Source organism: Agelaius tricolor, unplaced genomic scaffold (genome assembly GCF_023055355.1).
Source record: "Agelaius tricolor isolate 1412-34295 unplaced genomic scaffold, bAgeTri1.0.p SCAF_65, whole genome shotgun sequence".
Lineage (NCBI taxonomy): Eukaryota > Metazoa > Chordata > Aves > Passeriformes > Icteridae > Agelaius > Agelaius tricolor.
This window is the reverse complement of record NW_027269325.1, coordinates 151,407-223,495: the sequence shown is the minus strand read 5'-3', so window position 1 is coordinate 223,495 and position 72,089 is coordinate 151,407.

The following is a 72,089-nucleotide window of genomic DNA, read 5'->3' as shown; positions in this document are numbered from 1 at the left end:
TACTGTTTTCTCTTAGTCTGAATGCTGCCCACACTGTTCCTGTGTGGTGCGGCTTGCATAATCGCCTTTGGGAAGCTGCCGCTCTCTTCGACTCCCGGAGGCGAAGAAGCGGCTTCTTTGCGCGCAGAGCATTGTGCTGGCGCGGTGAGCTCTGGAGAGCGGTTCTTGCCGAAAGACGGCCGGGACCGGCACTTAGCTTCGGACACCTGCGTATCTGCGTCTTCTTCGGCTCTTGTCATTCAACACGCTGCAAAAAGCTTTTCCACTGTACCTAGCAAAGACAAACTGTACCAGTAAAGAAAACATCCAAAATCATTTTCTAAACTTGCATGGAGGTCTGCAAATAGTTTTGCAAGACAGAAAAGATAGTTGTCTAAAACTCGTTCTTTTCGAATATATTAACAATGGAAAAGGAAGGAGAGTGGTAAAGTACTGTTTTCTCTTAGTCTGAATGCTGCCCACACTGTTCCTGTCTGGTGCGGCTTGCATAATCGCCTTTGGGAAGCTGCCGCTCTCTTCGACTCCCGGAGGCGAAGAAGCGGCTTCTTTGCGCGCAGAGCATTGTGCTGGCGCGGTGAGCTCTGGAGAGCGGTTCTTGCCGAAAGACGGCCGGGACCGGCACTTAGCTTCGGACACCTGCGTATCTGCGTCTTCTTCGGCTCTTGTCGTTCAACACGCAGCAAAAAGCTTTTCCACTGTACCTAGCAAAGACAAACTGTACCAGTAAAGAAAACATCCAAAATCATTTTCTAAACTGGCGCGGAGGTCTGCAAATAGTTTTGCAAGGCAGAAAAGATAGTTGTCTAAAACTCGTTCTTTTCGAGTATATTAACAATGGAAAAGGCATGAGAGTGGTAAAGTACTGTTTTCTCTTAGTCTGAATGCTGCCCACACTGTTCCTGTCTGGTGCGGCTTGCATAATCGCCTTTGGGAAGCTGCCGCTCTCTTCCACTCCCGGAGGCGAAGAAGCGGCTTCTTTGCGCGCAGAGCATTGTGCTGGCGCGGTGAGCTCTGGAGAGCGGTTCTTGCCGAAAGACGGCCGGGACCGGCACTTAGCTTCGGACACCTGCGTATCTGCGTCTTCTTCGGCTCTTGTCGTTCAACAGGCAGCAAAAAGCTTTTCCACCGTATCTTGCAAGGGGTAACTCTACCAGTAAAGAAAACATCACTGATCATGTTCTTGAAGTTGCGCGGAGGTCTGCAAATAGTTTTGCAAGACAGAAAAGATAGTTGTCTAAAACTCGTTCTTTTCGACAATTATAGGAATGGAAAAGGAAGGAGAGTGGTATAGTACAGTTTTCTCTTAGTCTGAATGCTGCCCACACTGTTCCTGTGTGGTGCGGCTTGCATAATCGCCTTTGGGAAGCTGCCGCTCTCTTCGACTCCCGGAGGCGAAGAAGCGGCTTCTTTGCGCGCAGAGCATTGTGCTGGCGCGGTGAGCTCTGGAGAGCGGTTCTTGCCGAAAGACGGCCGGGACCGGCACTTAGCTTCGGACACCTGCGTATCTGCGTCTTCTTCGGCTCTTGTCGTTCAACACGCAGCAAAAAGCTTTTCCACTGTACCTAGCAAAGACAAACTGTACCAGTAAAGAAAACATCCAAAATCATTTTCTAAACTGGCGCGGAGGTCTGCAAATAGTTTTGCAAGAAGGAAAACAGAGTTGTCTAAAACTCGTTCTTTTCGACAATAATAGGAATGGAAAAGGAAGGAGAGTGGTATAGTACTGTTTTCTCTTAGTCTGAATGCTGCCCACACTGTTCCTGTGTGGTGCGGCTTGCATAATCGCCTTTGGGAAGCTGCCGCTCTCTTCGACTCCCGGAGGCGAAGAAGCGGCTTCTTTGCGCGCAGAGCATTGTGCTGGCGCGGTGAGCTCTGGAGAGCTGTTCTTGCCGAAAGACGGCCGGGACCGGCACTTAGCTTCGGACACCTGCGTATCTGCGTCTTCTTCGGCTCTTGTCGTTCAACACGCAGCAAAAAGCTTTTCCACTGTACCTAGCAAAGACAAACTGTACCAGTAAAGAAAACATCCAAAATCATTTTCTAAACTTGCATGGAGGTCTGCAAATAGTTTTGCAAGACAGAAAAGATAGTTGTCTAAAACTCGTTCTTTTCGAATATATTAACAATGGAAAAGGCATGAGAGTGGTAAAGTACTGTTTTCTCTTAGTCTGAATGCTGCCCACACTGTTCCTGTGTGGTGCGGCTTGCATAATCGCCTTTGGGAAGCTGCCGCTCTCTTCGACTCCCGGAGGCGAAGAAGCGGCTTCTTTGCGCGCAGAGCATTGTGCTGGCGCGGTGAGCTCTGGAGAGCGGTTCTTGCCGAAAGACGGCCGGGACCGGCACTTAGCTTCGGAGAGCTGCGTATCTGCGTCTTCTTCGGCTCTTGTCGTTCAGCACGCAGCAAAAAGCTTTTCCACTGTACCTAGCAAAGACAAACTGTACCAGTAAAGAAAACATCCAAAATCATTTTCTAAACTTGCATGGAGGTCTGCAAATAGTTTTGCAAGACAGAAAAGATAGTTGTCTAAAACTCGTTCTTTTCGAATATATTAACAATGGAAAAGGCATGAGAGTGGTAAAGTACTGTTTTCTCTTAGTCTGAATGCTGCCCACACTGTTCCTGTCTGGTGCGGCTTGCATAATCGCCTTTGGGAAGCTGCCGCTCTCTTCGACTCCCGGAGGCGAAGAAGCGGCTTCTTTGCGCGCAGAGCATTGTGCTGGCGCGGTGAGCTCTGGAGAGCGGTTCTTGCCGAAAGACGGCCGGGACCGGCACTTAGCTTCGGACACCTGCGTATCTGCGTCTTCTTCGGCTCTTGTCGTTCAACACGCAGCAAAAAGCTTTTCCACTGTACCTAGCAAAGACAAACTGTACCAGTAAAGAAAACATCCAAAATCATTTTCTAAACTTGCATGGAGGTCTGCAAATAGTTTTGCAAGACAGAAAAGATAGTTGTCTAAAACTCGTTCTTTTCGAATATATTAACAATGGAAAAGGCATGAGAGTGGTAAAGTACTGTTTTCTCTTAGTCTGAATGCTGCCCACACTGTTCCTGTGTGGTGCGGCTTGCATAATCGCCTTTGGGAAGCTGCCGCTCTCTTCGACTCCCGGAGGCGAAGAAGCGGCTTCTTTGCGCGCAGAGCATTGTGCTGGCGCGGTGAGCTCTGGAGAGCGGTTCTTGCCGAAAGACGGCCGGGACCGGCACTTAGCTTCGGAGAGCTGTGTATCTGCGTCTTCTTCGGCTCTTGTCGTTCAACACGCTGCAAAAAGCTTTTCCACTGTACCTAGCAAAGACAAACTGTACCAGTAAAGAAAACATCCAAAATCATTTTCTAAACTTGCATGGAGGTCTGCAAAGAGTTTTGCAAGACAGAAAAGATAGTTGTCTAAAACTCGTTCTTTTCGAATATATTAACAATGGAAAAGGAAGGAGAGTGGTAAAGTACTGTTTTCTCTTAGTCTGAATGCTGCCCACACTGTTCCTGTCTGGTGCGGCTTGCATAATCGCCTTTGGGAAGCTGCCGCTCTCTTCGACTCCCGGAGGCGAAGAAGCGGCTTCTTTGCGCGCAGAGCATTGTGCTGGCGCGGTGAGCTCTGGAGAGCGGTTCTTGCCGAAAGACGGCCGGGACCGGCACTTAGCTTCGGAGAGCTGCGTATCTGCGTCTTCTTCGGCTCTTGTCGTTCAACACGCAGCAAAAAGCTTTTCCACTGTACCTAGCAAAGACAAACTGTACCAGTAAAGAAAACATCCAAAATCATTTTCTAAACTGGCGCGGAGGTCTGCAAATAGTTTTGCAAGGCAGAAAAGATAGTTGTCTAAAACTCGTTCTTTTCGAGTATATTAACAATGGAAAAGGCATGAGAGTGGTAAAGTACTGTTTTCTCTTAGTCTGAATGCTGCCCACACTGTTCCTGTCTGGTGCGGCTTGCATAATCGCCTTTGGGAAGCTGCCGCTCTCTTCCACTCCCGGAGGCGAAGAAGCGGCTTCTTTGCGTGCAGAGCATTGTGCTGGCGCGGTGAGCTCTGGAGAGCGGTTCTTGCCGAAAGACGGCCGGGACCGGCACTTAGCTTCGGACACCTGCGTATCTGCGTCTTCTTCGGCTCTTGTCGTTCAACAGGCAGCAAAAAGCTTTTCCACCGTATCTTGCAAGGGGTAACTCTACCAGTAAAGAAAACATCACTGATCATGTTCTTGAAGTTGCGCGGAGGTCTGCAAATAGTTTTGCAAGACAGAAAAGATAGTTGTCTAAAACTCGTTCTTTTCGACAATAATAGGAATGGAAAAGGAAGGAGAGTGGTATAGTACAGTTTTCTCTTAGTCTGAATGCTGCCCACACTGTTCCTGTGTGGTGCGGCTTGCATAATCGCCTTTGGGAAGCTGCCGCTCTCTTCGACTCCCGGAGGCGAAGAAGCGGCTTCTTTGCGCGCAGAGCATTGTGCTGGCGCGGTGAGCTCTGGAGAGCGGTTCTTGCCGAAAGACGGCCGGGACCGGCACTTAGCTTCGGACACCTGCGTATCTGCGTCTTCTTCGGCTCTTGTCGTTCAACACGCAGCAAAAAGCTTTTCCACTGTACCTAGCAAAGACAAACTGTACCAGTAAAGAAAACATCCAAAATCATTTTCTAAACTGGCGCGGAGGTCTGCAAATAGTTTTGCAAGAAGGAAAACAGAGTTGTCTAAAACTCGTTCTTTTCGACAATAATAGGAATGGAAAAGGAAGGAGAGTGGTATAGTACTGTTTTCTCTTAGTCTGAATGCTGCCCACACTGTTCCTGTGTGGTGCGGCTTGCATAATCGCCTTTGGGAAGCTGCCGCTCTCTTCGACTCCCGGAGGCGAAGAAGCGGCTTCTTTGCGCGCAGAGCATTGTGCTGGCGCGGTGAGCTCTGGAGAGCTGTTCTTGCCGAAAGACGGCCGGGACCGGCACTTAGCTTCGGACACCTGCGTATCTGCGTCTTCTTCGGCTCTTGTCGTTCAACACGCAGCAAAAAGCTTTTCCACTGTACCTAGCAAAGACAAACTGTACCAGTAAAGAAAACATCCAAAATCATTTTCTAAACTTGCATGGAGGTCTGCAAATAGTTTTGCAAGACAGAAAAGATAGTTGTCTAAAACTCGTTCTTTTCGAATATATTAACAATGGAAAAGGCATGAGAGTGGTAAAGTACTGTTTTCTCTTAGTCTGAATGCTGCCCACACTGTTCCTGTCTGGTGCGGCTTGCATAATCGCCTTTGGGAAGCTGCCGCTCTCTTCGACTCCCGGAGGCGAAGAAGCGGCTTCTTTGCGCGCAGAGCATTGTGCTGGCGCGGTGAGCTCTGGAGAGCGGTTCTTGCCGAAAGACGGCCGGGACCGGCACTTAGCTTCGGAGAGCTGCGTATCTGCGTCTTCTTCGGCTCTTGTCGTTCAGCACGCAGCAAAAAGCTTTTCCACTGTACCTAGCAAAGACAAACTGTACCAGTAAAGAAAACATCCAAAATCATTTTCTAAACTTGCATGGAGGTCTGCAAATAGTTTTGCAAGACAGAAAAGATAGTTGTCTAAAACTCGTTCTTTTCGAATATATTAACAATGGAAAAGGCATGAGAGTGGTAAAGTACTGTTTTCTCTTAGTCTGAATGCTGCCCACACTGTTCCTGTCTGGTGCGGCTTGCATAATCGCCTTTGGGAAGCTGCCGCTCTCTTCGACTCCCGGAGGCGAAGAAGCGGCTTCTTTGCGCGCAGAGCATTGTGCTGGCGCGGTGAGCTCTGGAGAGCGGTTCTTGCCGAAAGACGGCCGGGACCGGCACTTAGCTTCGGACACCTGCGTATCTGCGTCTTCTTCGGCTCTTGTCGTTCAACACGCAGCAAAAAGCTTTTCCACTGTACCTAGCAAAGACAAACTGTACCAGTAAAGAAAACATCCAAAATCATTTTCTAAACTTGCATGGAGGTCTGCAAATAGTTTTGCAAGACAGAAAAATAGTTGTCTAAAACTCGTTCTTTTCGAATATATTAACAATGGAAAAGGCATGAGAGTGGTAAAGTACTGTTTTCTCTTAGTCTGAATGCTGCCCACACTGTGCCTGTGTGGTGCGGCTTGCATAATCGCCTTTCGGAAGGTGCCGCTCTCTCCGTGTCCCGGAGGCGACGAAGCGGCTTCTTTGCGCGCAGAGCATTGTGCTGGCGCGGTGAGCTCTGGAGAGCGGTTCTTGCCGAAAGACGGCCGGGACCGGCACTTAGCTTCGGACACCTGCGTATCTGCGTCTTCTTCGGCTCTTGTCATACAACACGCAGCAAAAAGCTTTTCCACCGTATCTTGCAAGGGGTAACTCTACCAGTAAAGAAAACATCACTGATCATGTTCTTGAAGTTGCGCGGAGGTCTGCAAATAGTTTTGCAAGAAGGAAAACAGAGTTGTCTAAAACTCGTTCTTTTCAACAATAATAGGAATGGAAAAGGAAGGAGAGTGGTATAGTACTGTTTTCTCTTAGTCTGAATGCTGCCCACACTGTTCCTGTGTGGTGCGGCTTGCATAATCGCCTTTGGGAAGCTGCCGCTCTCTTCGACTCCCGGAGGCGAAGAAGCGGCTTCTTTGCGCGCAGAGCATTGTGCTGGCACGGTGAGCTCTGGAGAGCTGTTCTTGCCGAAAGACGGCCGGGACCGGCACTTAGCTTCGGACACCTGCGTATCTGCGTCTTCTTCGGCTCTTGTCGTTCAACAGGCAGCAAAAAGCTTTTCCACCGTATCTTGCAAGGGGTAACTCTACCAGTAAAGAAAACATCACTGATCATGTTCTTGAAGTTGCGCGGAGGTCTGCAAATAGTTTTGCAAGACAGAAAAGATAGTTGTCTAAAACTCGTTCTTTTCGACAATAATAGGAATGGAAAAGGAAGGAGAGTGGTATAGTACAGTTTTCTCTTAGTCTGAATGCTGCCCACACTGTTCCTGTGTGGTGCGGCTTGCATAATCGCCTTTGGGAAGCTGCCGCTCTCTTCGACTCCCGGAGGCGAAGAAGCGGCTTCTTTGCGCGCAGAGCATTGTGCTGGCGCGGTGAGCTCTGGAGAGCGGTTCTTGCCGAAAGACGGCCGGGACCGGCACTTAGCTTCGGAGAGCTGCGTATCTGCGTCTTCTTCGGCTCTTGTCGTTCAACACGCAGCAAAAAGCTTTTCCACTGTATCTAGCAAAGACAAACTGTACCAGTAAAGAAAACATCCAAAATCATTTTCTAAACTTGCATGGAGGTCTGCAAATAGTTTTGCAAGACAGAAAAGATAGTTGTCTAAAACTCGTTCTTTTCGAATATATTAACAATGGAAAAGGCATGAGAGTGGTAAAGTACTGTTTTCTCTTAGTCTGAATGCTGCCCACACTGTTCCTGTCTGGTGCGGCTTGCATAATCGCCTTTGGGAAGCTGCCGCTCTCTTCGACTCCCGGAGGCGAAGAAGCGGCTTCTTTGCGCGCAGAGCATTGTGCTGGCGCGGTGAGCTCTGGAGAGCTGTTCTTGCCGAAAGACGGCCGGGACCGGCACTTAGCTTCGGAGAGCTGCGTATCTGCGTCTTCTTCGGCTCTTGTCGTTCAGCACGCAGCAAAAAGCTTTTCCACCGTATCTTGCAAGGGGTAACTCTACCAGTAAAGAAAACATCACTGATCATGTTCTTGAAGTTGCGCGGAGGTCTGCAAATAGTTTTGCAAGAAGGAAAACAGAGTTGTCTAAAACTCGTTCTTTTCGACAATAATAGGAATGGAAAAGGAAGGAGAGTGGTATAGTACTGTTTTCTCTTAGTCTGAATGCTGCCCACACTGTTCCTGTGTGGTGCGGCTTGCATAATCGCCTTTGGGAAGCTGCCGCTCTCTTCGACTCCCGGAGGCGAAGAAGCGGCTTCTTTGCGCGCAGAGCATTGTGCTGGCGCGGTGAGCTCTGGAGAGCTGTTCTTGCCGAAAGACGGCCGGGACCGGCACTTAGCTTCGGACACCTGCGTATCTGCGTCTTCTTCGGCTCTTGTCGTTCAACACGCAGCAAAAAGCTTTTCCACTGTACCTAGCAAAGACAAACTGTACCAGTAAAGAAAACATCCAAAATCATTTTCTAAACTTGCATGGAGGTCTGCAAATAGTTTTGCAAGACAGAAAAGATAGTTGTCTAAAACTCGTTCTTTTCGAATATATTAACAATGGAAAAGGCATGAGAGTGGTAAAGTACTGTTTTCTCTTAGTCTGAATGCTGCCCACACTGTTCCTGTGTGGTGCGGCTTGCATAATCGCCTTTGGGAAGCTGCCGCTCTCTTCGACTCCCGGAGGCGAAGAAGCGGCTTCTTTGCGCGCAGAGCATTGTGCTGGCGCGGTGAGCTCTGGAGAGCGGTTCTTGCCGAAAGACGGCCGGGACCGGCACTTAGCTTCGGAGAGCTGCGTATCTGCGTCTTCTTCGGCTCTTGTCGTTCAGCACGCAGCAAAAAGCTTTTCCACTGTACCTAGCAAAGACAAACTGTACCAGTAAAGAAAACATCCAAAATCATTTTCTAAACTTGCATGGAGGTCTGCAAATAGTTTTGCAAGACAGAAAAGATAGTTGTCTAAAACTCGTTCTTTTCGAATATATTAACAATGGAAAAGGCATGAGAGTGGTAAAGTACTGTTTTCTCTTAGTCTGAATGCTGCCCACACTGTTCCTGTGTGGTGCGGCTTGCATAATCGCCTTTGGGAAGCTGCCGCTCTCTTCGACTCCCGGAGGCGAAGAAGCGGCTTCTTTGCGCGCAGAGCATTGTGCTGGCGCGGTGAGCTCTGGAGAGCTGTTCTTGCCGAAAGACGGCCGGGACCGGCACTTAGCTTCGGAGAGCTGCGTATCTGCGTCTTCTTCGGCTCTTGTCGTTCAACACGCAGCAAAAAGCTTTTCCACTGTACCTAGCAAAGACAAACTGTACCAGTAAAGAAAACATCCAAAATCATTTTCTAAACTTGCATGGAGGTCTGCAAAGAGTTTTGCAAGACAGAAAAGATAGTTGTCTAAAACTCGCTCTTTTCGAATATATTAACAATGGAAAAGGCATGAGAGTGGTAAAGTACTGTTTTCTCTTAGTCTGAGTGCTGCCCACACTGTTCCTGTGTGGTGCGGCTTGCATAATCGCCTTTGGGAAGCTGCCGCTCTCTTCGACTCCCGGAGGCGAAGAAGCGGCTTCTTTGCGCGCAGAGCATTGTGCTGGCGCGGTGAGCTCTGTAGAGCGGTTCTTGCCGAAAGAGGGCCGGGACCGGCACTTAGCTTCGGAGAGCTGCGTATCTGAGTCTTCTTCGGCTCTTGTCGTTCAACACGCAGCAAAAAGCTTTTCCACCATATCTTGCAAAGAGAAATGTGCTAGTACAGACAAACATCACCGATCTTGTTCTACAGCTTGCAGAGAGGTCTGTAGAAAGTTTAGCAAGAACCAAAAGTAGTTGTTTCATACTCCTTGTATTCGAATTTAATGAGAAAGGAAAAGCTACCAGGTAGTAAAGTATTCTTTTCTATGTGTTTGAAAGCTGCTCAGACTATGCTGGTGTTGGGCGGCTTGGTTCTTCGCCTTTCGGAAGCTGCCGCTCTCTCCACCTCCCGGAGGCGAAGAAGCGGCTTCTTTGCGCACAGAGCATTGTGCCGGTCGCGGTGAGCTCCTGAGAGTGGCTTCTGCCGAAAGAAGCCCGGCACCGGCACTTAGCTTGGGACACCTGCGTATCTGCGTCTTCTGCGTGTCTTGTCGCTCCACAATTAGTAAAAAGCTTTTCTACCATATCTTGCAAGTAGGAACTCTGCCAGTACACAAAACATCCCCGATCTTGTTCTAAAAGTTGCACAGAGGACTGCAGAGTGTTTAACAGGAAGAAAAATATAGTGTCCCAAAAGTCCTTTCATTCGAATATAATGTGAATGAAACGGCAGGAGAGTGGTTAAGTATTGGTTTCTATCAATTTGAAAGCTGCACACAATATATCGGTGTGCTGCGGCTTGTATCTTCGCCTTTGGGAAGCTGCCGTTCTCTCCATCTCCCGGAGGCGAAGAAGCGGCTTCTTCGCGCACAGAGCATTGTGCCGGTGGCGGTGTTCTCCGGAGAGCGGCTTCTGACGAAAGACGCCCTGGCCGGGGGCTTCGTTTGGGAGAGCTCCGTATCTCTGCCTTCTGCCTCTCTCGTCGCATAAAACTGAGCAAAAAGCTTTTTTACTATGTCTTGCCAGGACAAAATGTGCCAGTACGGAAAGCATCTCCGCTCTTGTTCTAGAAGTTGCACGGAGGTCTGCAGAATGTTTAGCAAGAAGCAAAAGAAAGTTGTCCGAAACTCCTTCTTTTTGAATGGTAATGTGAATGGAAAAGGCAGGAGAGTGGTAAGGTACTGTTTTCTTTAGGTTTGAGAGCTGCACACACAATCCCCATGTTGTGACGCTTCGTTCTTCGCTTTTAAAGAAGCTGCTGTGGTCTCAGTCTCCCGGAGGCGAAGAAGCCGCTTCTTTCCACACAGAGCATTATGCCGGTCGCGGTGCACTCCGGAGCACGGCTTCTGCCGAAAGACGCCCGGGAGAGGCCCTTACCTTCGGAGAGCTCCGTATCTCTGAATCTGCGTCTCTTGTGGCCTACATCTTAGCAAAAACCTTTTCTACTATGTCTCGCAAGGAGAAACTGTCCCAATACAAAAAGCATCCCCGATCTTTTTCTAGAAGTTGCCCGGAGTGTCAGCAGAGTGTTTAGCAAGAAGCAAAAGAAAGTTGTCCAAAACCCCTTTTCTTCCAATGTTCATGTGAATTGAAAAGGCAGGAGAATGGGAAAGTGCTGTTTTCTGTCCGTTTGAAAGCTGTCACAAGGAGAAACTCTATCAGCACCTCAAGGTTTTCCGGGTTTTACTCCAGATATTTCTTTTGCTGTGCAGTCAAGAAGCACCCTTCTTTCTTAGTTCTGCTGCAGGTTGTCTTCAAATGGCTTTGCTTTCTGTCCCCTCCTCCCCATTTCTAACAGGCACAAGCGCATTCCCTTCCCGGAACAAAATCCTGGTAATAGAGCCAGGAAGACTACGCTTTGACTTTGAGAACCAAAACCTATCTAAGAGAAAATAGTCCATTCCTTTAGACCCAATATCACACATCTGTGTGCAGGAGGAAGAGGGGTATCTGCGTGCGTGAATGGGAAGTGTACTCGCCAACAAACTAGAGCCAATATTAGTAACCGACATGTAACAAGTGTGGACGTATATAATTCCCTGCTCTTTTTTGGATCTTTTTTCTTCAAGGTGATTTTGCTTTTAAAGATTTTCTAGTCATTTGAAAGATTCTTTGTTTGTGTGAGAATAGAAATCTCCATAAAACTTACTACGTAAAAGCAGGGTAATCTACTGGACTTGATGAGGACTATTTGGAAGATGATATTTTCATCTGCATAAATCAATTTCCTTGTTTTGGAAATATTTTTGTCACGGAAAGTAGTAAGTTTCAAGATGTGTTTTTAGAAGGTGTAAAAACTGAGATCCTCCTTTGTATCAAAGCCATACAAAGAATATCCCTTAAAACCATCCACTCCATCATTTCATTTTTGTATTTTTGACTTTTCAATAGCTAGCTTCTCACTTTCAAATGGCTTTTAAATGCCCCGTTTTGACACAATTTTGTTATTTCTTCATTTCTAAGCTTCAAAATGATATTTAAAGAAGAGTAATTTCCTGTAACTACTTGACAGTTTGCAAATTAACATCAAAGTGGAGGGAGGGAGGGAAGGAAGTGGCAGAAGGACGTGGTGGAAGGAAGGACATAGTGGAAGGAAGGCAGTGAAGGAAGGAAGTGGGGGAAGGAAAGAAAAGAAAGAAGGAAAGAGCGAAAGAGAAAAAGGAAGAAAGAAAGAAAGGAAAAGAAAGAACGAAAAGGAAGGGAAAAAGAGGGAAAGAGGGAAAGAAAGAAAGGAAGAAAGAAAGAAAGAAAGAAAGAAAGAAAGAAAAAAAGAAAGAAAGAAAGGAAGGAAGAGAAGGAAAGAAAATTCCCAAATGTCAGAAACGTTAAAGATGATAAAATACTTGCGTGTATGATAAAGAGCGAGGACTAGATATGAAATATAGTATTGCTAAATGGCCCATAAATGTGAGACCCAAACAGTTCAACTCCTTGGATAGCAGTTTTTCAGCATGAATATGTTATTTCTAGCTTCAACTTCTTACTGCTACTGTACAGAATGATTACCATAAAATAATGGAATGGTTGGCTTTGGAAGGGACCTTAAATTCACCTACGTCCCCCCCACCATGTCATTGTCAGGGACACCTTCCACTAGACGGCCTTAAGCTCAAAGACCCATTCAAGATGGCCTTGATCACTTCCAGGAATTGGTCACCCACAACATGTTCCAGTGTCTCACAACCCTCTTGGCAAGGAATTTCTTCCCAATAGCCAAGGGAAACCTATACTCTTCAGGTTTTAAAGCCATCCACACTTTTCCTATCGCTCCGTGCCCTTGTGTAGCTCACCTGCCTCCTTCTGGTAGGCTTTCTTCAGCTACTGCAGAGCTGCTCTAACAATGTGACCAGACTCTGCTCTTCTCCAGGCTGAGAAAACGCCTGCGGCACTCTGGCTTGATGACAGACTTCTTGTGCTGCACTGGAGGCTCAGACCATTCTTCTTCTTGGAATTGTTGTAGGATGCTCAGCCACTGTTGACTGTGGTACAGGTACACTGGTCATTGTGGTACAGGTAATAAATAGATGATTGTTTTAATAAAGACCCAATTGAAATGATAAGAGCTAAATTTTAACGCAAAATTAATTGGAGAAAGATTCCTAGACCTGTGGCCCTTTACCCCAGCCCATCCATTGATTGTAAATGACATGCCTTGCAGATGTTATGATACATGAACCAAAGCCAAGTGATGGATACTGCTTAAGATAGATGTTCTACCCGCTTACTGCAATATGTTCTTATCAGCCTAAAACAATCCCCCGAACATTAAGAACAAGAGATTACATCATGAAGTAATGAAGTGCTTTGGTTGAAAGTAAAAGACATTTGAAAGAAATGGGTTTGGGGGCTAACACAGCAAGATCTCAGAAATGGAGTGCCAGCTTAGTTCTCTGCTTCAGAGACAAGCGAAGCAATTCAGAAGTGTCCTCCTGGGAAAAAGGTCGACAGATCTTTCTGCACAACAGTTAACAGCCGGCATCAGAAATGTGTGCAAATAACATACTAGCCACTACAAGTTTGTCATTCTGGAGTGGAAGGGCCACTCAGACTCATAGCAGTGGTCTTGCTGCTCTGCCTGTTCGAATAGACAGAAAAGAATGAGGAAAACAAATTTTTCCATCTAGTTTGTTTCAGTATTGGTACAAAGACTATTTTCTCGCCCTCAGGAGACAGCAAAAACAGTCAACAAATGAAATGCTTCAGAAATGGAAATGATCTGAATCACAAATATTTCTTTTCACATCAAATTTAAAGCCTAAGTTATAACTGTAAAACAGATAGAACTATTTAAAGATGAATGTACTATACATACTAAAATATTCCCAGAGATAAGTATTGTGTCCTTAGTCTGTTTAAAAGTCTAGACTTCCTGGTAAAAAAACTTGTACAGAGCTGAGGTAGCTCCACAACATTCTCTTTTCAGATTAATTAAACTCTTCAGTCTCACCACCGTTACCAATGGATTTCCATAAGTCCTTGAAAACCAGTAATTTCCCTTTTTTCGTTCTATGAAAAAAATGACAGTGACAAGAGTTATTTGCACTCCTTATTTTCTGAAAAGCCTGAACATCAAGCCTTAAGAACTTTATCATGAGTTTTACTTCAAACTAAATTTGAAGAGAATGGCAGAAAGAATGGGAGCTTCAAGCAAAAGAATTTAGGCTTCTAATTCTTGGGTTGTCTTCTTACTTACCTAAGACAAGAAGCGGAAAGAGAATAGATTAGAGTTAGCAGCTGTTGAAGATATGCACGTACTCTTTCACTCTTCCAAGAGGTCAAGGATGCTTTTCTGGCCCTCCCTCCCTCCACAAGCTGCAGCTTCCTTCAAGGCACAGTCACCTGCTGTGCAATGGAGCTCCCCACGAGCTGCAGTGTAGGTATGTGTTCCACCACGGTTCTCCAGGGACTGCTGGGAGACAACCTGCTTCATGATGATGTCCTCCAGGGACTGTGGGGGATTCTTTGCTCTGTCAACTGGAGCACCTTCTCCTCCTTCTTGTCTCACTTTAGTATCATGCAGCTGCTTCTCATACTCCTTTTTTCCCTCACTTGTCACTGCCTATTCATATGTTTTGTACTTTTGACAATATCTTTTCACAAAGACTGATTGGGCTCAGTTGCAGAAATGTGTCTTGCTAGAAAATTGGATACTATAGAAAACCATGATTTTACAGAAAAGAATAGTGGAAGTACAAATATACTGCCAAAGAACCGGAAAATTGACAATCATTCATTGTAATACGTCCCCTCATTTGGCCTTCTTTCTCCTTAAGATCTGGAAAGACACTGGGCAGTGAAAAACACTACAGTGCTGTTTCAAAGAAAAGACTTTTTTAGGATTCTAAGGCGCATGTTCCAATTGCTTGAGAAAATTGAGAAAAAGCACTTTGTCTTTTGTGATAAATATCATTAGCCACTAGGGACAAAGTCTGACCAACAACAAGAGCAGATCAAAATCTGATGAGACCAAGCAATATACCTTGAGTGGCCAGGACCGAACCATCGAGTCGTCGAATCTGTTGAATTGGAAGGACCCCATGCGGATCATCATCAGTCCAACTCCTGGCCCTGCCTGGGGCCATCCTTGAGAATCACACCATATGCCTGAGAGCAATGTCCCAAACTCAGACAGGTGTGATGGTGTGACCACTCCCTGGAGAGACTCTTCCAGTGCCCAGCCATCCTCTGGTTAAAAACTTTTTCCTGATACCCGACCTAAACCTCCCCTGACTCAGCTGCATGCCATTTCTTTGAGTCCTGTCTTTGTAGACCTCATTGGAGGACTTTCTAATACCAAGGTGATTCCGCCCCAGAGCAGAGCAGAGCAGAGCAAGACAATCCCCTCCCTTGCCCAGCTGGTGATGCTGTGCCCGATGCACCCCAGGACAGGCTTGGCCCTCCTGGCTGCCAGGGCACTGCTGATGCACATTCAGCTTGCCATTGGCCAGGAGCCTGGGTCCCTTTCTGCAGTGCTTCTCCCAGCCTCTTGCTCCCTCCCTAGTCTATACACCCACCAGGATTGCCCTGTTGCAGGTGCTGAATCCAGCACTTGCCCTTGTTCCACTCCATCTGGTTGGTGATTGCCTATGGGAATCCTCAAAAACAGAGGGGTTTGGGAAAGCTGCAAAAGGCAGGCCTCAGAGACAGCAGAACTGTCATTGGAGCTAAGCAGTAGTCATAAGGTTTGTCAGCAGAAAAGTTAGATGAGAAGTAGAAAAGTAAGGACAAATGGAACAATGGTCTGTGTATTAATGCTTGTCTAGAATAACTCCCTAAGCTACAGCAAAGTATATCTAGCCAGATGTTACGTAGTTCTAAGCTTAATAATGGAGCTCCGTGCATTGTGTCTTAAGGCTTACAAGCAGGTCTTTTATTCGAAAGAAGCGAGCATTGTTCTAAGCCCAGGTACATGTCTTTATAGTGATTGGATAGAAGTAGTACTGTCAATATGCTTTTGCTTTGTGTGATTGGTCAAAAAACTTTTCAAGTCAGTTGTAACATTAAGTTCTTTGTCTGCTGCTGGGGATGTGAGCTGCTGGCAGCTTTCCATTGTCATCACCATGTAATGAGACTGATGCTCGAAAAAAAACCAGCTTGAGATGCCGTCCCCAGCAGTCCCGCCCCTTTTGTGATTTGTGCATAGACTCCCGGCCAGCAAGAATTGCCCATCTCTCCTATTTGGCAAGATCTCTCGGCAAGGTCTCTGTGCCCTCAAGGGAGTTAGTTCACAGCTCCTCCCAATTTAGTGTCTTTGGCAAACTTTCTTAATATTCCTTCAAGTGCTGTGTCCAGGTTGTTCAAAAGATGTTGAAGAGAACTGGCCCAATGATGATACTGTCTTAGCCACTGAAATAAGTGCTTCATACTTCCTCTTGTTCCTTAGTGCAGAAATCACAACAAATTTCTATCCATGCAGATATCTTCTCTTATGCTCGTGCTTTTTATCCCAACAGCAGCTGACACGACATTTACAGGCACAGCAACAGCACACTTTTCCTGCTCTTACTAGACTTAACAATTTTGCAACCTGTCAATCAGTGACCTTTGCAACTAAAGTCAGACCTTCAGCATTTCTCATTAAATGAATGTCTTCAGAAGAAAACTTTGCTGCCTACTCTGTACGACTGAAGAATGGATGATAATGAGTTAGCATCACAATCAGTTAAGTACAGAGCCTATCCTTTAGCAGGGAGAAAATTAAAAGAAGAGCTCTTTTATGCAACAACATAGCTGAGAAACAAAACAACTAGGATCTTCCACAGGGTTCCCTGCAGTAGAAATGTACTTGGATGAATGCAGAAGATAAAAGATGTGGTTTTGAAAGGCTATATCCTTGCTAAGCTAAATTGGATCTCATCCTGTAGATGAAAGATCAAGGAGCTCAAAGCGGAGCTAGAGAGACATGTCCAGATAATGAGATAGAGCAAAGCATTTTTCAAGATGATTAAGCATTCTGGTGGACTGGGCAGTTAGGCTAAATCTGCCACACCCATTCACTTTTGGGGACTGAACTGTGGAGTGCTAAACTGTATCTGCTGCTCTGCAAAGTAAAAGAGATCCATCCAAATTGTACGGTTAGTGTGAACACTCTCACTCTCAATTGTAAAACACTTCATAAGCTATAAATCAGTCTTAGGAACAAAATGAAATAAAGCTGTTATGCCATCTGGGAATGGGAAAACATGTTCAAAATATTTTTTTCCTTATGTTTTCTTCTTTTTTCCTTTTTTTTTTTTTTTTTTTTTTTTTTTTTTTTTTTTTTTTTCCAATCCCACATTATGTGATTGATAATTTCAACCATTCTGGAATGCTTTTAACAGATGAACCCAGCATAGTCGTTTTATCACAGGCTCTTGTCCCTTACATGCTTCAGTACAAGTTTGGAATATACTCCACAGTCAATTAGTGGTTTTTTATCTCTTTTCCCAGAGACAACTTTTAAAGGACTACTTAACCCCTAAAAATCATAATTTCTCTGGTTTCTCCAAGATTTTGAGAAAGCTGTTTTGGTTTTGTTTTGGTTTGTTGTTTGTTTTGTTTTATTGCATCATTCCTAATGTCTTCAGACTTACTACAAGAAGAAGTTAAAAATAGATCTTATTTGAAGAGACTGTTAAAGCTAATGAACTGCCAGTCTTGGTATTTGTATCTTTCTAAATCCTTTAAATTCCAAGGTTGCCTTCCTGAATCCTCAGTTACTTAGAAAACATTGTGTTTATAAAACAGACCCAGTTCAATTGCTTCTGCAAACTCACCTTCATTTTATAGGATTGTACTTCAAGAAATCTTGCGTCATTCAAACATTGGAAGTACAGATTTGACATCATCTGTGACCCTTCCATCTGTCTGAACTGTATTTCATGGTGTGAGTTCCTCAGTTGCTTCAAATAAGGACAGAATCTTTTCAATTTGCATACCATGTTATCTGAAGATCTCCTGTCTGCTTTCTTCACTTGCTTTAATGGGAAGACAAGGGAAATACGTTTTGAATGTTATCTTTTAGAGTCTACTTTTACCTACCAGTGTGCTTCTATGGACTAGAACCAATTTCAGCTTGAAAGAAGGTATTGTCACGATCCGCTCATACCAAGGGGTTGGTTAACTGGTTGGTTGGTTAACTGATCTGGGAGTGCAACAGACAACCTGGAAAGGGGATTGCAGTATCAATCCAAAGAAATGCACCTTTATAGAATGACCACAGCAAATGCCTGAAAGGAATCAGGGAGAGGAAAAGAATAAAAAAGAGGGGGAGAAAGAGAGAGGAGTATAGCTACCAAACATGGAGAGACTAAGTCCTCTTAGTCCGGCCGATAGAGTTTGCCTAGTCACGTTGGGAAGATCTCAAAGTCCTGGTGAACTCAAGGTTCTATTATAGTCCATTGCTGAGGGGGGAAACAGAATCTTGAAATGGCTGAGGGGGAACAGATCCAATCAAGAAGAAGAAGTCTATTGAAATTGCTGAGGGGGAAAAAGGTATTGAAGACGGGTACAGACAGTCCATGTTCTCAGCAGGATAAGTCAGTATCAGCAGTGAGTGGGACCCACTGTTTCAGGACTGCTTTCTGGGGGAAACCAGTCTAGGTCCAGTGAACACATCTGTAGGCAACACTCAGCAGGCATCCTGCTTCAGTCAGGCCAGCACCCCTGCATCAGAATTACAGGTGTCTCAGTCTCAGTCCTTGGTAGGGGGGCTTCATCTCCGTGCCTCACGGCGGTAGTGGAGCAGATGAAGGATTTTCCATGGGGGGGCTACCAAGTTGCCCCAGCAAGTTCATCTGGCCAAGAGGTGGGAAAATTCCTGGTCTCTTGTCGTGAAGCAGGTGCAAGCATATAGGCCGGGTCGCCCTTTGGCAGGCCCTGCTAGAAGCAGTCACTGAAGACACAGCTGTGAACAATCACTTGGCAGGCCAGAATTCTGCTCAGGGGCCTCAGGATTTTTGGTGTTCATCCATTACTGGCAGGCCAGAGGTCCCATCGGGGTCCTCAGGCTCCTGATATCGGTCCTGTGGACGGTCGTGAGGCAAATGAGGGGAACCTCAGCCCATCTTTCACAGCACCTGGTGACTCACGACAGGCTTCAAAGGGTCTTCATCAGCAGTGTTCTGTACTATTGTTGTGTACTTGTCATACATTGGTAGCATATCCCGGAAAGCAGAGACAATACGTCAGACAGAGAGAGAGAAGGGAAGGAAAAGAAAAGATAGAAAAAGGCGGGGGTAAGGAAACAAGAAACAAATATATTAACAGTAATTTAGACCATATTATTTTGAAACATTTTTTTCAAATATCTGAATCTAATCACAAATAATCAAAGGCAATAAAGCAATAAACAAATCAACAACAGTTCATTTAAAATATTTTTTTTCAAAACAATTCACCAAAAATCAAAAGTAATTTTCTTATAATCATCAAAGAAAATTGAAGATTATTTCAAAACACATCCTCTCATTTATAGTCGCCTTGTGTCAATAGTCTTGGAGATGTCCACAGTGAAAAGGACATCAGCCAAGTGGTGTGCATTAATTACAGACATCAATTTTGTTAACTCTTTCATCATTCTCCAATTCACAATGAGTAAGATTGCTGATTAAAAAACCCCAATCAAAACGAAACTCAAAAGGGCAATGATGGGATGACACATACTGTTCAGGACTCTTGTGGCAGTAGGTGACCATCCAAAAAGAGTATCCTACCACCTGTGTTCAGCATCTTTTCTTACTCTCTCTATGAAATGGTGTATTTCTTTCACATTGTGATGAACAGTTACCAGTGCTTTCTGTCTATTCTGCTTGATCTTCTCCAATATTTCAATGAAGTCCTGATGAAGCAAAGATTGCTTTACCAAAGTAATGTTCATCCCAATGGGAGTAGGTAAATGTCCTGGTTTAGGGCAAATTTGGGAGAAAAAACCTCCAAAAGGTGGACCCTCCAGAAAACAAACCCACACGGCCCCTCCCCCCAACCGGGTCGGGAAGGATTCCTTGGAAACAAGTGGAAAGAACCTGTTTCTGTAACAGGCAAAGCACCCCGCAGCACACAAAAGGAACAATACCAGATGGCACCACTCTTTCACCGCTCTGAAAAAGTAGACAACTTCAGAAAGTCTCTCTTGGGAGTGCTCGCTCTCTTATCAGTCTGTCCTGTGCTGGGGTAGCTGCTGCACCTTGGCCGCAAGGTGCAAACTCTCGGTGTTTCCCAGGTCCCAGTCCGGAGCAGGTCCGAGTAGGTCCAAAAAAGGGAAAGGAGAAACAGTCCAGGGAAAATTTGGACTGCTTAGCTAAACTAACTAATGAGCAGGAGCAAAAAAGCAAGAGCAAAGCAGGAGCAAAGCCAAAGCAAGAGCAAAGCGAAAAGCAAAGCAAAAAGCAAAAGCAGCACCCATGTACTGCCCTGTCTCTGTGTCGTGCCAGCTGTGGGGGAGCGGCTGATAGCAAAACCAAAACAAAACATTCGCTCTTCACAGCCAGTCTTGAAGGCACAGAACATGATAGCCAGCATCAACAGAACACACGGATGGGGATACAAGCATCATAACGTCACCCTAGGACAGTAATAGTTTGTGCATCAGTCTTTAATTGGATTGAAAAAGGTAATGGGAGGTAACTGGAGGTTCTGAAGAAAAATCACATCCCTCAATTTTGTAAAGTTACAAGCGCAAACATTTGAATGATTTTTACTATCCACTACTGCATTTTCTACAAATACCATATCACAAGCAGTTCTAAAGCACCCACACCCATTGCCTATATATTTAAGGACTGTTTCGAAAGTCTCGTTAGGATGAATTTCAAAATGACAGATATTTTGTTCTGTGTCCAAACAAACATCTTGAGCTAGAATTGCATTACTTTCACAGATGAAGCCTTGTTCTCGGACAATAGAAGATTCCAAATTAACATGTTGCCTTTTTTTACCAGTTTGATGGGCCCATTGTCTATGTTCAGAAAGATTGGGAATAGCTCCATCATGATTTAGCCCTAATGCAATAATAGGAAATCTCAAATGCACTGAGGCATTGCGTACGGTTAACACAAGAGCTGTGGCTGTGTTTGTAATGGGGTGATAAGTAAAATTCACCAAGTTCCACCAGGATTGGAATTCTCTTTCAAAATCAGTGGCACTGTCCCAAATTCTTTTCTGAATTGCAGTAGGAAAATTGCCTTCACCTTCTCTTATCATTGAGGCAGCAACTGACTGCATCGACAATTGTGCCTGGATACAGCTAAGAGCCAAAGAAAGGTTGTTTTGTGTAGCACCGAGTGCATCAGTCTACCAATTTGTGATCACTTCCATTTACCTTTTCCCAAGCTGGTAATATGTTTGACAGCAAGCCCTGCTGTGTTCCCAAAGCCAATAAGGATGATTGCAGTGGTTGTTTTAATTTGGTCAAATCTCTAACCATTTTGTGGCAGCCAATTTATCCATTAGTGTACTTCAGAATCAATACTATTTAGAATTCCAAAACCTGTTCCCAAAACACCGGTTATGTCTCTTAGTGTCCGTTTTTAAAGAAAAAACGGACTTTCTGTTTTTGCAGCCAGGTGGTCCAACCCTCAAAAGGAAGTCCTCAAAAAAGGCAAACAGGCCAGCTGAATTTCTGAGACATTGTTTTGCATCATCAGCAAAATTTGACTTGTTTAAGAGACCGTGCCAGATTGAACAATATGTGTTGTTGATCAGTTTTCCTGATTATATATGGTCCAATTTCAAAACTTCTCAGGCTAAGCATAAGCGGTGGTTGGGCTGGAGTGGTGGTAGTAGAAGGTTGGTTCATACCATTTATTATCTTATTATTAAAAGATTATTATTATATATAATATATATATATTATATATATAACATATATTATATATAATAATATATATATTATTATATATATAATATATATATTATATATATAATAATAATATATTATTATATATATAATATTATTATCTTATTATTAAAAAACCCTAATATCTTATTATTAAAAGAAAAGCCTTCAGTAGTTTTGGACCAAAGACAAAGTACTTCTGCAGTTTGTGTTAATGTAAAATTGTGCCAACAGTCTTGTACGCTTGGGGGCGTACAAACCTGTTCACGCTTATTTGTCTGATCTGTCAAAACACTGATTGAGATTGCTTTGCTATAAGCAGTTCCCCAAATCCTTCGGCTAATTTCCTCTCCCACTACCCCTTGAAGCTGCCAGGCTTTTTGTTTTTCCCATTCCTGCCAAGTGAACAAAAGCTTGGGACCGAGGCCACATTGACTAAGGGGACTCTCAGTCCCTTCTGCCCACTAGGATGTAACTACTGTACTCAATGTCAGCTTTGTGCTCTCAGTCCCTTTTACCCATTGGGCTGTAACTATGGTGCTCAGTGTGGGCTTCATGCTCTCCGTCCCGTCTATTCCACTGGGATGTAACTATGGTACTCAGCGTGGGTTTTGTAATAGCTTCTCTCTTAAATTTATGAGCTAAGCCTTTTCAACCTAACAGGTTGGTCAAGTTATTTTGCCATCGGCATGTCACTTAAGTCGGTTTAGTTAACGTCAAATTATGCCAGCAATCAATTGGTTCATTTTTACAATCCTTTGTACTTGCAACATTGTTCGTTTTGCGACCTAGAGTGTAATTACCAACATACTCCTGGCAGCAACACAGAGTAAGGGGAATTTGTTTGGCACACTCCCACTTGTTTGTAGGACACAGTCTCGCTGAAGGGATATCCCGATCATTTTTCCCATCTGGTTCCATAAAATTTCCGGCAACTGTGATGGAGGTGGATTTCTCATAGAGAGATCCTTCCATTTTTCTGCATGCTTCCACAATCGACTCACCAATTGTTCCAGTTAGGGCTCTAGTCCAGTCTTCTGATCCCATCCCCACTCACTTGGACCATATACCTGGGGGTCATGCAGCACTATAGGCTCTAGGTTTGGGTGGCCACCCTTGGGATACGCTCCTAGAACATTAGTGGGATGGAGGGTAGCTTCAGACCACAACCACTCAGCAGGATCCTGTCCATGGAATTGTGGTAGGATGCAGAAAAGCATCACCAGTGTTATCATGGTTCAGATGATTTTCATGTTCCTCAGGGTTCTTCTGTAAAAGTCAAAACAACAGAAATCCTTCCACTGAGGGCAGAAAAGAGTTAAAATGATAGGATTATCCAGCATGTATTTATCCAATGCTCTTTCCCTAGAGCATCAGAGGCTACCCATGCATATTTCTTCAGAGGGGTTTTCAGCACTAGTGCTACTTCCCCTACAGTAGGGAGGTCCACCAGAACAGGTTGTCCAGGGTAATGTGCTGGACTTTTTGAATCGTCAGGTCGCCGTAGTAAGGGAACGATGCTTGGAGCTGTTGGGCAAAAGGCAGTGATTTTGGGACATCCATTCACCCCCCATCTACTGTTCACTCTTTTAACAGCTTCCCATAACCGAACGTCCCAATTTCCCTCCCGGGGCTTCAGAAGTCCTTTCAAAAAACCCTTGGTCCTTTCTAAGATCCCCTTAGCTTGAGGGTAGTGGAAAGGGCTGTGGAAAGACCGCTTAATTCCTTCACCTTTTGCCCAATGCTGTACACCTCTAGCAGTGAAGTGGGACCTGTGATCAGATTGAATTTCCTGTGGCTTTGGGAAAGTTCCAAACCACCCCTGCAAAGCGTTAACCGCATTATCACCTGTAGCTCTTTTCAAAGCATCAGCTTGAACCAACCCAGATACAATTTCTACTCCTACTAGCACAAAGTGTTTACCTCCTGACTTCTTAAAGGGGCCGATATAGTCTACCTGCCACGCGTCCCATAAGCCTTTACCCTTTCTTAAATGCAGAGGGTCATCTTCTCAAGGATGTCTCTCCAGTCACCTGCGACATTGCTCGCAGGCTGATACGTATGTTTTACACATTTCCCTGGTAACCAGCCAACCACGAGCATGAGCTTCTTTGTACAAATCTTTCGCACCTGTGTGCTGTCTTTTTACATGCAGCCATTCTAATAGTTGATCCCAGTCCTCACTAATGAGTTCCTTTTTCAGGGAGCTGAGCCTTGCTAGTTCATCAGCTCCATTCTTCCACTCTCCTGCTGGATTTCCATCTGTTTGCTGAGAAGCTACCCAACCAATAGCAACATTTCCTTGGCTTGCAACATCTAAAATTTCTTGCCCCTTTTCCTTTTGCCACACTGGAATTCTGTGAACTTTCCAATCATTTTGCTGCCAGAAAGGAAGCCACTCGGTACAACCTTTGTACACTGCGTAAGAGTCGGTGTAAATGCAGACAAGAGAAATGTTCTGTGCCTCACATCGGAAAACACTCCAAACAGCTATGAGTTCCCCAGCCTGAGCGCTGCCTTCCCCTTCGGTAATGATTCTTTCACCAAATGAATTGTGTAAGACAGCTCTTCTAGATCTCCATACCTTCCCTTCCCGTTTTGCAGAGGCATCTGTGAACCAAGAACTTGCTGCTTGTTCGGGGGAGAAAGGAAGGGCAGCTTTGATTACAGAGGCAGATTTATCTTGGCTGCTAACCAGGCTCTCAGTGCCTTGGATTGTTAGATTTTTAGCAGCATCTTCCGTTAGTGAGACGGTATTACAATAGCCCACGATCTGAGCATACCATTTCCTAACTGAGGCCCTTTGGGCTACCCCGTCAGGTGGGGGGGAGGGGTGGGGCTCCCATTAGTAACGATTTTGATAACTTTGAAAGGGCCTCTTAATACAATAGGCTCTTGTCATGCAATTTGTTCCTCTTCTAGGAGAGCTAAGCTAACTACAAACAACCCCTTTTCCCAGGTAGTGTATCTTTTCTCAGCATCTTTGAAACCACAGGAATAAAATCCAAGTGGCCCCGTTGGACCCTCGGGAGCCCACTGCCAAATGTGTACTGATAGCCCTGAGGAGGCAAATCCCCATTCCACCTGAAAGGGATCTGTGGGATGGATAGGGCCTAGTGCTTGGTGAGCTGTTGCTTCAAAAATCAGTAATTGCAATGCTTCTTCCTGAGAAGGAGTCCAATCCCATTTCATCCTTTTCCTCAGCAAGTCAAAAAGCGGCCTAGCAATTATTGAGAAATCTGGGATGTGTTTTCTCCAGAACGCTAATAGTCCTAGAGCTTGCTGGAGATCTTTCCTCAATTCAGGCCTTTGAATCTGATCTAAAGAGGTTAGGGTATCGGGTGGAATACATGTCATGCCTCCTTTCCACCAAATTCTCAAAATCTTCACTTCCTGAGAAGGTTTCTGAATTTTCTCTGCGGGTATCTGCAAATCAAGACTTTTTAAGTGAGAGATTATTTTCTGCTGATGTTTCCCTACTACCTCTATTTCATCCTTCCCCCCCTCCCCACAACCCCCCCCCCCTGCGCCCCCCCCCCCCCCCCCCCCCCCCCCCAGAGTGTCTTAAATGTATTGATTATCAGCTACAGGATCAGCAGGATCAGGTTTGGGTATTTTTTCTAATTCCTCAACTAAAGCATGGTGGGCCAAAGTGGAGGAGTGTTTGTAGCCTTGGGGAAGCCTAGTGCAAGTGTATTGCTGTCCTTTCCCATGTGAAGGCAAAATGGTCCCTATCTTCTGGCTGTATAGGCACCATAAAGAAGATGTCTTTGACATCCATAGTTGCCATTGCCATGATTGAGTGAGCCTTTTCTTGAATTGATGTTATTAATTCAGCTAAGTTTGGGACCAGTGCTGTAAGAGGGTCTGTGTTGGCTTTAAGCTTGCGAAAATCTACTGTTAATCTCCACTTTCCACTGGCTTTTCAGACTGGCCATACCGGTGAATTAAAAGGAGAATGTGTGTGAATTATTACCCCTTGGTTTCTCAAGTCCTTAGAACCGCTTTGATACCTTCTCTGGCACCAGAAGGTAGAGGGTATTGTTTTACATGAGTTGTTTGATTATAGGGTAGGGAGGGTGCGGTTTGAAGCGGCCTAATGTTAAGTGGCAGTGTGCCAAAAGACCACAGAAATCCCTCAGAGTCTTCCCACTGCCTCCCAGCAAGGACACCCATTCCTAATCAATTATTTGGAATGTTCCCAATTACCATTTTGATGACTAGTTGATGCTCATTTCCAGGGAGCGTCAGCTTGGCTAAGGCAACATTCATAGATTCTGTAGTTCCCAGAGCATTAAGAACACAGCATTGTCTCTTAGTTGGAACAATTCCACACCTCTGGGCATCCTTTTTTGTCAGTGCAGAGATTTGAGCCCCAATGTCAATCAAAAAGGTTATTAGTAGCCTGTGGAGGCCCATGATAGCTGGGCTTAATATATATCCTGATTTATTTTTAGTGAGCATTCTTAAATAAACCCAAGCTCCGCCCCTTTGCCCACCTGTAAGCGGCAGAGAGATTTGTTTGCCGAAAACCCTGTTGGTTTTGGTTCACTGCCTGTGTTCTGTGGGAGAGGCTGGGGGAGGGTTAGTTTTTGTCCCTGAGAAGGGAGGGGTGCACTGGGTCGAGCCAATGGATTCGGTTTTCGCTGGTGCCAATTATTTATTCTTTTCTGCAATTTCTCAAGGGGCAAACCATCCATCACCTCTTTGGGGACCCACTTTTGAATTCCCAACAACCACCAATGGTGGCAGTTAGAGATCTGTTTTCCTTTCTCTATATTTTCACTGTGAGGAGCCCCAATAAACCAAACACCTTTGTTATTTTCTGATTTCTACGCCGGGGTTTTTATAGGTCCATCTTGTCTACAATAATTAATCAGATCTACTGCAACTTCAGCTCATGTCCAAACTTTATGGCTACTGGCAGGTGAATCAGATTGAGAAGCTGAGGGCTGTGAGGGGGAAGAGTAGGGAGTGAAGCCAGGATCTCTAGGTCCACTTTGGTCAGGGGAATTCCTGAGGAATCTTATGGATTCAAAGCCATTATGGTTTTCTGTAGGGTCATTGCTGTATGTTTAAGTGTTTCTGGAAGCCCATGAGTTCAATTGGTCATTAGTTCTGGCTTCACAGGTAATTGCATTGGGCATTCAAAACCAGGAACTAATTTCTTTTCATGAATCTTTTGCAGGCAGGCGGCTTTGTGGACACTTTCTAAGAGCTGGTCGGTGGTGTCAACGATTGCCAGGGGGTCACCCTTTTCCAAAGGATTCATTCTCCCGGCCCAGAAAGACGCACCCTGTGTCAGGGACCAGGCATCATGCTTACCTCCTTATCTCCTGTTGTGAAGAAGGCTCCATGTCCCCAGTACCCACTGGCCTCCGGTTAATTTAATTTGATCTCCACCATTGAGGGACACTTGGAAGACATATTCTGTCTCTGATTCTTGTGGGAGGCACCCGAATTCTTTTTACAGCTTAGCTAATTCGGTAGCACTGAACGGTATTTGTTTAGTTGTGATAGGTGGGTCAAGATCCTCTTTCGGCAATGCAGAGAGACAGGGAGACCCACTCGGTAATCAGAATCCAATTTGATTGTGGGATACAAGCACTTACATACCATTTCAGGGAGACTAGTAATGTGTACTACAATGATTAGGTTAAAATCACATACACAAACTTACGCATATAACAACATCTCTTGCTTGCAGAGTTTAATGGGATTTTCTTTTTCCAGTAAACCCGTTTGATTTAATCTTCTTGCAATCCAGGTCGAATTTTCAAAGTTCCGTTTGTTTATGCCAAGGCATCCTGTTATCAAATCTCTTATGTTAACCAGGTCCAAAGTGCATCATCTGTCTTATGTCCCCCAACATTCCAACAATCCTCATCATTAAGATAGTTCTATTCTGTTTAAACCAAGGGTCTCAAGCGAGGACAGCAGTATTCTCTCCAATTTTTTACTGCCTCAAGTTCCTGACGGGCATAGATTTGTTTCATGTCAGGAGTCTCCTTTTCCTCTGGCTCTGTAGAGGAATCAGTATGATGTGAATTCTTAGCAAGTTCCTCTCTAAGGGCAGCTCGCAACATATAGATCTCATTTCTATCTTCCTTTAATTCTTTCTGCAAAATTTCAACTAGGTTTTGAAGGGAATCTATTCTTGCTATTTCCTCGTTTCTTTGCTTAAAAAGGGTTTCTATGGATGCTGTGAGACAAGCTGCCGAAACTGAGCAGAGGATGGTTTTATTTTTGCCCAGTTTAACTTCTGTTTCATGTTGTAAAGAACAAATTCTATCTATGACATTTTCTAAATTAAACCAGCTGTTCTCTGCCCAAACCTCCCCCCTTGGAGAAGGCTTGGCATTCTATTTAGCAAGCAGAGCAGAAAATTCAGCTGTAACTTTTGTGCTAGAGTTTTCAGTCATTTTATGAAGGGACCAAAACCATGACAGGGAGGTGCAAGCTTAAGTTAGACAATCTCACAGCCTTTGCTGTGCTCCCCTTTGCTTCCCTGGCTGGGTGAAGAGACCAAATCTCCCTGGGAGGCCCTGCTTAGTTCCTTCAAGTTGTCCCTTCCTTCCCAGACAGTCCAAATTCACACATAAACAAAAACAGTTTCCCCTTTTGCTCTTAGAGATTTTTTGGGAAATTCTAAAGACAGAACCCTCAATATAGTATGGGGGTGTATTTCACCTGGGCGTGCACGGTTTGTGGGAAATTTGAAGAGCTTTCCTTGCTTTCCAGCTTCGTTCAACCCTTTCGCGATGAGGGGCTAGGTGTGGCTGAAGCAAATCGTCCTTCCCCTGTTACAGACTACAAACAGCCTTGCAGACCCTTCTGTCGATCAGAATCCTGTCCATGATGCCAATTTAATGTCACGATCCGCTCATACCAATGGGGGTGGTGATGGTTGGTTAACTGATCTGGGAGTGCAACAGACAACACGGAAAGGGGATTGCAGTATCAATCCAAACAAATGCACCTTTATAGAATGACCACAGCAAATGCATGAAAGGAATTAAGGAGAGGAAAAGAATAGAAAAGAGGGGGAGAAAGAGAGAGGGAGTTGTCCTTCTTTGACTATATGATGCTTTTAACCCAAATCGTCTTGTTCTGTTTCTGCTGAATAATAAGTTTGGCACCTTTAAGACTTGTTGCAGAGAGTGAAGGGGGGAGAGAAGAAGCAGCAGTTTGTTTTCAGACACTGCACTCACTCCTCCACATTCCTGCTCCTGGACTGTGTTGTCTGGGGATGAACAGACAGTGGGACAGAGCTCTCCTTTGCTTTTAGTTAGTTTTAGCTTGCTGAGGCAAGGAAGTTCCCTGGACTGTGGTTTTTTTTCTTTTTTCCCTTTTCTTTGGACCTCTTGAAACCTGCTCTGGACTGAACACCCAGAAGAGCACCGGCAGCTAGCACCTGTGGCCCACCAGGCCGGGCCCGGCCCGCAACATTTCCAGCACCGGAGGGACTGATAAGAGCCTGTGTGAGCTGAACTGCAACCGAGGGAGGGGACTTTCTCAGTTTGTCATCTCTTTTGGAGCAACAAGGGGTTTTATTGTTCAATATTGTTTAGGTTTTATTGTTTAATAAACAGGCTTTTTCCACCTCTTTCCAAGGAGCTATTTTCTCCTGGACCGGTTGGGGGGAGTGTTGCAGTGTGACGCCATTTCCTGTTTCAGGAAACAGGAAAATCCCTCAGGTGTTGGGATAGGTGAAACCTGTCCTTTCCCCTCCCCCTTTGCCCTCCTGCTAAGTGCTGTCCATCAATCTTAACATTCCAGCAGGGTCATGGTGTGGTTGGCAGAAGTTCAAAAGATGCCCCTCAGGTCCGGGCTCATTGGCCTGTCCAAGTGTCTTTATCCTTTGAGCCTTCCCCTCCTCCCACCTGGTTGGTGGCTCACCTGTGCCTTCCCCTGCCCCTGTCCCCGGGTTTAAAAGGAGACGGGACCATGCGGTCTGGATTCTGTTGGGAGCTGTTACAAGATTCAGAGGTCTGTCATCCTGGAATAAACTCTGGATTAAAACTCTACAGGAGAATCCTCTCCTTTTTCTCTTCACCGTCCCCTGAACCTTTTCCACCAGAGGTCAACTGAGTTTCTACTATGCCTGGATTTGTTGCGAGTGCCTAGCTGCAGGATGCAGCCAGCCAAATGTATCTCTGAGGTGAAACATCACAGCTACCGCCTTTGGCCCAGCAGCAAGGGTCAGACGAGCCCAGGCACATCCCACCCGGTAATATTGGGATTAATATTTCATAGGGGAGGGGCCAAATGAATCTGCTTTCCTAGAGGAGCCCCTTTGGGGGTTCTCCCCAAAATTTGCCCTGAACCAAGACAGGAGTATAGCTACCAAATGTGGAGAGACTAAGTCCTCATAGTCCAGCCAACATAGTTTGCCTAGTCACGTTGGGAAGATAATGGCCCTGCCTGGTTAACTCAAGGTTCTATTATAGTCCATTGCTGAGGGGGGAAACAGATCTTGAAATGGATGAGGGGGAACAGATCCAATCAAGAAGAAGAAGTCTATTGAAATGGCTGAGGGGGAAAAAGGTATTGAAGACGGGTCCAGACAGTCCATGTTCTCAGCAGGATAAGTCAGTATCAGCAGTGAGTGGGACCCACTGTTTCAGGACTGCTTTCTGGGGGAAACCAGTCTGGGTCCTGTAGGCACATCTGTAGGCAACACTCAGCAGGCATCCTGCTTCAGTCAGGCCAGCACCCCTGCATCAGAATTACAGGTGTCTCAGGCTCAGTCCTTGGTAGGGGGGCTTCAACCTCGGTGCCTCACGGTGGTAGTGGAGCAGAGGAAGGATTTTCCATGGGGGGGCTACCAAGTTGCCCCAGCAAGTTCGTCTGGCCAAGAGGTGGGAAAATTCCTGGTCTCTTGTCGTGAAGCAGGTGCAAGCATATAGGCCGGGTCGCCCTTTGGCAGGCCCTGCTAGAAGCAGTCACTGAAGACACAGCTGTGAACAATCACTTGGCAGGCCAGAACTCTGCTCAGGGGCCTCAGGATTTTTGGTGTTCATCCATTACTGGCAGGCCAGAATTCCCATCGGTGTCTTTAGGGTCCCAGTGTCTGTCCTGGGAATGGTCGTGAGGCAAATGGGGGGAACTTTAGACTGTCTTTCACATGTATCAGAAAATCTATTTACTGAAATGGCCAAAAAGAATGCATAACATTTACAATTGAGGGGGAAAAAGAAAACCAAACTCAAACCGTTGGAGCAATATCATTCTAGAGAATGCCATGTCTCTATGAAAAATACAAAAAAATTTCTATTTTCAAACACACCCACAAATCACCATTTTGCATCTTTGTTGTTGTTGTTGTTGTTTGTTTTAATGCTCTGGCACTTATCTGATTCCTTTTTGAGTTAGTTCAGCTCATTAATCTAGTAAGAAAGCTGTAAAATTAAATGGAAAAACCTATGGGGAACAGGATGCCACTTCAGCCATGTTGTAGGGAAGCATTAGGTCAGCCTTCTGTCTTGTAGAAATACATCTGTCATATAGGAAAATCACTGCGTAGCACTATCTTATTTTGAACTTTCTCATTGCTACTGGGTTCCTGAATGATCAAGATGGTTTAAACCAAACAACAGCCTGCCCTCTAAGATACTCCCCAAACTATTTGTCCTAGGGTGATGTTATGATGCTTGTATCCCCATTCATGTGTTCTGTGAATGTTGGATATTATGTTCTGTACCTTTATGACCGGCTCTGAAGAGGGAAAGTTTTGTTTTGGTTTTCTTATCAGCCTGGCGGGACACAGAAACTGCGGCTTTTGCTTTTGCTGCTTTTGCTTTTTGCTTTGCTCTCTCGCTCTTGCTTGCTTCGCTTCTGCTTGCTTTTGCTCATTAGCTAGTTTAGCTGAACTGTCCAATTTCTTCCTGGACTGTTTCTCCTTTCCTTTTACTGACCATTTTGAACCTGCTCCAGACTGGGACCTGGGAAACACCAAGAGTTTGCACCTTGCGGCCTGCAGCAGCTGCCCCAGCACCGGAAGGACTGAGAACAGAGTGACCACACCCCAAGAGAGACTTTCTCAATTTGTCATCTTTTTTCAGAGCGGTGCCATCCGGTATTGTTCATTTTGCGTGCTGGGGGGTGCTGTGCTTGTTAAATAAACAGGTTCTTTCCACTCCTCTCTGAGGAATCCTTCCCGAACCGCTTGGGGGGAGGGGCTGTGTGGGTTTGCTTACTGGAGGAGCCCTAATTTGGAAATTCTCCTCCAAATTTGCCCTAAACCATGACACTATTGCAATGGAATAACTTGATCAGGTGAAGAGCTCGCTATGCAAAAGCTGAATATGATGTCAAGAATGCTTTGTTGTGGACTACCATTGTTTGGGATCATTTATCCCTTACCCTGCCATGTAGGTATAGGAAAAAATTAAGAAACCACAAGGCTTTTACAGCTGTTCTTGTATTTTGGGATAGTAAGGACTCGGGTTGGTAAACAAAACTTTTTTACTATTGACTTTATCGCTGTTTCACTTTGAATTAACTGCTTTGCATTTCAGCTTACCCATCAGTATAATCAGAAGAATAATATCTTCCTTCCTGCCCAAAAGATGTTGAATTATGCCTGTGATGTCACGGACTTAGAGACGAAAACCATTGTGATTGAAAGGAAGTATTGGCATGCCACAAGGTAACTGGAGTGAGCTGTCTTTCCTCCTCAGCTTCACTGTGATAGTAGAATTTTAATTAGCAGTTCCAAAACTTTGTCTTAGCATAGTCTGGTGACATATCTCAGTAGAGCAGTGTCCTAGGGTGACTTTATGATGCTTGTATCCCCAGCCATCTGTTCTGTTAATGCTGGATATTCTATTCTCTGCCTTCAAGACTGCTTCTGAGAGCAAAGGTGGGGAGAAGAAGAAGTACGGAGTTTGTTATCACAGGCTGCACTCACCTTCTAAAAGCAACACTGCTCCACATTCTGTGCTGCACTGTGTTGTCTGGGCACTGATGGAGCAGAACAGAGTGTTCTTTGCTTTTCAGTTGGTTTAGCTGGCTGAGGCAGAGTTTTCCCTGGACTGTCTTTTTTTCTTTCCCTTTCCTTGGAACTGCTCAAACCTGCTCCACACTGGGACCTGGAGAGCACTGAGAGCTTGCACTTTGTGGCCTATGGGGGCCTACTCTGGGCAGCAGCCTTTCCCAGTGCCGGAGGGATTGATAACAGAGCAAGCATCCGCAGGAGAGACTTTCTGAATTTGTTGTCTCTTCAGAGCGGCGATTGAGTTTTGTCATCTGGTATTGTTCATTTTTTGTGCTGGGGGGTGCTTTCCCTGTTAAATAAACAGATTTTTTCCACTTCTCTCAGAGGAAATGTTTCCCAGACCAGTTGAGGGGAGGGGCCGTGTAGGTGGGCTTTCTGGGGTGGGGGTGGGGGGGGGGGGGACCCTGAGACATGAACTTTAAAGAAATTTAGGGATTTTAGAGGAGCTGAGGTTTTAGTTAGAGATAAGCCTTATTAGAGTTTATCAAAATAAATAGGTAGGCCTTGATGACGTTAAGAGTTAGTAGTTAACGAATAATTGATTGCTTGTCAACATCATGTTTGCTTAGCTGGGTTTATCATGAAGAATATAGAAACTCATAAATAGCTTTTAGGAACATAAGACAATTGTAGGCCACCTCTGTTCTGAGACCAATTGAAGATGGGGAATGGGAGTTCTACCAATGGGTTCATTTGTCATATTTGCATTGAAAATGTAGAAAGTTCAGAAGCAGGAAGACTTCATTTATTTCCTCATTTTGGAACCCCTCCCCATGAAAGGGACCACCGATTCATTTTGAGGAACAAACTACGCGTGCTTAATAGCTTTTGAACTAATTACCATACGAAGGGAGGAATGATGGGATGTACCTAAATTATGAATATGTATTTGTCTTTTGGGTATTCAATACTTGTATAGATAAAAAGACTCTGTTATCACCTCTAAATCACAGTGTGTATTTGGGAGCTATCCCGCACGCTGCCCAGCGTTGCAATAAACATACACTTTCTAATTTTGAACTGTTAGGGAGCCTTTGTTCGTCACAGTTGGATATCAGTACTAGATCAATATTTTTAATAAATCACCCCTTCTTGAGGATTGCTGCCAAATTTGCCCTAAACCAGGACAAGCAGGATGTGTGACTTAGAGAATGATGGAATCACTTTGGTTGGAAAAGACCTTTAAGAACATTGAGTCTAAATGTAATTAGCAAACACAACCATCAAGAAATGTTGTGCTGTCTGAAGAGAACATGGTTTATCTGGTAAGCTTTGCAAGTATTGGTGTCATCACAAGCATGCATGTCCAATGCATTAGATGGGTATATAATAAGAAACCTGTGCAAATCAACAGAATGATTCTCAGGGTAGGATATTGGCATGTTTCATCCTTCTTCCCGACTTCTTCCAATGAATTACTTTTACAAAGTAATGATTGGAATTGTTACTCTTTTGACGGTTCTTGTTGTATTACTGACATTTTTGGCATAGGAATGCCAAATAGGTTAATTCACCTAGTTTTTCAGATAAAGACCAAGATTTAATGTTGCTTAAGCTGGAGGCAGAAATATTTAAATCTTCCAGCCTCCTTCTTAGTACCTAATTTCTCTTACAATATCAGTGCACAATCTTGTCCCTTAAGGTCCAGCTAGCTCAGTTTATACCAACAGGGTGACTTTAGTAGGGCTCACGTGATGCTGCACACAGAAGCCCTCAGGGTGCACCTCTAGCAGACAGTAATTCATGCAGTTGGACCATCCCAGTGCTGACTTTGGATCACCAGAAGAGTAGAACTAGAGAGATTTGATGGAGAGCTCTCTGGAGGAAGTGGCCTGAAGAAGACAGCAGAAATCCCATCTGTGTGTTTGTACAAATAATGTGAATGCCATTTACAGAAAAAAAGTCTTCAAATGGATCTAGCTTTTTCTGCAGATTATTTGTCAACTATATGCATTACATGGACAGTTCCACTGAGCATCTGAAATACAGCTGCGTTTAAGTGGATTGATTCAGGGTTGGAAAGCAGTGAAATAAAGCTTTTCAGGAATAGCTGACGTCCAAGTCCCACAGAAATTTACCTATTTTTAATGTCCAGATGCTTTTTAAAATAATGGGTGACCATTTAGCTACCTAATAGCTTTAATCAGAAATACAAAGAAAATTTTAAACTCCCATCTTTTATAGCTTGAATATTTTTCTTTGTTTCTTTCCTGGTTTCCAATTCAGGTCTACAAATCATATGATTAGGTAATGAGAACTCATGCTGTATAAAAATATTTCCTGCTATACTTCCAAGTCAAGGCCATGTTTTTCCCGGAACTGTTTGAAAAAATAAAATTCTATCTGGATTCTCTCTAGCCCACACTCATCATTATCTAAAATCATTTAAATATTATATTTTGACTTTACATGGTGCAATTATATTCAGAAATCCAAGGCTCTATTGTTAGATTGTTTGTATGGTTTGCTGGCAATTCTAACTTCCCACAACCACTCTTTGCAGCTATATATTTTTGCAGCAAGGCATCACAGGGGTCTGTGAGAAGTTTGAATGTGAAGCAGAGCTAACATTAAAATACACGTGACATACTCGAAATATTTCACTTCAGAAAGTTACAGTTTGCTTAGATGGAATGAAATATGAATGAAATATGAATGAAATAAATAAACCTCACACAACCTTTCTAAATCTTGGAAATCTATTACCTGAACTTTGAGTCAGTTTGCAGGACAGGACTCTGTAGAAATGCAAATGTGAAGTCCAAGGAATAGAGCAGAAGGTGTATTGGGCAGGGGTACAGAAGATTGCTCTGAAGGGTGATGTAAGCAAGATTGCATCCTATCAAGATAGCAGCTGCTTCTGCTGGTGCCAACGTAGAGAATTTGCGCCACCAGCCTAGTTTTCTGGGGACAGTTGACCTGTACACTCTTGAGGGCTTGTAGACGTGAATGAATCTGTCCTTTGAGCTGTTTTTTTCTTTTGAATGTCTATGACCTGACTTGCTATTGTGTACTGTACTGTATCGTTTTATAAACAGACATGTTTCATCTGGTTGAAAGCTGTAGTTGAAAGTGAGCTTGCAATCATGAGTTGGCTGTCAAAAGAATTAATTTTCTGCTTTAAGCAAAATATCAGTAGAAACATTCCATCCACTCCTATGATACAGATTCCTTCTGAATTTACAGGGTAATTTGCATCAGTGAGTATACTGCATGTGCAATAAATACACCTTGCTTGGTTTCTAATGATGATAATAGTCCTCTTTGGATTACTCTAAGGATTGAACTCACCATCATTCTTTTCCTGTTCTCATTGAACTGTAAAGGAAAAATAGTTTTGCATTAACCAAGGAGTACAATGCATGGATTTAGCATCATTCTTGCAAGTAGTCCTCGATTCTGAAAATACCTCTCAGAAGCTGCATCAAATGGGAAAGCTAGACAGATGGCAGAATGCAGAACCTGCCATTTAGGATCAGGTACAAAATAACACCCAAGAAATTCTTCATGGATGCTGCATAAGTACAAAGACGCCGTTATTTAAAAGAGAAAAATAGTCAATGTGAAACGTGTTTGATGAATAAAAAGCTATGCTAATCAAGAGACCACAGTGCCAAGTGTGCTACAAGGCTTTTTTGTAATTCACATCATTCCCAGCATGAAAAAATACTATTTTTATTGTAGATTGCTTAAGAGTGCACAACAGTTTGGAAAAAAGTGCTTTGCTTTTTCTATTCATAGGAACTGTGTATCATGGTAAGAGATCCTGTAAACAGGTTTTGGAAAACAATGTGATTTTGAAGATTCATTCTATTCAGAAATACTTCACATGAAAAAATTTGATCTGCTCTCCATCCTGAAGACTCTTAAAGGAAAATGTCTTTCTTGCCTTCTCTTCACACTAGTTCAGGAGCTCAGTCTTACCTGCATTCTAATGCTTTTTTATGTTCCTGATGGCATGGCTTAGACATCCTTGTCTCCATTACCATCATGATTTCCAGATCAAGTGATGAGAATTTTTCTTCAGGATTGGTGAAGTTAAGTGTCATAACATTTTTGTCAAGTCAATTTGAAGGGGTTTTTTGCCAAAGGAATCTCTTCCTTCCTAATGAAAACCATTGGCAATAGCAAACCTACTCAGTTTTTCAGGAAGTCAAATAATACATCTCCACTGTACAAGGTCCTCCCTTTGTTTTTTTTTTCACCAGAAGAAAACTGCTGTTTTCTTCTTCTTCTATCACCTTAGACTTACTTTCTTCCAAAATCTTTTTAAACCTTTAGATTTCTATTTATAGCTAATTACTTTCACAGTGGGCTATAGCATATGTAGTTGAAAAGACCATTTGTACATATTCAAATGGCTTACTTCTATTCTATTCTGAAATGGCTGTACTTTTATTAAGGAAACATAAAGGTGCAGTAATATTTTTTCTTCTACAAAATTTAAAAAACCCCAACTATTAAAAATGATACCAGCAAATGACGTCTGTAAGACTGAGGCAGGAGGCTTTTTCCAGAACAATGTGCAGTTCTTCCCAATTCTATTTTTCCCTCCGATTACTTTGAACAAAAATGGTTTTACACAGTCTTCTAATAGTGGCATGTTACTAGTGGGGTAGAGTATTGCCCTGCCAGCATTGGAATTGACTCGACTGTAGTTGTGTTCAAATTGGCTGATGAGACAAGGTTTTTTTGCTGAACGCACTTCAGCAAGCAAGAGAGCTTCTTCGTCTTAAGATGCTATGAGTCCCAGAAGAAGATGAATGAGGTGATGACATGCCTTGTGTTCTGAAGAGAGATCAAAACTTATTTCTGGGGTCACCCCCCCTCTTGGTACAGAAAGTGCACAGAGGGCTTTGAAGCAGCACTTTCACCCTCTTTGCATTCACTAGTAAATCCGAGACAGAGCTTGCCCCAAGGGTGGTGCAAAAATACTCTTTTGATGCAACTCTTCACCAGACAAAATCTCTGGGAAAATTTGCAGTGGCAGAAAGCAAGCCCTTCCTGGGAAATCTACTGAAACGGTTCAGAAGTTATTCCCATTCCCTGTTGCTAACCTCTGCTGTCTAGCTGTCCCATATGTTTGGGACCATGTTGAAATCATTCTAAACAATGGACTGATGCTGCACTGTTGAGTAAACATAGGTCTTTTCCATAGGTGTCAGGGAAAAATATTTCTGTTGGTAAAAATGATAGAAAACAATACCAGCATGGGAGAAAAACAATTACATCAATAGAATGAAGATGCCCAGAATTCTTCTTTTGAAGTTACACACAGTCAATATTTTCTAAAGAAGGTTGTGAAACTTAATAAGGAGTACATTCCACGGGACTGGTGCACAAGTTCATGTTTCCAACTTACAAAATACATATTATTAAAAGAAAAATGTTCTGCCTTGTAGAAAAGTAACCCATTAGGAATTTGATCAAAGATAGGATTAGATCAAGTATTCCTACAAGACAGTAGTAGTACTAGGAAAAGCCTTTTGGTGTCTATTTAACTACAGGAAACTTGAGAAAGCAGAAGAGTGTCCTTCCCTGCTGCAAGCTGTACTTCCTATTTGCTAGTGGTACTTCAACATTGTCTAAAGAAAACTTGCCAAAATAAGACTACTGTATACAAGCAACTGTAACTATCCATTCCGTTCCAGCTAATTTTAACTAGCAAGTATGAGTCACACACTCTAATGGAATATTCTAATGCATAGATAGAGTATACCTTCACTAATAAATGGGGACTCTGGAAAAAGGACCAAATGCAGATGAATTTCAGGGAAGGAAATTATTGGAGTGCTAACTGCAGTCCCTCGACTTCACAAGAAATGATGTCTGGTAATCCCAACCAGAAACATAATAGAAATCCATTTTCAAATGGGTTGCATCTATGGTCCTCTGTTCTTCCTATATGAAGAAACTGTGTTTTGAATCAATCTTCAAAATAGTATGCCTAAAGACCTTAGATGCCTCCAATTCTTTTCTTTTTTTTTTTTTTTCCAGAAGCAACTATCTCAAAACCTTTTTAAAGCTGACATTTTCCCTTAAGATGCCATATTTTAAAAGAGCACCTTGTCATTTAACAGGGTATTCCAAACATCATTTACAAATTTAGACTGAAAGTAACACTCTTCCTAGTAATCTTTCACTTTTTGCAGCTCAGTGCTAACATAGGCAGCAAAGAAGAGAACGGACCACAGCTCTTTCTGGAGCATCTTGAACAAATGCCCTTGCTTATGTTCTAATCATTCACTTCACCAAAAGACCTAATGATGAAGAAAAGGTTGTGAAAGCATTACTAGTAGTGCTACATGGCAATGTACGGGTGTGATTTCTCAAGTCGCATTTGTATCACATAGAAGATACTTGGCAAACAGCAAATGAAGGGGTTTTCTTCAGCTCTCAGACGGATGTTACATGGCAGTAATTTAATAAAAAGATAACAAGAAGAAGGTTATTTTTTAAGATGTGAATTTAATTACACCCCTGCCATGGACATCTGAATCTTATGAACAGACAGTGTCTGATTTAGAAAAAAATAAAGAATTCTCACAGTTTAAAGAAACATAGGATCATAAACCCTTTGCTGATGGAACATAGCCTATTCATTGGTTGAAATGAAGCAGGTAGACAGGACATATGAAATATTATTTGTGGATCAAACATTTATTTTCGAAAGTGATGCTGACAGATAGTGAACTCACCAACTTAGATATTGCACAGTAGATAAGGGTACATAACTTGCTCCATCAAGTAATCCCTTGGCATCATCATCCAAGGGGATTTTCCCCTGCATCTGTGAAAATATGCCTACCTTTTTCACAATACTTCTGCAGCAGCATTCTTAGGCCTGATCAGCTGCTATGGAGAGTGAATTATCAGCAGCAAGGTGACTGGCCAGGGGAATTTGCTTCAATGGATTTTGATCTCCCGGATATTTTGCAGACCTGCTTCAGCCCTGCTTGTCAAACACAGCCTTTAAAGGGTGCCAAACAATTGTTAGTCTGTACTGGGCCATATGCTCTTTATTCTCTCCCTCAACTTCTCCATCACCTCTCATCTGTTTCACATGAGCTATGTTCAAGGTCCACAGGCTACTTTTCACAGAATCTTCAGGCCTGATGCAGTAAGAATGATGACTAGAACACAGCTGGGATCAATTTTCCAGTTTGCATAAAATGCATTCTGCACACAAATCCAATGAGAAGGTGTTCCCCCTATGCCCAGAAAAACCTTCACTAGTACTAGTGTTCTATGTAAACTGCAACTTAGTCTGAAAGAAAAGCTTTTTTCTGAGAGTGTCTAAGAGCTTTGTATGAAGCACAGATATTTGATATATGCAATTTTGAATACCAGAGGAAAAAGAAAACGGCACGATGTTTTTAATGGTACTGGTTTTAATTTTAAATTCCATGCACCTTTTCAAAAAGTGTCAGCTCAAATGCCCATCAACATATTTTAGTTATCTGTAAGTCAGTATTCATAGAAAATGTGATTCAAATCAAAAGAATTTCAAACCTTTCCTCAAAGTGTATATGCCTAGATTTAATACTTCTGACACATATTAGATGAAAGGAAGACATTTTTTACTGTGGGGGTGCTGGAACACTGGAACAGGTTGCCCAGAGAAGTTGTGGGTGTCCATCCCTGAAAGTATTCAAGGTCAGGTTGGATGGGGCTTTGAGCAGCAACACAGGAGACTCTTGATGGTAGAGAAACAAAGTTGGAATCTAGAAGAAACTCAGATTGAAGTATAGGAGCAAGTTTTCCCTCAGCTCTTGGGGTAAAATCAAAGTGTTACAAAATTACCTTGATCTGTGATTTTCACTACTGTAACAGGTTAATGAAAACTATGCAGAAGATAGCAAATTTTAAAAGAGATAAGAATTACAGCATCAAATACATGGGATGGGTTTCTACATGGGACAAAATCTCTGTATTTCCACACTTCCTCATGTTCAGATTTCGTGAAGTGCCAAAGAAGGCGGCAAAATATTATTCAGGACATTATTTACTGGAGCTCAGCCTGGCCTTTAGTAGGAATTGGGTTTGAACATAATGTAGATATACCACACACTTTCCCTTCACTGAAAAATTACTGTTTACAATGAATAAGCAATGAGGATATGGAATTGACTGAAAGCATCTTAAAAAGGTAAAGTATTTCATTGTAAATGATCTGTGATCCAAATAGTTCTTCCACCTTAGTGAGGGACAAAAGAATTCTTCCATATCATGATGGTTTAAAATTGTATAAACCAATGTTTTCTTCTGAAAAGATATTATCTATTTTTTTCTATTTTTAGAAGAAAATATTCCTAGACATACAACACATGAGAACAAAGTAATTGTAAAGAAACAAATAATATGAAAATATTCCCTACATATAATTAAATGAAAAGCTGTGTTTTAAATAGGAAGTAGATATTAAACAGAATTTTTACACCAGATATTTGAATTGTTGCACCAGCTATTTTGCCCCCAAAGAGAGGTATTTAGCATTTCAGTCTTTTCCAAGGTGTTCATCATCTGCTATGCTGACCTCTGTGTGGGCCTAGGTGTGTGTGGAAGGGGGGCATGTGAAGGGGAGCGTGTATGTTTGCTTAACACTTGTTGTGGCAGATTCATGCCTCAGCTCCATCATTTCTTTTAGAAACTTCACCGAGAGTGGATATGAAGTTTAATATCAACAAGAGATCAATTCCCAAATCATCCATTTTACCCTACCTTATAAATCATATGCTTTGTTGCATATTTTATCAAATAGACTTTCAAGCCACATGGAGAAATGAGAATGTGGAGAATCCCTCCAATGTCTTGCAACTTTTATGCAAATAGAGTTTCAAGAAAGCATCATTTCTTTTAAAATACATCTGGGACAGGCATGATGGTGGTGTCCAGCTGTTGGGGTTTTTGTTGCTGGGAGAAGTTGTACAAAAGGATTGGTTTTTACATTGACTAGTTACTGAATCAAGTGCATGAATCCATTGGAAATTCAACTGGGGGTTCCTTTTTCTAGCAGATTACTTCTACAACGAGCTTGCAGACTGAAGCTGACTCTTTTGCTCTCTTTTTGTTTCTTACCTATTTTCTTGGCTTCTTTACCACTATCTACACAATTTTGGAACTTTTTTCCCAACTAAAATTGTTTCATAGTCTGATAATTAGGATACATTTTTTACAAGGAATTTTTAAAAATCTTTGCTTGAGTTAAGAAGGTTAAGGACTAAGGTCTTTTTCTTACCTCATCAATATTGCGATGGAATTGATAAATAAAGACTAACTCTTTCTTTTTATTTTCAACCCAAGTAGATAGTTCCCATACATTAATACATTTTGTGGACCAATATTTGCCATTCTGATGTAAGTTGTCCCTTCTTAACAATATACATTCTGTGACTATGTTGACAACACTCTTGGTGAAGATCCTAACTGGTCTTAAACACACATAGGGAGAAATTTGCTCAGCCAGTGTCAGTCTTAAGCATGCCTATCAGAAGATCTTTCTATAGCTGGGGAATTTTCCCGTGAAAGGGATTCAGTTATGGAAGAGACACTTATCCCAGAGTTTTGCATTCTTCTTGAGCACTACTTAAGGAACTTAGATCCTGTGTCCATTTGGATCTCTCTCTGCACAGATCTTTGTCATGCCAGTGCTTGAAATGCATCTCTAAGAGAATTCACTAGCACAGAAGGAATGAGAGTGGAAGGCGTCAGTGGGGCTCACCAGGTCCAACCCCCCTGCTTAAACCAGGCTACCTAGAGCCTCTTGCCCAGGATTATATCTGGGTGTACTTTTAATGTCTTCAAAGATCCAGGCTCCACCATCTTTCTGGGCAGTCTGTGCCGTGGTTCAGTCGCCCTCACAGTAAAAATCATTTGCTGATGTGCAGAGGCAATCTCCTGTATTTCAGTGTGTGCCTACTGCCTCTTGTCTTTTCACTGAGCATCCTTGAAAAGACACTGGTTCCCTCCTCTTTGCACACTTCTGGGATGTCTGTGTGCTGCCACCTAGATAAATGTCAAAAACCTTCCTGAAGCCCAGGCAGACAATATTCCCTTCATCTACCGGGCAAGTTGATTCATCAGAGGAGTTTAAAAAGTTGTTCAGCATCAAGTTCCCCTGGTAAATCCATGCTGACTAGGTTATTTTGTCCTCCTTCATGTGCCTGGCAATGCTTTCCAGCAATAGCTGCTCCATCAACTTCCTGGGGATAAAAATGACGCTGGCTGGCTGGCTTGTACTTTTCCAAGTCCTCCTAGTTGCCTTTTTCCAAGATGGGTGACATTTGCTTTCATCCAGTCTTTGGGCACTTTCCTCAGTCACTATGATCCATCAAACATCATTAGGAGTGGCCTCAGAATAACATCTGCTAACACCCTTGAGACCTGTGGCTGCATCTCAACAGGGCCCGTGGACTTCATGGAATACGTACCAATTCAGTGACTATGCCCATAAAAGTTTGCAAGGGATAACAGAACATATTAACAGCTACCTGAAGAGTGAGTGAAAAACTATGGAAGCAATCCAAAACGACAAAGACTTGAGTTCCCTTTTCAGACAAAGCATCCTATCGTGGAGCTGAGCAGCTTTAGATCTAGGGAAGCTTCCCCTCTGAAAGGATGCAGAAGACATTCTTTTACCCGTATCCACTAATAAAATGTATTGACCATTCACTTGCAATACAAAAAAACTAAGTTCTTTCCAAAATTGTTGCCGCCTAACTAGACAATCATGTACTGGCTGGCTATTCCCCTAACAGATGACAGCACCTGCTTGATGCCTCTTATGCCTACAGACTATTTGAATTAGGTCATTTGAGTGGGGATTACCGGTCTGGGAACTTTCTTTCTGATGAATTTGGAAGATTTACTGAAGCAAGGACCTGAAGATGAAAACTTCATTTCCCATCAGTGCACTTTAACATCCACGGCTGTAATGCCATTGTTTCTCACCAACTGAGTCAAGAATTTATGACTACAAAGTGAATCAGCTCCAAAAGGCAAGATAAAGGCTGGAAAACATTCTCTCTTGGTAAAGCAAATGAAGTGACTAAATTCTAATCACTCGCTGGCCTAAAGCTTCAAGGAGGGGGAGGTGGACCAGGTTTCCTTCCACTGCCGTTCTCTTTGTCACCTCAGTGTTTTATAGGGGTATGCAGACATTCAAAAAGAGAGCTTTGCTGAATTCGTAAAATTCAGTCTTAAAAAATAACTTGAGAGCAGCTGAAATGAAAAGAACAAATAAAATGCAATTAATTCCACGCAAGCTTGAAATGATTATTTCTTCATTTTGCATTTGAGGATGTATATTGTGTGAGTTTGTCTTGTATTGTTCTACAGGTTTTCTAACTGGCACACCTTTCTTTATGAACGGACTGTCCTTTCCTAAATACTCTTATATGGAGGAACATGCTTCTGATAAGAAGAGCACTAGGGTGTCTTTACTTGACCTTTTATTTTTACTGATGTTTGCTCCTTGGAAATGAATGGGGTTTTTCAATTGACATGTCTTACTATTGTTCCCACAGGATAAGCCACAGACTCTTCTGCTCAGAGCTGTCACTAGTCAGCTCTTCTCCTATCTGCCTTGAAGTAGTTGAATGTTCTGGTCTCAAAGTAGCACCTTCTATGTAGCCATGCTCTTAGCTGCCAGTGTCATCTTGAATCCAAACACCCTCCCGCAAGGGACCGCTGGTTCTGTAGTCAACTAAGGGGAAAAAAACGGTCCATCCATGCTTCCTGATTTAAAATATAAAGGTATATAAAGGTATGGTGTCCCTAAACGGTTCTCTGCAGTTGAACACTACTTATCTTTGCCGTGTTTCTTCAACTCACTTGCAAGTCATTCATGCGCTACCTTATTGCGAGAATTGCTTGGTTTGAAGATGATTTAAAAGGGTAGGAGAATACTTTTGTGCCTCTGCTAGAAGGATGCTTTTCAAATCCACACAAGCTTCCTGCAAATGCAAAAGCATTCATCCTGTATTGTCCTAGGCTACAATATAAAAATGTTTTCTGCTCCCAACCTCAAGAGCTGCTGAAACCGGGAGGGGCATCGTTTTTTCCTTATCTCCTTATCTCTTAACGGGGCCATCCATGTCTTGCCACATGATTCAGAGATGACTCCCTCCAGGAGCCATTTCTGTTTAGAGGGTAATCAAGGAACCACCGCATGACTCAGAACAATTTGAGCCCATTGCAAGATGCTCTGCCCAGGGGGCAGGAGCTAAGCATCCCCAGCTGGATATAATCTGAGTTTTGGGACACCACAAGCAGTCTTTCCACTGGCTTCCTAGAGGAACGGCCACCCTCACCCACTGGGTCTTCAGAGGACAAGAGCTACCAGATGGTTTCTACAGGATCACCACTTCAACAAGACCATTTCATCCGGACTGCTGCCACCACCCTAACTAGCAGGGTGACAGGTTGTATTCTGTCCGTGGTTTTTCTTTTGTATCATTGCATGTATTTGGTTTTTCCCCTTTTCCTAATAAATTGTATTTCTGACTTGGAGTCTTGCTGCCATGCTGGATTTCTTCAGACCGACTAGCTCCTGACACCAACAGCCAGAGTGGGCTGCCCCCAGAAAGCTGTCGAATCCAGGGTGCAGCTGTAGGGCACAGCTGCTCTATGGCACAGGTGGACTGCATTGGGGATAGGACTGCGCCGAGGGCAGGGACAAGGAACAGGGAGAGGTCTTCTGTATGTTTTCCAAAGGAGTTTCTTCCCTGGAGGGTCAGGGACACAAAGACACTGAGCCAAATGCATACATCAACTTAGAAATGGGGAGAGGTCCCAGAGGAGGATACAATCTTGAACACACTGGGAGCAACTGGGGCTGGACCACAAGGCGGGGAATACAATGTTTAAACCAATAGGGGACTACAGGGGAGGAGAATAACTTAAACAAACCAATGGGGTTTTGAAGACTATAAAAATTGATAGGGAAGTTTCTAGAGAAAGGGGCAGGCTTGGGGAGGGATTGACATTCAGTGGGAGGAGGAAAAGGGAACAAAAGGGCAGGTCTTTGGGGAGATGGACAACTAGGGCAAAAACTAACAACACGGGGGGAAAGGAACAATCCCTTAATAATAAAATATGCTCCAACAGCACAAAACAGGAAGTATTATCAAACTGACTACTCAAACTGCATTACAATCAAAAACACACACTGCAACAGCCACAGCATCTCCTGCTGGTTTTGCTTTCAAACCAGAAGAGGTGCCAACCAAAAAATTAGCAAACTTAAAAGTTAACTGGCCGCAGTTTTGATTTCCTTCTGAAATATATTACTGCTTGTCTAATTGGCTTAGCAGCATGTCTGTTCTTAGTGCCAAGCAGGGATTCACTTTGCCAGGCATGGAGGAAGCTTCTAGGAGCTTTTCACAAAAGATTCACTTCTGTGGCTGGCTTCTTCCCTCCCCACCAAAAACCAAGCCATGCGAAACCAACACCTTAACTAATCCCTAGTACTTAGTACGCATCCAATAATTCCTTTTAAACTATACTTTACATTTTTTACCAAATGCCCTGAAAAGAAATGGATCCATAATATTGATCAAAATAGTTCCAGTTCAATAGAAATACTGGGTCATGCAACTCTGGTTTACATCACTATTTTTTGTACAATCAACAGGAGCTTTTTTCGCCTCTAAAGAAATGTTTCCCGATGGTTTGGATCAGAAGATCCAGTATTGCCATCGTGAGATTTTTGTTTTGAAGGCCATAGGCTGTGCTCAGTGTTTTGGGTATATTCTTTGTTGTGCCTTGCATGTATTTTGGATAGAAAGCCAGTAGAGATGATGTCCTTGCTGCAGTAGCCATGCTAAATAAGGCAGAGCGTCTGGCTGATGTACTGGAGCTGTAGACTATCCACCAGTCGCCCAGGGCGGTGAGGATCTCTAAAGGAATATAATAGTGGCTATGCTCTGGAAGTTTTACAGAGAGAAAGAGCCTCATCGCTCTAATGATTTGTCTCCTGGAGTTCTGAAGAATATGTTGTAAAGAAGAAGGCTGCTGTCTTTCGCAACAATCTTCCGTGCATTCAAGAGGATAATTTAACTTCTTGTCTGAGAATGAAAGAAATATTAGTAGTAATGAGTACTTTTTTCTCTGTCGGTGCATCACTGATTGAGTTTGGGTAGGTTACATTTTATTTCTTTTTTTTCTTTAAATATTACATCGTAAGGTGTTCCAAATTCCCAAATTCTGCTTCACTTTATTTTGTAGGCCAGACTGGTTCCTCTTCTCTCGGCTCTATTATTGCAGACCATATCTGAATGAATTTTTTTTTGTTTTTCATTTTGAACATTATTAGATTTAAACTGTATGAACAGAACACTTTATTTATCATTATTTTACCAGTTTGGAAGGAAATAGAGAATTTTTAAGAAAATGACGCAACTCCACTTGTGGTTTTCAATGGAAGAGAAGAATAACAATGTCCTACATTCACAGCATTGTTTGCAGTCATATTGCAGCTAGTTTCCAGCAACTTAGGTCAGGTTCTGGAAGCAGGCACCCATGATAGTATAGAAGTCTAAGCAGTTTCATTTTGGCGGCTTTTCTTGAACAATAGCTAATATGTCTCAACGTTGTGCTGAATCTTGTTGTACCGACTCTTCTTTTGAGGTCTGACCTCCTTGCTGGACTACTGTATCTCAGAATCAGCTACAGTAAACCTGTGTTTCCTTATAGCTTTAAGAATTTGGTTCTAATCTATAAAAGCAAGAAAAGGTTGCCATATTAATACAAGAGAAAGAAAATGTTAGGAAAGCAGTTAATGGCGTGGGGTTTTCTCCTACAAATTGGAGCAGAGATTTAGTTGTTTGATGGGGTTTTTTTTTGCTTCTCAATGGAATTTTAGAAGTGGTTGGGAAAGAAAGTGTGGATTTTTCAGGTTTGCCTTGAAAGAAGAATAACAGGGGAAACTGTTGAAAAGAATTAATCCAGAACTCTATGCCTTTCATACAGAGTTTCAGAAGTGAAAAGCAGGAAGAGACAGTCCAGACAAGATGATTGAATAGAATGAATTCAAAATAGCTTTCTTTTCCCTCTGAATTCCAGCTCTAAACCTTACTAATATTAAGGTATTAATAGGAAATACATCTGTCCTAGGGTGACGTTATGATGCTTGTATCCCCATTCATGTGTTCTGTGAATGTTGGATATTATGTTCTGTACCTTTAAGACTGGCTCTGAAGAGGGAATGTTTTGTTTTGGTTTTCTTATCAGCCTGGCGGGACACAGAGACTGCAGCTTTTGCTTTTGCTGCTTTTGCTTTTCGCTTTGCTCTCTCTCACTCTTGCTTGCTTTGCTTCTGCTTGCTTTTGCTCATTAGCTAGTTTAGCTAAACTGTCCAAATTTCTTCCTGGACCATTTCTCCTTTCCTTTTACTGACCATTTTGAACCTGCTCCGGACTGGGACCTGGGAAACACCGAGAGTTTGCACCTTGTGGCCTGCAGCAGCTGGCCCAGCGCCGGAGGGACTGAGAAGAGAGTGAGCACCCCCCCAAGAGAGACTTTCTGAATTTGTCATCTTTTTCAGAGCGGTGTCATCCGGAATTGTTCCTTTTGCGTGCTGGGGGGTGCTGTGCCTATTAAATAAACAGGTTCGTTCCACTTCTCTCTGAGGAATCCTTCCCGAAGCAGCTGTGCCTATTAAATAAACAGGTTCGTTCCACTTCTCTCTGAGGAATCCTTCCCGAAGCAGTTGGGGGGAGGGGCCCTAATTTGGAAATTCTCCTCCAAATTTGCCCTAAACCAGGACAACATCGCAATCTCTAAGATTTAAAAATGGATGATGAAGTTTTATATCCAGTAAAGTGTAAGGCTTCACATTTTAATCTGATTTGCATTTTGGTGAAAGCCGGGCATCCTTTGCAATTTACCAGATAACAAGGGATTTAGAACAGTAAGTATGCAAGTAATCTTTTGGACCCTTCATCTCCCTTCTTATGACAATGAATACATTTATTAAGCTTGTTGTCCTGGCATGTTTTTATTCCATCAGGGGATTTGATCATACAAATGTCTAGTCATTCTTTCCTTGTTTTCAACCACTCTAAGAGCATTCATCAGAACTATTCAGTAGTTCTTGATCTGCAACAGTGACGAGCACTAGACTGGTAAGAGTCAGTGGGCATCAGCAGATCCCCTATGACAGCACATGGCAGGCTGTTCTGGCAGGACTGAAGTTTGAGGGGCTCGAATTCTGTGAAATAGAACATTCGAGGGATGGGAAACATGGAAACAGATTCTGAGCTTTCAACCCACCACATGAGCAAGTAATAAGGCAGGTAATTTTCTGTGGAAATTTCTTTAGCCCCAGTGTTGTGGATGATGATTACTCTTCCTACCTCCTTTGGCCAGCTACCAGCTTTCCCCTCCATTACTCTGCTTCTGGACAGAAAACCAGAAGAAGGGATTTTTGACCAAAACACCTATCAGGACCTTAGAGTGTTTTTTGCTCCAAAATGTTTCAAGGCAGATAGGGAAACAATTCCATTTTCAAGAGTGTGTTGAGAAGACAAGGTTGAAAGTTAAAAACCATGGGTTCTGTTTCTATATAGGTTACTGATTGTGCTTATTATCTTAGTCATGTAAGATATATATATATATATATATATTTGGTAGGGTTTGTTCTTTTTTTATTTTTCTTGGGGTTTTTTTCCTTTTTTTTTTTTTGATGCATCCTTGAGATAAAAGGCCAAAAGTACAGAAAAGTTCTGTACGGTTAAAATACTTTTGAGATGCCTCATGCTGAAAAACTTGTAGCTACTGCTAAGGCCCATTGGCCAATTCCTGCTTCATTTCTGAGAAGCTATAAAATTCCCATCTGTATTTCAGTTCTAACAATTTGTTGTTATGGTGGAGATGCAACTTAAGAACAACCATTTTTGAATCTGTAGGGATGTATTTACCATTTTGTAGCTGCCTTTTCAGTTTCTGAGCCACTATTGAAAAAAAGGAGAAGTATCTACACTGTTTTCAACCTGTAGACCATCCACTACTGTCCACATGCTCAGATTCAAAGGCAAACAAGCCTGTCTGGCCTCATTGGGAGGAATTATTTGCATTCAAAAGACTAGACTAGTATTTGATTTCCACCAGCAGAGTCCATTGGGCAGCTCCTGTCATCTGCATTTCAATATTTAATCCTCCTCTATGTTTACTGTGCAAAGCTCTTTCAGAATGATGGTGTGCCCACTGTCTCACCAGCTGTGACGTTTGCAGCGAGTCTCCCACGGAAAGGAGCTGTAAAAAAGGCAAGGCAGGGCAGTGATTTCTGGTTCTCAATACCCACAAATCAAAGCTATTTAGTCTAATTTAAGGCTGAAAAAGAATTCAAAATGCCTTCAAAGGATTCAAAAAATCATCAGACAATACTGCAGTTCAGTATTCAGGACAAGAGCATATCCCACAGTGTGGTGGTTTGACAGGAAATGTGTTTTCTGGGATGCTGTGGTGAGGCCAATGGATGTTCAGATTTTAATATTGGCACCTAAGGTGGCCATTGGGACATTGGATGCGCCTCTGAGAACACGGGGTTAAAAGCAGGGCTCTCCCCTGGGAGGCTCTCTTGGGTTCCGGTCAGGGAAAGGTTCAGATCTCCCCTGCCTGGCTGCGGGCTGGGCGGGGCAGGGGAAGCCACCCGGCCCGGTGAGGTAGGCTGGGTCCCTGGCCAGAAGGGAGGTGAAGGCCCCTGCAGGATGGAAGGGTGGAGGAGCACTGAGAGGCATCGGGCAGCCCCCCCCCCGCCCCCCCAGGAGAGATAGAGAGAGAGCTGGTGCCTGTTCTTGGCCGGCCGAGAAGGAGAAGAGGGGAGTGCAAGAAGGTGCCTGGCAGGGCAGCCATGGGAGTTCTGGACAGACAGAGCCTCAGATTTTTAACCCTTTTCTTGGATGATGGAAAAATGCTAATCCTCCTGGAGTTGAATGAGAAGAGAGATATAGAGGAGATAAGAGGAAATGGGCCACGAGAGAAATAGAGAAGAACGCAGGTGGAAGAGATGATGAAGTAGCTTATGCTGGACTCTTTGTGTGTAGCCATGGACAGAGCCATGTTTCCTTGTGATACAGGGACTGCATTCTAGGGGGAGGCAATGCCTCAGGACCAAGAGGGTTCGGTGTGGGTACCCCTCAGCCCCAGGGGGTGAAAAATATGGGGGGGACAGATGTCCCAAAGTTGAGACTGTGCCTTTTTGCAGTGGGACGAAGCATCCTTAAAAGTCGACCCTAGAAGCAGCTCTGGTCTGTGTTCAGTGGTGAGAGCAGTGGACATGAAAGGAAGAGGTCACCATTGGCACAAGAAGGACTCCTTCTCCTCTTGATGAACTGAGGATTGAGTATTCTGAAGGGTGGTGCTGGACCAAGAGTCGATGATTTGGGGGATGTATTGTATTGGGAATTTGGGGAGGAGGAGGAGGAGATGTATTTGTGAAGTTTTCATTTTCCTTGTGTGTTTCTTTTTTTTTTTTTCTTTTCCTTTCCCTTGTAGTTTAGTTAATAATTATTTTTTTTTCCTAAGTGGGAGCCTGCTTTGCTTATTGCTGGTCACATCTCCCAGCAGAAACCAGGGAGAGAGTATACTCATGGGGGCACTGGCATTGTCCCAGTGTCAAGCCATGACACACAGGCTGAGAGAATGAGGGCTGTTTAGCCTGGTGAAGAGAAGGTTGCATGGAGACCTCACAACACCTTCCAATATCTGAAGGGAAGCAGGAGAGGGACTCTTCATTAGCAACTCTGGAGACAGGACAATGGGCAATGGCTTCAAAATGAAAGAGGGCAGGTTGAAATTAGATACTCGGAAGAAATTCTTCCCTGTGAGGGTGGTGAAGCACTGGCACAGAGAGCCTGGAGAAGTTATGGACACCCCAACCTGGTGTTCAAGGCCAGGCTGGATGGGGCTCTGAGCAACCTGAGCAAGTAAAAGGTGTCCCCGCCCATGTCAGAGAACTAGATGGCCTTTAAGGTCTTTGTCTACCCCGGCCATTCTATGATCCTGTGATTCTGCTGTGGTAGCGTTCAGGATGGAGCGTGTTCTGCATGTTGGCCATTTCCAATACACCATTGGTTCCAGGTGCCTTACACTAGCTTGCTCCCTGAAAATTCTGTCAGAATGAAGAACATCTCTATATATATTAGACACATAATAAATGAAGAAATGGGTTTGCACATTTGTCCACTAAGTTGTGGATGAGATTGCTGTGAAGTTTCATTTGGTTTTCTTGTTTGCTCATGAGGCCGACGGTCCTTGTGTCAGCTGCCTCAAAGGCAGCATTTGCCTCCTCCGCCTCCCTTCTCCCTCCTGCCTCTTTCAATTTCTTTCCCTTGACAATTTAATGTCGTTTTCCCTTTCATACCTGAAAATCCCTGCATGCTTCTGGGCTTTCTCCCTTTTCATACAGATCTTCTTCCACCCTTGACAATCCATACTTTTCATACCATAAGGGCCTGCCCTTCAGGCATAAAAGACTTTGATTCCTTATTATATCTATGGGAATTTAATTAATAGCTTCATGCCTTTTCATAGAAAGAGTAGGGAATTGATCGCTTGTTCCCTGAAGTACAGAAGGAAGAGAATGAAACATGAATCATGTGGAGTGGAAAAGTTGCTCTCTATTTTCTTCCAAGAACTACCCCAAAAGATGCAGGGGGTGATGAAGCCTGGCTAGATGAGTTTCCCTTCTAATGGAAGGAAACAACCACGCCACTTCATACAAGTCAGTCCTATAGAAGAGAGAAATTCACTTCTGGGAACATTGCAGGATTTGACTGCAGAGTCACACTCATCTTTTGTTGCTTTGTTGTCTGCTTGGCATGGAACACGCTGCTTTGAAGAGGGAAGTGACTAACAGACAGTCCACTTTACAAACACATCTGCTTCCCTCTTCTTCTGAGACCTCAGCACAGAGCCCTCTTTGGCATGGTACTTCAAGGTAAGAAGGAGCGGGCAGAGGGCACTGGGAACAGACAGCAGTTTGCAGGTTGTATAGGAAAGAGGACTGCCCCTTGAATGTGGTGCAAATACAAACTTCCACCAGTTTCAGGGGTACACTTCAGCCAAGCTTGTTGTCCTGGCACATTTTTTCTCTGTGAAACGCTTTGCGGTATGATCTGGACGACAAGAGACGCAGAATACGGGGCTACGTAGTGCTGAGAAGGTAAGTGCCTGGCCCCAGTGTCTTTTGGCAGAAGCAGTGCACTAGAGCCGTTGGCTGCTGCCACAATGATCTGTGTGAGAAACAGATGCCTAATCCCCTCCGGGAGAGTAAAAGCAGGATTGGTTACAAGAGTCGAAGAGCACTGGGCTGGTGGCTGCCGCATACCAGCTGTAAAAGGAGCATGACTCCTACTGGCCTACCAACCAAACTCATGGTGGCAGTGGTAAGGATTAAAGTTCAGTGAGAGCTATTTGTGCCGCTACCTATGGCCCTTCTGTGGAAACAAATGTGCCTACCTTTAGGTTCCGAGATCCAGAGAACACAATGGTAGTTGCAGCGGAAAAGGGAAGGACAGAGCGCACTGGTGAGCTTGATGTGGCTTACACAGGGCAGGCAGAAGGTGCAGCCCAAGTCTCGCTTTTATTTCTAGAGCCTTTTTCTACGCAAACAGCTGCTGGATGTTTGCAACAAAGATGTGAGTGTGAAAAAGTGAGGGCAGGTCTATGTGGGAAAGAAGATACAAAGCGTTGTGCGCAGTTTAAAAGCTGTTTAGAAAAAAAAGGAGTTACTTTGAGAACATCTTCTGTCTTGACACTTCCACCTGTGTGATCTTTAGCTGCTTTGGACATGGCCACAATGAAAGAATGTGAAAATATTTGCGCTGCCAATGTCAGGTTGCACAGGAAAGAGGGTAGGTTGGCAAATGCCTTCTGTCCTGGCACATCTGTCAGTCAGAAGTGCAGCTGAAAACGCTTGGCTGTAGCGATAGTCTCTGTCACTTTGAGAGAATGTGCTGATGCACGTATATGTATCATTGAGAAAGTAGGTGAGAATCGCTAGTATGTTTCGTTTGGTTGACAGACTGCAAAGGGACCGTTATGGCCAGCACTGCCTTTTTGTTGTAGGACTTTTTCTTTGAGAGCAGCCGCTGGACATTTTGAAGCGGTTTGGGATCTTCAAGCGTTCGAGTGCAAGATGGTACCTAGATCTTGAGGGAAAGTGCATATCTCCAGGAAGCTGAATGCAGTTCAGTGGGTGCAAGTTACATGTTGAGCAGCTGATGGCCCAGAAAACTTTCTAAAATGAAGAGGCCATGCTGCAATTGCCTTTTATTTTGAAGCTTCTAAACTGTGCAGCCAACAATGCAATGATTCTTTGTAGAGAGCTTTTTGGATAATTGGTTAGCTGAGAAAGGACATTTCGATGTGATACCGATGGATAAGGATAGGGGATACAAGCTGGGAACTAAGCAACCAGTGTCCAATCACTGACAAAGGTCACAGTGACCTTCTCTGAAACGGGAAGACGGGGGAGAAAATCGCGTGCCAGAAAATGTAGATATCTTAGGTAGAGAAGCTGGAAGAATGCAAACATAGAAGCAAAATAATTATTAGAAGATAGAAGTAGGTGTGGTTGATCCAAGTGTGCTTTAACCAATAATGAACTCAGCTTTTGCAATATGTATAAGCTTCATTAACACCAATATAAATATGTGTGAGTTTTCAATAAACTTTGGGATTTGCCATTCACGCATATGGTGTGTCGCATTTCTCCCGCCGTTCATGACAATTCTTCTTCCTTCTGGGCTACATGCAGGATCCCATTCTGTCAGTACCCGAGAGCCAGGACCCACAGCGGAGCTCTTGTCCCTACACTGCTCCCACACGAACGGGGCTGGGCTAGAAAAGTGCTTGTCTTTTTCCTGGGCACTGTCAGCGCTCTTCTAAATAACCACACCACAGCATTGTCAACTCACAAAACCAGGACACGCACCGAGCCCAGCTCACAACCACCCCCAGGACCCAGCCAAGTCAGAAACGTCCCTGCTCTCCAATCAACTGTGTCAGGACAGAAAGATGTCATCGATCTTCCCCTTCCAAGTGGATACTCTTCTTTGCCCCACACTCAAAGGCCGACACCAGATCTTCTGCCCTAACAAACTTTTTCTCTCTCACAGAGCCTGGTAACAAACTTGAAAATGTTGGCCGAGCTCGCAAAACTGTTGGTGGAGAAAGCTCTTTGCTGCCTACAATTTCAATTGCACCCATCAAACTATAAACGCGCACCCTGCTATCGCCACTTTCCTTCTCAGCTCTAGGTACCACCGTAAGCCTTCAATCTCTCAGAGTCAGGATCCAAATGGGATGGCACCAGGGACTGCTCACACAGTCCCTAAAGCTACAAGGGACAAAAACCTGTCCTGCAGAGGCCTGGCCTGGCCTCTGCATTGCCACTGACAGTTCAACAACTCGAACCCAGAGAACTGCCTATTGGGAAAAGCCTTTCAATTCACTGAGACCACCCAAAGTGGCCACCCAAACTTTGCCAAAGGGAGGAGGAACTAGAAGCCCATCTCAAAAGAAATGGCATCCCCTCCTCCAAAATCCAAAGCATCCAGGGCCTGATCCTCTACAAAGGTGTCAGACCACTGTTATTGGGCATTACCTGTGCGGGGCACTAGCTAGGCTGCACACCAAGACCCAGCGCAGCTCTTTACCTTGTCCAAAAGAAGTGTGCTGGCAGAATTTCAAGAAGGCTGCCTTGAGAAAGTGGAAAACACATGCCAAATGGATTCTTGCAGGAAGGAGACTGCCTTCCAAAGATGGATACCGACTCCATGATTGTACAAATTGAGTCAGTGCTTCCAAACCAAATATGCCAGCATAGAAAGTTGCTGCCGCCCTTAAGCTGCACGACACAGCTTCTTATCTGCACCTCCAACACTGGGGCTAAGTTCTTTCCTTCCCATGAGAAAGCATTGCTGTTCTCCTTCAGGAACTTACTGAGCAAAAGTTGCATACCACGTCCGGTACTGACTCTGTCCAACAATGGCTCCTACACAGAAAGGACCAGGACAGAAATGTCTTGCTGTACTATACCTTCCCACGATACCTTATCATCAGCCCTACCAACATTGCCACCGTATCTTTTACTTCCCAAGCAAGGAAAGGCACTCCAAGTCACTTGGCTTTGCCTTGCCTCCAGTACCATGCCTAGTTTTCCTAGCCTACCCTACCCTAGCTTTGCTTGCTTGCCTATGTCTGCCTTGCCTAGCCCTTCCAATAACTTCCTGGCTTTGCTTTGCCTTGTCTACCACTCTTTGCCTTGCCTTCCATGCAGGTAAGGCAATGCAAAGCAAGTGTAGGCAATTGTAGGCAAGTCAAGGGACAGGTTGGCAAGACTGAAGCCGTGAGGGGAAAGCAAATGGAGTGGTAGGTGAGACAAGTGCCAGAAGTTAGAGGCAAGGCTGGGCATAGGAGGTAATGGTAACCGGAAGGGCTAGGCAAGGCCAAGCCCTGTAGGAAAACTGCAGGCAGGTCAAATGTGAGGCATGGGTATGCAAGGGAATGCAAAGCAATGGAGAATGAGCAGGGCATGGCAAGGAAACTGGTTGGTTGCCCAATGCAAGGCAAGTGGCAGGTCCATTCAAAGATTGCTGGTACACAAAAGCGGCCCGGACGGACCGCTCTGTCCAGCCTTGATCTTGCATGGGTCATGTCTAATCTGCACCTAAGACACTTGGGTTGCCTGCTTTCCTTTGTATGCAAAAGAACTGTCATTCTGCCCCTGAAGCCCAAGGGTGAAAGATGAACTTTGTGTCCAAAATTCAAGGCATGGAAGGATAGATGTCAGAAGAAAGCTGTCAGGACAGATAGGTGTGCTTGCACGTGGCCTCCTCCAGGCTTCTTCTCACAAGCTCCTGAAACGCTGGGCCTTGAGAAAAAAAAGCCAGTGGAAGCCTGGAGAATCCTAGGAGAAGCAGGCAGGGCAATGCATGTTGAAGAGATTCCACAAGAAGAGAGGTGGTGAATTCCAGGTGGGGGACTGGTGAGCAAGGTAATGCAAGGCAAGGAAGGGGTTCAAGGACAAGGCCAGACAAGTGGTGGCTTTGCCAGGCAACACAAAAGAGAGGGAGACAAGGCAATAAGAGTCCTAGAAGGAGAAGGAAATGAAAGATTGGAGCTGGACAAATGGGAAGGAAAAGAAGGATAGGTGAGCAAGTCAATACAAGGCACTGGGTTGGTATGAAGGGCAAGGGAAGGACATGCATGGGTCAGGAAGGCAAGGGAAAAGAAAGGAATTGTCAGCAATGACAAGGAAATGCAAGATTGGGTAGGAAAGGCAAGGCAATGTGGGGGAGGGATAGGCAACACAATGGGTATCTTAACAGGAAATGTCCATGCACAGCAAGGCCGAAGGAGAAGTGGTAGAGAGGTCAAGCTGGGAAATAGGTGAGTGTGTGCAGCTAAGAAAGAAAGAAAGAAAGTGCGTAGCTCTCGTGTCTGTGTGTGTGTGTGTGTGTGTGTGTGTGTGTGTGTGAAGTTTGCAGGATGTAAAGCAAAGAAAGGTGTCTCTTGATTGTGGAGTGAATGGATGTTTTCGAACGTAAGTGGCAAGGTCCAAGCAACCTTTTCATCCTGGTACATCTGTGTCTGTGAGACATAGTCAGAAACGTCTCCTTTTAGATTCAGACTGCAAGCAGGACATAGAATGTGACTGTGTTAATAGCTGAGCAGGAAAGCACATCACATCATCATGTTTCAACAGAAGCAGTTAGTGCGAGAAGGAGATGGACGTGTGGGACTCCAGCAATGTGGCAATGCACTCAGCTGAGAAGCAAAGTGCAATGCCTCGGTGTATGCTCTGAAAATAAAAAGCTGCAAGGAAAAAGCAAGGGGACAGGCCAGTGAAATCTTTCTGTCCTGGCACACTGAGCTGTTTGAAGGTGAACCTCTGTTTGGTTTCACTAAGGACTCGGAGACATGGAGAGGATGTGCTTGTCCATGTAGCTGAGAAGGAAAGTGAGAAGCACCGGTACGTTTGGCAGAGTTTGTAGGCTGCGAGGAGAAGGTGACGGCCAGGCCTGGCTTTTGGCTGGGGCACTTGTTGCAAGGAAGAAGCTGCTGGATGGTTAAGCTTTTGGGGATCTGCAAGAGTGAAAGACTACGCTGGTACCTCATAAAACTAATGCTTGTTGATCATCTGGCTGAATCTATGACATAAACCAGAAGTGAAATTTCCCCCCATTTCCCTCAGTTTTGTCACCTTTTCATCCAACAGCCTGGGCCTTTTTGAAGCTGCTGTCAAATGCCTTGCCTTGGAAGCTAGAAGTATCTCAGTTCACCTGCTAAGAAACACGGGAAAGAGCTCAAGTCAATTTCAGAATTGCCCTGAGCAGAGCTGGTGTTTCGGTACCGTAAATTTTCATTGCGAATATGTGCAAAAATCACCATTTTATTAGGCAAACAGTTGAAATACACTAGCAGCTTCATCTTCTTGTCGCTGCAGTCCTTGGAAGTTTTGCTATTTACTGAAACAGGAAACAGGTCAAACACGAGAAGCTTAAGAATCCAAGCTCACTGCCATTGTACAAATAGCACAAACTTGATGAATTCAAGTTACCATTGTAACATACAGAATGGCTCTATTCAAAAAAATGGATGTGTCGTCCTTCACGGGGGCAGAAAACCTTTCTACCACCTGAACTCTGGGAGTAATCCATCATGCCTCAGTGTGCTGTGGCTAGTCAGAGAGCTACACGATGGATCTCTTTGCCTATGGCACTCTCAGGGCTCAAAGCTGCACATAAACTCCCCCTCCTTACAGACACGCTAGTAAAGCCCACCGAAAATGCCGTTCTCCAGACAGCGTCCTGAAACCAGCTAGGAGTTCCCAGCATCACGCTGGGCACTTCTGTCCACAGATGGCTTTGCTTTTAATGAACCAGAACAGAGCTGCGTTTTTCTAGTCTTTAGCTCTACTAAGGTATTTGATGTAACATGGCGAGAAAAAATCTCTTTCGACAATGATAATAACAGAGGGGATAATGTACCTTTTGCTGCTATCTTCTTCTGCTGCTCCATTTTGCTTGCTTTGTTATTGCTTTCTGTCAAAGAAACGCCAGCAAAATCCCTCATCAAGTCCTGCTGTGAAGACAGACTGCCAGAAAGGTAGAGAAACTTTGAACCTTTCCAAGACCCTTGTAGCACGTGTCTTGGTCAATTGGTATGCAGCTCCTTTCTTCCAGCAGGACTTTTTTGCACCGTTAGCGCACATTGAACTGAATCCAGTACAAAAGCAGTGAATAGAGGAACTTTTCATTGGAATGGTGATAAAAATGCATATCAAATAAAAGCCTTTTAGAGCAGCAGGAAGATTTTCTATGTAGCTAGCAAATCATAAAAAGATGCATATTTACTGGTGGGGTTCCTCTCGGAATTTCAAAGAATTCCAGACAGAAAGCACAGCTTAGTAAACTGCAAATCTAAATCACAGTATCTAGAAAGGTGACATGAAAAAGAGCAAGAGGAAGAAAACCAAAAAGAAAACCAAAGGAAGCCAGAAATAAGGCACAACCTCTCCTCCTTCTCCGCTTACTACAGTACCTTAGAAGTACCTGTGAGTGTCCTAACAGTCACATAAGTAGAAAACTGTGCCAAGAACAATTGTGGAAACTGGAAAACCCTGCTATCCCAACAGAAACATAGGGTTTGCTTTCACGACGATTAAATCTGCATGCAATGCGTACGGTAAGGGTATCTTTTGTATATTCAAAAACAATTCAAAAATATTTCCAAATCGAAGGGGCTGCTTTTTATTTCTTTTGAATTACTTGGTTAAATATGGTGCACGTTAAAATACTGCAGAGATGTGGTTCATTTTACAATGCCAACTGCAAAGGAGGGAAGCATTTTGTGTGCTTAAGAAAGCAAAGTATTGGAGAGTGTTTTTGTTACTTCTTTAGAAGGTTAGAATATGCGTAAAAGATGCTAGCTGGGGACTTACAATTAATGAATTATTTACTGTCAGTAGGTCAAATGACATTAGCTTTCAAAAAGGAAAAGGAGTCTTATTCCACGTGCCAATTTTAAAGTAGATTAATAAGCCTTCAGCAGAATATGGATATGAAGAGGGATATGACATGAAAGGGTAAGCAACACTGGTGACAGCAAAAGGCTTACCTGCTTCACACAAATACAGGAGATAAAATACTGTTTTTTCACAAACATTGCTATCCAGAGCTTTCCTTGAAAAGTTTCAATGCCAATCATGACAGTAAAATTCTGAGTGACAGTAAAATTCACTCTATCATGAATAAAATTTACTCAATCATGACAGCAAAATTTGCTCAATGATGAGTAAAATTCTTAGTGTAAGCGAAGTACCTTAAGCAAAGGGTAGCTCAAGCATAACTGGCATTTGATGTCAACAAAGGCAACTTGGCCTGCATGTGTCACATCTACTGCATTCAAAAGCTTACTCTGTCTCAGATTTCCTTTTGAGGGATACCAAGGCAAGCCGTTAAACTGCATGAAAATGATGACTTAAAGGAGGATATATTAGAAGCATGGAATAATGGTTAATGTTCTTTTCCTTCCAACTGCTTTGTTTGCCCGTTTAAATTTTTTAAGTCCTTCCTGGTATCACCGTGGTAGCAGTGCAGCAAGTGTTTGGTTGTAAGCTGTCCATATTGCCAGCTTCTGGACTGCCTTCAGAAAACTTCCCACTGGTTTTGTCTAGAAATCACAAGCAGTAGAGATGACAAAGACTGCAGAAACCTTCTCATCTCCTTCTAGAGCAGGAGCGTGTCTTTGACCCTCTCTTAACTAGACAACTTTCATCAGTCATGAGAGAGTCTCATGTTCAAGAGCTAAGCAATGACAGCTGTAAAGGACAAAAAGCACACTGATATTTTCTTGGGACTCCAGCACAGAGCAATGAAGGAGCTTGAATTCACCTTCTTGGAAAGTTTTAAAATGCACATGAAGTTGAGGAGAGGAGCTAAGCCATGGTAACTTTTGTTGAGTATGTCTGCGTAGACAGAGTTTCCATCACCGCAGAAGGAATGTCATTTAACCCACATAATCATCTCTAGCTGCTAAGCTGCGCTTACTGCAGATTATCCGCAACATATTTTACAGGGTGAGCTTTTATGTGTAATCCCTGAGCAACATTCCAGAGAGAAGTATTTTGGAGGGGGGGAAAGCCCAACTCTTAACTGTTTCAAATAATGGTTACATTTGAAAGTCAAAAAAGATGTAAAACCTTTCTTTCCTAGACCTATTACCAGCACAAACTGTACCAGAATTTACGACGCTTTTATTATGGCAGCATAACTCTACCGTGGACGCTCTCGCTCTGGACTATTCCTTAAGAAACAAAGTCCCCGAGAGAACTAAAACAAAATTAGCCAAAAATATTGGGCTGGATGATTTCAAAGGCTATGTACTAAAGGCCAAACACTTGTAATAATAGTAATGAGTGGACTAAAAGTTAAAGCATTACTCCGTTCAAAGATATCTTGTTCTCACAGAAGACTGTAAAAAACCTCTATTTTTCTGGGTCTGTTTTGTGCATTTAGATGTACCTTCTACTCCTTTCCACTGTCTGCGAATGTTTATGACAAGGTTGGAGGACCTCATGTAACCTTCTAGAAGTAAAGAAAGACAAGCCAGTCAAGAAAGGCAAAATTGTTAATGGCAGGTGGAAAGAGGGAGGCCAAGAATAGAAAACAAAAGAACAATAATAATTGAACGCCCTCCCTGTCTTCTGTGAAAAGTAAAGGCACAGACAAGAAAGAACAACTGCAAAATTCTCACGAGAAAAACGCACTTTATCTGGCTCAAGTATTTTGGGCTACATTTCTTGCTGTTTTCTCATGCCAAACATCTTAACCATTGAAGGTGTCCCTTTTCTCTTTCTGGAATACAGCTAGGAAGATGGCTGTGTCATTGCTGTCAAGCTGTTATTCTCAGAGGTGTCCAGTTCAAAGTCCTAGATGAACTGCTTTGCTCTGTCTCTTTAATATGGCATGACTTAACCACTTACAGTTTCAGCAGCTGAACTTGCCCAGCCCTACGATTCTTTAATCTTTGAATGGTTATATTAGCTCCTTGGCACCTGGCATTTGTAAGTCCATGCAACTGTGCAGAATTTGCACGATGAGATGATGCCAAATGAGTCATGGCAGTAGATTAACTAGGACATGCAAAGCAGAGAGGAGGGAATGAGAGCACAAGAAGAGGGTACAATCTCCTTTTTTTCTGCAACAGGGCTAACACCGGAGAAATCAAAATGAACACAAATCCTCCTAGGGGTAGTTCTTGCAAAAAACAAAGACTTCTTTTTGTGTTCACAGATCACAGCAAAATGCGGATGACAAAACCAGGCCATTAAGTCACATCCAGTATGAAGCAGTATGAAAGAGGAAGGCAGCTGAGAGCGTCAACCCTGCTGAGTAGTCTCAGTATTCTTCTCGACATTAGCAGAAATTTGAAATGAGTCTCTGAAAATTACAAAGGAGGCAGAAGAAAAGGGAGCAATGACTCCTCTGGCATAGTGTTTCCTAACAGGGATCTTCAAAATGTAAAGATTGTATCATCCTTTCAACTGAAGGAAGGTATTAAAACAACAGGAAGGAAATGGCATCACATGCTAGGAAGACTGTGGGCAGTGTACTTCTAGACAGAAAGGCCACTGATGGAAAACCAACTAAACTGGCACCAATGCAGCAGCATTGTATTAAAGCCCAAAACTACCCACCGCTTCACTCTTTGCCATTCCGTTCATATGGACACAGCAGCTCTGCAACATTCCTACTGATCATCTCCTTGGCAAACTGGGAGTGAGGGTCCCTAGTGACGCAGAGTCCCCAGGCAGGTGCAGAGGAGAGCTGCTTTTTTGCAAAAACCAGGCTTTTGAAGCACTCAGGCCTTTATCAGTTCCACAGCTTTAAGCCATAACAAAATTCATTCAACCAACCATCATACACCACGCCGTGAACACGTGACCATTCTAGAACTTGTTGATCTACCTCTGATTCAGCGGCCTCACCTTCCCATAGTCCTTTTCTACTTAGCCAAAGTATCGGGCCTCAGCCCAAGGCCTTCCTTTTGTAAGCTTCTACCTATATGCAGCAGCAAACCACTATTTTCTTCCGTGCCAAGAGTTTAGGTAGATGATTTGCATCTGCCCTTCCAGGGAAACATAATGGGGAGAGAAAATTCTGTCGGAAATGTTCAGTCATTCAGTTTTCTAGACAGGCCAAATCAAAAGAAAAGCAAGCTACAGGATTGTGTACTTGCTCTTACAAAGCACCTGCTGCCCTCTGACAATGAACTAGCAGAAAACCAGCAAAAATAAGACTTGAGGCAAACAACCCTTTGAAGGGAATTATGCCATGATAAAGAAAGACAACACATTTCCAGCTTGTCGAGATACTTGAAATGTCAGCAAAGGCTTGAGGGCAAAGGCTGAACAAATGGGGAAAGGTTACAAGAATCCCAAGAAAAACATGACCATGGATTAAAAGAATCCCAACAGGTCAACTGACCTGTTGAAGTTTTCAGGAAATCAGTGGCTGCTGATTTAGATAGGCCATTCAAGTTAATTTCCCCGTGCACCTTCCACTCCTTTTTCACCTGTCACCATCACAGGGTGAATTGGGACCATGGAATCACAATTCTTTGGATTCTGTTCTTAGCTTTAGGAGACAACTACAGCAGCTGAAGTAGCTGTTACTGATGTGATACCCAGGAACACAGAGTTGACATATTTCATTCATGTCCAATCACAACTAGCCATATCTAAGAGGATAGGATTGGCCTCTTTTCATGATGCTTTTCTTATTTTACAGCCTGCTGTGATTCTGCTGAAACTTTTTCATTAGTTTCTCTCTAAAAAGGAGAAAGTCCAATGTCCCTCCCTACTGGTGCAGGTTTACCATTCGGTTTGTCGAGTCTAAAAATGGAATTGGAACTAGCAGGAATTACTGTGTTTAAAGCGTCCGGTCCGTTCAGACAGTCTCAGGGCGATAAAAGCCTAGATGTTATTGGCTAAATACTGTTTCCCCCAAGAGCGGACGCACGCAATTTAATCCAACTTTTTATAACAAACTCCAATAATACAGAATCCAGTCATACAAAAGAGTCACAAAGAAGCAGGAAGAATTCTCGGACCATTTAGGGTAGCAAACTTCTCACCTTCTTTTGGAGTGAGCATAATCTGCTAGCTGAAGTAACAAACTTGAGGACAGAAATCGCCCTACTATTGAGAAGTTGTTGACAAGAGAACCACCTAAGCTGTGTGACTTTCCCTTTTCTATTCATTGGTCAAGCCTAGTAGCCTAAAATTTACGGGCTCAATCAAAGACAAATGCAATCTAGTCAGAGGTCTATGAAAAGTCCAAAACTAACCAGAATTCTTCTTAGACAATGGAAATGGAAGCAGAGCTACCAATTTCCTTGCCACATATCCCTAAAACGCATTCCTTTCTAGTCATAACTAATGTATAGCCACCAGTACAATCAGGAAAAGATGAAACTTACAGATGTCAGCAAGGGAAGGATTTGAAAGAACTCTTCCCATTATTCATCGTCTAGACAGCAACTATCATTAAAATCAGAGCCCTTTTAGTAGGGCTTTCCTTGTGGGAAATTCAGGACTCCAGGACAACGGAGCGAGAGGATTAAGCAGAAGCCGTTGATTGTTGACATGATGCACTTACACATTCTAAATCTCTGCACACGCTAGGCCCGCATTTTTATCTTGGTGCCTTTGTTATGTCCACACATTCTGTGTCTACCTCTCAGAAGATACGATTGGTTACAGTCCAGGCGCTTTGCTGCCCCCCGTTATCGAGTTCTTGTAGTCTTGGAAGTTGGTTTCTCAACTTCTCTTTCTTCTTTTAGCACGGCTTATGTCTTAGTAACCTTGATGAATTCCAGAGGGCTCTGAGAAAATTCTGAGAAGAACATATTCCAGCTGGATGGCTGGTGCACCCTTTAGTCTAAGAGGTTCAGCTACATTGCTACAATTTCCCCCTTCTTTGTCTTGCACCAGCTAAACCCTTTTCACTGTATTTACTTCCAAGAGGCTCACCAGTTTCATGATGCATGGAATAACAAGAAGCAATATAATAATGACTACTAGTAACAACAAAGTTCCCTTGACAAGATCTTCCAACCATCGAGTTGTTTCCCATCTCTCAAACCATTCATGCGTAACCCTCTCATTCCCAATCAATTTCTTCATGTTATCTTGTCCTTGTTTGAGTTTCCAGTGAATGACTGCAGAAGGGTTAGAGAGGTTCAAAAAACACATTCCTTCAAAATCCTCACACTCTTGCCCATGTGCTAACAAGAAAGCTAGAGCAGCTTTATTTTGCAGTGTGCAATGACTAATGGTATCTACACCAGTGAGAACCTGATTTAAAATCGCTGATCTTAGCTTGAGTTGTTTGACCACCCAGCATCGCAACGTCTTAAGCATACTCAAAGCTTGACCAACAGCGACACCTGCTGTCAGAAATGGCACAATTAATCGAGAGGAGCGCCCAAACCTGTACACAATTGAGGCAAGGGCGTCTTAAGCTTATGCTTGTTCTTTCAGATCCCGGGAGGCGAAGAATCGAGTTCTTCGCGCACAGAGCATTGTGCCAGGGGCGGTACGCTCCGGTGCGGCGCTTGTGCCGAAAGACGCCCGGGACACAATGCCGGTGGTGTTAATATTTGTTTTTGGCGTTTCGGAAGCTGCTGCTAGCCGAGTCTCCCGGAGGCGAAGAAGCGGCTTCTTCGCACACAGAGCATTGCTTGCGTCGCGGTGAGCACCTAAGAGCGGCTTGTGCCGAAAGAAGCCGGGGACCGGCACTTAGCTTCGGAGAGCTGCGTATCTGCGTCTTCTGCGTGTCTTGCCGCTCAACACTCAGCAAAAAGCTTTTCCACCATATCTTGCAAAGAGAAACTCTGCCACTATAGAAAACATCCAAAATCATGTTCTAAAGCTTGTACAGAAGTCTGAAAAGAGTTTTGCAAGAAGGAAAAGATAGCTGTCCAAAACTCGTTCCTTTCGAATATAATAACAATGGAAAAGGCAGGAGAGTGGTAAAATACTGATTTCTCTAAGTCTGGATGCTGCCCACACTGTTCCTGTGTGGTGCGACTTGCACCTTCGTTTTCGGGAAGCTGCCGCACTCTCCGTCTCCCGGAGGCGAAGAAGCGGCTTCTTCGCACACAGAGCATTGCTTGCGTCGCGGTGAGCACCTAAGAGCGGCTTGTGCCGAAAGAAGCCGTGGACCGGCACTTAGCTTCGGAGAGCTGCGTATCTGCGTCTTCTGCGTGTCTTGCCGCTCAACACTCAGCAAAAAGCTTTTCCACCATATCTTGCAAAGAGAAACTCTGCCACTATAGAAAACATCCAAAATCATGTTCTAAAGCTTGCACGGAGGTCTGAAAAGAGTTTTGCAATACGGAAAAGATAGCTGTCCAAAACTCGTTCTTTTCGAATATAAGAACAATGGAAAAGGCAGGAGAGTGGTAAAGTACTGTTTTCTCTAAGTCTGGATGTTGCCCACAATGTGCTTGTGTGGTGCGGCTTGCATCTTCGCCTTTGGGAAGCTGCCGCTCTCTCCGTCTGCCGGAGGCGAAGAAGCGGCTTCTTTGCGCACAGAGCATTGTTTGGGTCGCAGTGCTTTTCGAAGAGCGGCTTGTGCCGAAAGAAGCCGTGGACCGGCACTTAGCTTCGGAGAGCTGCGTATCTGCGTCTTCTGCGTGTCTTGCCGCTCAACACTCAGCAAAAAGCTTTTTTCCACCATATCTTGCAAAGAGAAACTCTGCCACTATAGAAAACATCCAAAATCATGTTCTAAAGCTTGTACAGAGGTCTGAAAAGAGTTTTGCAAGAAGGAAAGCTAGTTGTCCAAAACTCGTTCCTTTCGAATATAATAACAATGGAAAAGGCAGGAGAGTGGTAAAATACTGTTTTCTCTAAGTCTGAATGCTGCCCACACTGTTCCTGTGTGGTGCGACTTGCACCTTCGTTTTCGGGAAGCTGCCGCACTCTCCGTCTCCCGGAGGCGAAGAAGCGGCTTCTTCGCACACAGAGCATTGCTTGCGTCGCGGTGAGCACCTAAGAGCGGCTTGTGCCGAAAGAAGCCGTGGACCGGCACTTAGCTTCGGAGAGCTGCGTATCTGCGTCTTCTGCGTGTCTTGCCGCTCAACACTCAGCAAAAAGCTTTTTTCCACCATATCTTGCAAAGAGAAACTCTGCCACTATAGAAAACATCCAAAATCATGTTCTAAAGCTTGTACAGAAGTCTGAAAAGAGTTTTGCAAGAAGGAAAAGATAGCTGTCCAAAACTCGTTCCTTTCGAATATAATAACAATGGAAAAGGCAGGAGAGTGGTAAAATACTGATTTCTCTAAGTCTGGATGCTGCCCACACTGTTCCTGTGTGGTGCGACTTGCACCTTCGTTTTCGGGAAGCTGCCGCTCTCTCCGTCTCCCGGAGGCGAAGAAGCGGCTTCTTCGCACACAGAGCATTGCTTGCGTCGCGGTGAGCACCTAAGAGCGGCTTGTGCCGAAAGAAGCCGTGGACCGGCACTTTTAGAATCGGAGAGCTGCGTATCTGCGTCTTCTGCGTGTCTTGCCGCTCAACACTCAGCAAAAAGCTTTTTTCCACCATATCTTGCAAAGAGAAACTCTGCCACTATAGAAAACATCCAAAATCATGTTCTAAAGCTTGTACAGATGTCTGAAAAGAGTTTTGCAAGAAGGAAAAGATAGCTGTCCAAAACTCGTTCCTTTCGAATATAATAACAATGGAAAAAGCAGGAGAGTGGTAAAATACTGATTTCTCTAAGTCTGGATGCTGCCCACACTGTTGCTGTGTGGTGCAGCTTGCATCTTCGCCTTTGGGAAGATGCCGCTCTCTCCGTCTGCCGGAGGCGAAGAAGCGGCTTCTTTGTGCAAAACATTGTGCCGAGCGCAGGGAGCTCCTGAGAGCAGTTTGTGCCGAAAGAAGCTGGGGACCGGCACTTTTAGCTTCGGAGAGCTGCGTAGCTGCGTCTTCTGCGTGTCTTGCCGCTCAACACTCAGCAAAAAGCTTTTCCACCATATCTTGCGAAGAGAAACTGTGCCAGTATAGAAAACATCACCGATATTGTTCCAGAAGTTGCACCGAGGTCTGCAAAGAGTTTTGCAGGAAGGAAAAGATAGCTGTCCAAAACTCGTTCTTTTCGAATATACTAACAATGGAAAAGGCAGGAGAGTGGTAAAGTACTGTTTTCTCTAAGTCTGAATGTTGCCCACAATGTGCTTGTGTGGTGCAGCTTGCATCTTCGCCTTTGGGAAGCTGCCACTGGCCGAGTCTCCCGGAGGCGAAGAAGCGGCTTCTTTGCGCACAGAGCATTGTTTGGGTCGCGGTGCATTTCGGAGAGCGGCTTGTGCCGAAAGAAGCCGGGGACCGGCACTTAGCTTCGGAGAGCTGCGTATCTGCGTCTTCTGCGTGTCTTGCCGCTCAACACTTAGCAAAAAGCTTTTCCACCCTATCTTCCAAGGAGAAATTGTGCCAGTACACAAAATAACCCAGATCTTTTTCTAAAAATGCACATAGGTATTTGAACTGTTTAATTAGAAGGAAAAGATAGTTGTCGAAAACTCTTTTTATTTGATTATATTGTGAATGGAAAAGTCAGGAGAGTGGTAAAGTAGTCTTTTCTATTTGTTTGAAAGGTGCTCAGGTTTTGCTGGTAGTAGGCGGCTTTGTTCTTAGCCTTTCGGAGGGTGCCGCTCTCTCCGTCTCCCGGAGGCGAAGAAGCGGCTTCTTTGCGCGCAGAGCATTGTGCAGGGCGCCGGGAGCACCTGAGAGCGGTTTTTGCCGAAAGACGCCGGGGACCGGCACTTAGCTTCGGAGAGCTGCGTATCTGCGTCTTCTTAGGTTCTTGTCGTTCAACACTCAGCAAAAAGCTTTTCCACCATATCTTGCAAGGAGAAACTGTGCCAGTACACAAAACATCCCCGATCTTCTTCTAAAAGTTGCACAGAGGACTGCAGAGTGTTTAACAAGAAGAAAAACATCGTGTCCCAAAACTCCTTTTATTCGAATATAATGTGAATGAAAGGGCAGGAGAATGCTAAAGCACTCGTTTCTATCAATTTGTAAGCTGCACACGCTATATCGGTGTGCTGCGGCTTGCATCTTCGCCCTTGGGAAGCTGCCGTTCTCTCCATCTCCCGGAGGCAAAGAAGCGGCTTCTTCGCGCACAGAGCATTGTGCAGGGCGCCGGGAGCACCTGAGAGCGGTTTTTGCCGAAAGACGCCGGGGACCGGCACTTAGCTTCGGAGAGCTGCGTATCTGCGTCTTCTTAGGTTCTTGTCGTTCAACACTCAGCAAAAAGCTTTTCCACCATGTCTTGCAAGGAGAAACTGTGCCAGTACACAAAACATCCCCGATCTTCTTCTAAAAGTTGCACAGAGGACTGCAGAGTGTTTAACAAGAAGAAAAACATCGTGTCCCAAAACTCCTTTTATTCGAATATAATGTGAATGAAAGGGCAGGAGAATGCTAAAGCACTCGTTTCTATCAATTTGAAAGCTGCACACGCTATATCGGTGTGCTGCGGCTTGCATCTTCGCCCTTGGGAAGCTGCCGTTCTCTCCATCTCCCGGAGGCGAAGAAGCGGCTTCTTCGCGCACAGAGCATTGTGCCGGTGGCGGTGTTCTCCGGAGAGCGGCTTCTGACGAAAGACGCCCTGGCAGGGGGCTTCGTTTCGGAGAGCTCTTTACTCTGCCTTCTGCCTCTCTTGTCACATAAAACTGAGCAAAAAGCTTTTTTACTATGTCTTGTCAGGACAAACTGTGCCCGTACGGAAAGCATCTCCGCTCTTGTTCTAGAAGTTGCACGGAGGTCTGCAGAGTGTTTAGCAAGAAGCAAAAGAAAGTTGTCCAAAACTCCTTCTTTTTGAATGGTAATGTGAATGGAAAAGGCAGGAGAGAGGTAAGGTACTGTTTTCTTTAGGTTTGAGAGCTGCACACACAATCCCCATGTTGTGACGCTTCGTTCTTCGCTTTTAAAGAAGCTGCTGTGGTCTCAGTCTCCCGGAGGCGAAGAAGCCGCTTCTTTGCACACAGAGCATTGTGCCGGTCGCGGTGCGATCCTGAGCACTGCTTCTGCGGAAAGACGCCGGCGAGAGGCCTTTACCTTCGGAGAGCTCCGTATCTCTGAATCTGCGTCTCTTGTCGCCTACATCTTAGCAAAAAGCTTTTCTACTATGTCTCGCAAGGAGAAACTGTCCCAGTACAAAAAGCATCCTTGATCTTTTTCTGGAAGTTGCACGGAGTGTCAGCAGAGTGTTTAGCAAGAAGCAAAAGAAAGTTGTCCAAAACCCCTTTTCTTCCAATGTTCATGTGAATTGAAAAGGCAGGAGAATGAGGAAGTGCTGTTTTCTGTACGTTTGAAAGCTGTCACAAGGAGAAACTCTATCAGCACCTCAAGTTTTCCTCCATTTTACTCCCGATATTTCTTTTGCTGTGCAGTCAAGAAGCACCCTTCTTTCTTAGTTCTGCTGCAGGTTGTCTTCAAATGGCTTTGCTTTCTGTCCCCTCCTCCCCATTTCTAACAGGCACAAGCACATTCCCTTCCCGGAACAAAATCCTGGTAATAGAGCCAGGAAGACTACGCTTTGACTTTGAGAACCAAAACCTATCTAAGAGCAAATAGTCCATTCTTTGAGACCCAATATCACACATCTGTGTGCAGGAGGAAGAGGGGTGTCTGCGTGCGTGAATGGGAAGTGTACTCGCCAACAAACTAGAGCCAATATTAGTAACCAACATGTAACAAGTGTGGACGTATATAATTCCCTGCTCTTTTTTGGATCTTTTTTCTTCAAGGTTATTTTGCTTTTAAAAATTTTCTAGTCATTTGAGAGATTCTTCTTTGTTTGTGTGAGAATAGAAATCTCCATAAATCTTACTATGTAAAAAGCAAGGTAATTTTTGGACTTGATGATGACTATTTGGGAGATGATATTTTCATCTGCATAAATCAATTTCCTTGTTTTGGAAATATTTTTGTCACGGAAAGTAGTAAGTTTCAAGATGTGTTTTTAGAAGGTGTAAAAATTGAGATCCTCCTTTGTATCAAAGCCATACAAAGAATATCCCTTAAAACCATCCACTCCATCATTTCATTTTTGTATTTTTGACTTTTCAATAGCTAGTTCTCACTTTCAGATGGCTTTTAAATGCCCTGTTTTGACACAATTTTGTTATTCATTTCTAAGCTTCAAAATGATATTTAAGAAGAGTAATTTCCTGTAACTACTTGACAGTTTGCAAATTAACATCAAAGTGGAGGGAGGGAGGGAAGGAAGTGGCAGAAGGACTTGGCAGAAAGAAGGACATAATGGAAGGAAGGCAGTGAAGGAAGGAAGTGGGGGAAAGAAAGAAAAGAAAGAAAGAAAGAAAAGAAAGAAAGAAAGAAAGAAAGAAAGAAAGAAAGAGAAAGAAAGAAAGAAAGAAAGAAAGAAAGAAAGAAAGAAAGAAAGAAAGAAAGAAAAGAAAGAAAAAGAAAGAAAGAAAGAGAAGGGAAGAAAATTCCCAAATGTCAGAAACGTTAATGATAAAATACTTGCGTGTATGATAAAGAGCGAGGAGTAGATATTAGATATAGTATTGCTAAATGGCCCATAAATGTGAGACCCAAACCGTTCAACTCCTTGGATAGCAGTTTCTCAGCATGAATATGTTATTTCTAGCTTCAACTTCTTACTGCTACTGTACAGAATGATTACCATAGAATAATGGAATGGTTGGCTTTGGAAGGGACCTTAAATTCACCTACGTCCTCCCCAGCATGTCATTGTCAGGGACACCTTCCACTAGAGCGCCTTAAGCTCAAAGACCCATTCAAGCTGGCCTTGATCACTTCCAGGAATTGGTCACCCACAACATGTTCTAGTGTCTCACAACCATCTTGGCAAGGAATTTCTTCCCAATAGCCAAAGGAAACCTATCCTCTTCAGGTTTTAAAGCCATCCACACTTTTCCTATCGCTCCGTGCCCTTGTGTAGCTCACCTGCCTCCTTCTGGTAGGCTGTCTTCAGCTACTGGAGAGCTGCTCTAACAATTTGCCCGGAGTCTGCTCTTCTCCAGGCTGAGAAAGAGCGGAGCAGAGAAGAGAAGAGAAGAGCAGAGCAGAGCAGAGCAGAGCAGAGCAGAGCAGAGCAAGACAATCCCCTCCCTTGCCCAGCTGGTGATGCTGTGCCTGATGCACCCCAGGACAGGCTTGGCCCTCCTGGCTGCCAGGGCACTGCTGATGCACATTCAGCTTGCCATTGGCCAGGAGCCTGGGACCCTTTCTGCAGTGCTTCTCCCAGCCTCTTGCTCCCTCCCCAGTCTATACACCCACCAGGATTGCCCTGTTGCAGGTGCTGAATCCAGCACTTGCCCTTGTTCCACTCCATCTGGTTGGTGATTGCCTGTGGGAATCCTCAAAAACAGAGGGGTTTGGGAAAGCTGCAAAAGGAAGGCCTCAGAGACAGCAGAACTGTCATTGGAGCTAAGCAGTAGTCATAAGGTTTGTCAGCAGAAAAATTAGATGAGAAGTAGAAAAGTAAGGACAAATGGAACAATGGTCTGTGTATTAATGCTTGTCTCGAATAACTCCCTAAGCTACAGCAAAGTAT